Genomic DNA, 72,089 nt, shown 5'->3' with positions numbered 1-72,089 from the left:
GTGTTAACTGTATATGTTATTTGTAGATCAGTGCGATAGGTGTATTTGTATATTGCAGTGTCGTGTTTGTGATGAATGATGATGAGAAAAGACACATGCTGCAACCTGGCGCCGGCACGTAGTCTACTTATGTCGAATAGCTCCAATGGGTGATGTCGAGCTTAACTCATTATCCGACGGATCGATCACCGTTAGCAGTATCCATGTCCTCACTTCATGAGATACTGCAGAGAAATTTTTATTTTAATCCTGGGTATTGGCAAAACATATGGTGATCAGTAACTCTACGACGCCATTTCTCTTCTTTCTTTCTTTTGCTACTGCCTTTATCCCGCATCGTACGCAGGGTCCGCAAGGTTAAGTACGGAATTGGCATGGTTAATTCTGAGGGGTGGCCGGATGCCCTTCCTGGTGCCACCCCATACCCCCTAGGACGGAATTTAGTGTACCCCAGCTGTGTGTGTCTAGAGTAAATCGTGTTGGAGTGTAGTGTAATGGTGTTGCAGATGTCTGCGAGTCGTGTAACTGAAGCGGGACGCTGGGACCAGCCCGGTATTCACCTAGTAGGATGTGGAAAACCGCTTGAAAACCACATCCAGGCTGGCCGGCACACCGGCCGTCGTCGTTAATCCGCCTACCAAAGTCCAGGGAGCAGCGCGTTAGCGCACTCGGCTATCCTGGCGGGCCGCCGCCATATCTCTTCTCCCTTGCCGTAAATGTAGAGGATAAGTTGCCAACAGCACATGGCCTACCCAAGGGGTATCTTCCCGTCTCGTGGACGCGCTCGGTGATGGTTAACTTCGTTGATGTTGCAAGAACCCGTGAATCCAGAGGCGCAAGAACTTTGTCTAAGGTTAATGGTAAACAAACACTACGAAAGCCGTGGATCTGCAGCGCTGGATGAAATAACAATAACGTAAGTATATCCACAATGGCTCGATTTCATGGCAGAAAAACATAGGAGTATCTCATAAAGATCACCGTGACTAGGTAAATAACTTTATATTCAAACTATCAGTTCGTTGACAATACAGTACTGCAACCGCTAAACACCACATCTGAACCCTGATTTATTAAGCTGATATTTTTGTGTAATAAACAGTGGTTTGGACTACAATTACCACTGGTAATTTGTTACAAATAACAAAGGATATCATACTGTCTATTAAATGGCAATGAACAATACTGCTAAATAGGGGCATGGGATTGGAACCAGGCACACGGACACTGCCTCTAATCTGACCGCGCGATGTATTGAACGGATGGTCACAGCGAACCACAAGATTCAAAGAATGGCCATTTCATCAAAATTGTTGTAGCGTTTTGAGACTGACGGAGAGGCCTTTTTGTCACGGATCGTGTCAGGCATGGAGCGAAAATATGGCTAGGTCTACAGGACTAGAACTTTTACAAGCAAGGAGTACATGATCTTCCACAACGTTGTCATTCGGCCATAGAACGTGATGGAGACTACGTAGAAAAACAGAACATGGACAAGAAATGTTGATGTATATTGTCATCAAATTATGCCTCTTAAAAATTCATGTGTTCTGAGGAAAAAAATGTGGGGCATTACTTATGGAACTCTCATTATTACTTTTGTCATGTAAATACTGATTTATGATAATGTCAAAAGTTAAATCTCATACCGACAGAGTATTCCGGAGCCTTAGTCTTTTATATCTAAATCAGAATCATAACCGATACGTTCTTTGCAAAGTGAAAATTAATGTTCGTCTCATATTAACCTACGCCAGTCTTGCCCGTAGTTTTTGTTTTCTGGTCCTTTTTCTGGGGACAAAACTCACGTATCCCAGAATCTCAATCTAGCTTGGCTCTTTCACTGCAGTGATTGACATTACACCTCCTTTGATAAGTGAGGGCGAGTGTTTCTTGGTGGTGCGGATTTTTTCCTCAGTGTCATCCTTTCCTTTATAGCTGGCTTGAGATATTTCAGCCATATTCTCTGATTCGTCACCATCCAACATTTTAGTTTACCTAGACCACACTGGAAAAAGACCAGAATTTTTGGGTCACACAAAATGTACTTAACAGTAAACACTACTAACAATAACCGCCGAGCAAAAGAAACAAGAAAAAAAGACGAGGTGGGCAAATGAGATAATAGAACCATAGCTTCAGACTGGACGTATTCGAAAGGTCATTGGACGACACTGTTACCCCCTTTGGGCCACAAGAGGTCTGCGAATCGCGGGTTCGACATCTCTGATCTAGCTCTTGCTCAGTTTTTGTACCACGATCACTCTCCAAACAATGTTATTTTCGCTCGCAGGCTCGTTATTTATCTCATATTCGTTTCCACATTATTCTACAAAGAAGATGCCAAGTCTATATCTTGTTCGAATTTGCCATCTACTTCCAAAGTTCAGTGGCTAAATTACCAAACGCGCGGAGTACTTTTTACACAGTGGGAGCCACAGCAGCACTCAAAGAAACAATGCGTGAAACTGGGGAATTTACAAACTGTTTCAAGGAGAGGCACATGGTTGTGAAGTCTGTAGAAGGTCACAGTCGTAAAAGTTATCTAATGATGCAACCAACGAATCAAAGATACAGAAGGATATATTTTGCCCCACGGGTTGTAAGGTGCCTCTCACGTGAGGAAGACATTTTTACCAGTTTTAATAAGTTATTGTCTCTTATTGATGAATTCACGTTAGTTAGGAAGTGCTGTAGTCCGTAGCCTGCCATGAGTCGGAGAGCATTTCCCACGCTGGCTGGCTAGGTGACGAAGCGACCAATGTCGTGCGTAGTGGGGTGGGGCTCGGCGCTGGACCGTAGCAACATGCGTCAGCCTGGGAAATATACATGACGGGAAGTACCGCCATCTTGGCGCCAAAGTCACCGATTTTGTTTATTTAGATTTAATAATTAAAGTCATTTATGACAACATAAGTACTAGGAGGAGCCTCTGGATGTTTAAAACTATTTATCATATTTTTGCCTCGTTAAAATTCACACCCTTTCATTAACAAATGCATGTCTTAGTAAGTACAAACCTGGTAGGAAATCCACGAACTGTGACGAAACTAGTAAGAGATACGGACTGCGCGCCAAAGTCGCGAGTCGGCATTAAGAACTCTTTGTCTTGTTTGATGATAGCCATGCTCTCGGTCACTAGTAGTTTGCGACATGAGTGCTTCATTATTGATCTAATAGAAATAAAAGTGATATTACGGCATTCTGAATGTTAATACCGAGTAAATAGATACTCCAGAGTTGATCGACAGCAATTTCAGATAGTTAGCTTCCATGGACAGAGACATCCAATGCGCCAATGAAGAATCTGCACGGGACGACATTTACGAGAGCTGCACCACGCACAGGTAGGAGGAAACCCGACGACAAGACCCACCAAGGAGCATCAAGGAAGGTGTGGTAATGCTGACCAGTTATACTGTACGTCACATATACTACCCTCTACGGACTCGCTGCTAAGCTGAGTAATAACTGTATCAGTTTAGAAACTAGGGGATCTTTCAGGGTGAGCTTGATGGTTTATTTTCTAAATACAGCGAGAGGGAGAGAGGCCTTGATAAAAAAGAAAAACAGGTTTATAACGTCGGATAGTTGTTTATAGTCGCATGCTTAAATTAAAGTCTACCAGAAGGCTTTAGCATCGTTCATGTGGATAATATTCGTCTTTGCAAAAACGGATGAATCATTTTGAGACACACTGTAGGTCAAAACAGAAATGGTTGAAATCGCTCTGAGCACTATGGGACTTAATAACAGAGGTCATGAGTCTCCTAGAACTTAGAACTACTGAAACCTAACTAATCTAAGGACATTCGTAGCGCCGGCCGCGGTGCCCGAGCGGTTCTAGGCGCTCAGTCCGGAACCGCGCGACTGCTACGGTTGCAGGTTCGCATCCTGCCTCGGGCATGGATGTGTGTGATGTCCGTAGGTTAGTGAGGTTTAAGTAGTTCTAAATTCTAGGGGACTGATGATCATAGAAATTAAGTCCCATAGTGCTCAGAGACATTTGAACCATTTGACATCCGTAGCGGTCGCGCGGTTCCAGACTGAAGCGCCTAGAACCGTTCGGCCACACCGGCCGGCGACACTGTAGTTCCGACGATAAATTAGTATACGGTCGGCCTGCACAGTGCGCCGAGGCGGTCCCTGGCGGCGGGGCCGCTAAGCGGCCCACAGTGCCGGCTGTTTTCCTTTTGTGGCTGCGGTGAGTCGGCGCGCGGCTGCGCCCTTTGACAGAACCGGCGGCAGACCACGGTCCTCCGCTGCCGCTGCCGCTGCCGCTGCCGCTGCCTCTGCCGCATCCGCGCTGCCAGTGCGCGCCCGAGCGGTAGGCGCGGCGGTACCGCAAGCGCCACGTCGCCCGGTGTGCGGGTGTGCTCTGTGGTGTACCGTGCGGCCACACGCGAGGCGTGTATGTACGGAGGGTTGCAGGCAGCAGGCGCCGCTGTGGGCCGCGCAGCAAACGGCCGCTTTGCCGTTTGTCGTCCCGCAGGAGCTGTGATCATTACGAAACGGACTTTCTGCTCCAGTGTACCACAGTTCTCGGAAAATCAACTAAGAGATTCCTGAAACACGGCCGCTCTCAATGTTGTCCGGGTTCCTCATGTTAATTGCAGCGTACGACTGTGCAAGGAGCGAACATTACACGCACGGTGTGCTTTACGTTAGGCCGTAACTGTAGTGGAATGCTAGGACCGAGCTACATAGCCAAATTATACAACGAAGCGACCTACTACCGACGTGGAAAGTTAACGGTACAGTAGTATCCCCTCCTCTACTCTCTCTCCTTCTGTTTGTCTCCACGGAGTTGGCCTACGATAATATGTTATCAGCCCATGTAAGAAACACATCAATTTAATGACAGCGAAATTAAAGCGAGGCAACGATTATTCGAAGCAAATAAGCCCAGTAAACATATGCCCAAAAATGTCTATTTTAAAAACTTTGAGCAATTGCTCATCTTCACTGCTGGAGAAGATATGTCTCCTACTGAACAACTCCTCCTCGCTCTTACAATATTTACACTACTGGCCAATAAAACCGCTACACCACGACGATGACGTGCTACAGACGCGAAATTTAACCTACAGGAAAAAGAGGCTGTGATATGCAAATGATCAACTTTTCAGAGCATTCACACAAGGTGGGCGCCGGTGGCGACACCTACAACGTGCTGACATGAGGAAAGTTTCCAACCGATTTCTGATACAAAAACGGCAGTTGACCGGCGTTGCCTGGTGAAACGTTGTTGTAATGTCTTGTGTAAGGAGGCGAAATGCGTACCATCACGTTTCCGACTTTGATAAAGGTCGAATTGTAGCCTATCGCGATTGCGGTTTATCGTATCGCGACATTGGTGCTCGCGTTGGTCGAGATCCAATGACTGTTAGCAGAATAAGGAATAGGTGGGTTCAGGAGGGTTATACGGAACGCTGTGCTCGATCCCAACGGCCTCGTATCACTAGCAGTCGAGATGACAGGCATCTTATCCGCATGGCAGTAACGGATCGTGCAGCCATGTCTCGATCCCTGACTCAACAGATGGGGACGTTTGCAAGACAACAACCATCTGCACGAACAGTTCGACGACGTTTGCAGCAGTATGGGCTATCAGCTCGGAGACCATGGCTGCGGTTACCCTTGACGCAGCATCAGAGACAGGAGCCCCTGCGATGGTGCACTCAACGACGAACCTGGGTGCACGAATGACAAAACGGCAATTTTTTTGATGAATCCAGGTTCAGTTTACAGCATCATGATGGTCGCATCCGTGTTTGGCGACACTGCCGTGAACGCCCATTGGAAGCGTGTATTCATCATCACCCTACTGGCATATCACCCCGCGTTATTGTATGGGGTGCCATTGGTTACACGTCTCGGTCACCTCTTGTTCGCATTGACGGCACTTTGAACAGTGGACACTACGTTTCAGATGTGTTACGACCCGTGGCTCTACCGTTCATTCTATCCCTGCGAAACCCTACATTTCAGCAATATAATGCACGATCGCATGTTGCAGATCCTGTACGGGCCTTTCTGGATGTACAAAATGTTCGACTGCTGCCCTGGCCAGCATATTCTCCAGATCTATCACCAATTGAAAACGTGTGGTCAATGGTGGCCGAGCAACTGGCTCGTCACATTACGCCAGTCACTACTCTTGATGAACTGTGGTATCGTGTTGAAACTGCATGGGCAGCTGTACCTGTACACGCCATCCAAACTCTGTTTGACTCAATGCCCAGGCGTATCAAGTCCGTTCTTACGGCCAGAGGTGATTGTTCTGGGTACTGATTTCTAGGGATATATGCATCCAAATTGAGTGAAAATGTAATCACATACCAGTTCTTGTATAATATATCTGTCCAATGAATACCCGTTTATCATCTGCATTTCTTCTTGGCGTAGAAATTTTAATGGCCAGTAGGGTATTTTAGAGCCCGTATTTACTAGACATTTACTTCTGCCTTTGGTCATTATTAGCTCCTAAAAAAATGAGGAAAGCCAAGAGCTTGCTGCAGTAGACACTTGGTTGACATTGTCCATAGTATACTGAAAAAAATACAATTGAGCATTTTATATGAGTTACACGGTCATTTTAGGACTGAGATATACCGTACATTCGCCTTGTTTATCAAAGTGACTCCAATCTTTCCGTGTGTAGCTGATTAAAAGTGTAATCATACAGGTTTTGGATGTCTCCCTGATTTTTTCTTTTTCCATCTTTCGTAAACGGCTCAGAACCGTCGTCTTATAAAATATGTTTCACCATCGGAAGCAACGAAATTAACATGAGATATGAAAAGGGGAAGCTTGGAAGTAACTACTTTCCAGTATATAAACAGTCAAAAGATAAATATATCACTCACCATGTTAATGTGCTGAAGTGGCATCACAAGTAAAATTTGTGAATATGTCTAAGATGTCTTCATATACATTACCAATTATTCTGCGACATTTTGCCAATGTGCTTCATATCTGCAGAACGAACAATCCAACACTATTGTTCTGGTTGCATAAAACGACAACGATAGCTGAATCACTCAGTATGGTCTTGGAATCAGTCTTCCCTCAGATTTGTTTGCCATACACAAGAAACGTAGATTCTTAGGAATAACCAGTAACCGCAGAACGATGATATATATATGAAACTACATAATCCATTAGCCAACCATCTCACGGAAGTTGAGGCCGGCCGGAGTGGCTGAGCGGTTCTAGGCGCTACAGTCTGGAACCGCGCTACCAATACGGTCGCAGGTTCGAATCCTGCCTCGGGCATGGATGTGTGTGATGTCCTTAGGTTAGTTAGGTTTAAGTAGCTCTTAGTTCTAGGGGACTGATCACCACAGCACTTAAGTCCCATAGTGCTCAGAGCCATTTGAACCATTTCACGGAAGTTGAACGACTGTAGACTAATTGTTTATAAGAGGAAGCCTCAAGCTAGAGCTCTGGACGTAATGGCGAAGCAGAAGGCTATGTTGATAGAAGCACAGCCACTTAGAAGATAAACTTAGCAGGACAGACTTAACAAAGGAATCATACGTTGTGTCAAGATAGTACTGAAGGGTTTCAAGTAAAGCCAGAAGTGCACTGGCGCTAACTTAAACACTGATAGACTAACGAAGCACACTGTTAATCGAGAAGGACTCTGAGGACGTAATGGTTTCAGTATTCTCTGGCATGAAATGAATCAGGGAAGGTAACAACCAATAACAATTAGAGCGCAGATAAGAGTTTGCAGTCTCGTCGACGATGAGGTTAATATAGGCTGAGAACAAGTTTAGACAGGGGAAGAACAAGGAAGGAAATCACTCTCGTTCTTTTCGAAGGAACAGTTCTGAAATTTGATTTTAACAGTGTAGGATTGCTACCAAAAACTACACCTCTGCGCCTTAGAAACGGTCTGAACCGCCTGTACGTGTGTCCCGGGTCTCAATCTGCACCACTTCGCTTTGTTGTAGTTGCTGTTTTTATTGTTGTGGTCTTCAGTCCAGAGACTGGTTTGATGCAGCTCTACATACTACTCAATCCTGTGCAAGCTTCTTCATCTCCTAGTACCTACTGCAACCTACATTCTTCTGAATCTGCTCAGGGGCTGATTTCTGTACAAATTGTAAATAGCCTCTACGAGTTTTCCCCACCACGCTGCCCTCCAATACTAAATTGGTGATTCCTTCATGCCTCAGAACATATCCTACCAAACTATCCCTTCTTGTAATCAAGTTGTGCTATAAAATATCTGTTCTTCCCAATTCTATTCACTCATTAGGTATGTGGTCTACCCATCTAATGTTCACCATTCTTCTGCAGCATCACATTTCAATAGCTTCTATTCTCTTCTTGCCTAAACTATTTATCGTCCGTTTTTAACTTCAGTACATGGCTACACCCCAAACAAATACTTTCAGAAACTATTTCCTGACATTTAAATCTATACTCGATGTTAACAAATTTATCTACTTCAGAAATACTTTCCTTGCCATTGACAGTCTACATTTTATATCTTCTCTACTTCTACTTCGACCATAATCAGTTATTTTGCTCCCGAAATAGCAAAATTAATTTACTACTTTGAGTGCCTCATTTCCTAATCTAATTCCCTCTGAATCACCCGATTTAATTCGACTACATTCCATTATCTTCGTTTTGCTTTTGCTGATGTTCAAATTATATCCTCCGGTCAAGACACCGCCTATTCCGTTCAACAGCTGTTCCAGGTCCTTTGCTGTATCTGACAGAATTACAGTGTCTTCTCCATGGATTTTAATTCGTTCTCCGAATTTTTCCTTTGTTTCCTTTACTGTTTGCTCAATATACAGATTGAATAACATCGGGGATAGACTACAACCCTGTCTCACTCCCTTCCCAACCGCTACTTCCCTTTCATGCCCCTCGACTCTTGTAACTGCAATCTGATTTCTGTACAAATTGTAAATAGCCTATCGCTCCCTGTATTTGACCCCCGCTACCTTCAGAATATGAAAGAGAGTATTCCATTCAACGTTGTCAAAAGCTTTCTCTAAGTCTACAAATGCTAGAAACGTAGGTTTGCCGTTCCTTAATCTACTTTCTAGGATAAGTCCTAGGGTCAACATTGCCTCGCGTGTTACAACATTCCTATGGAATCCAAACTGATCTTCACCAAGTTCGGCTTCTACCAGTTTTTCGATACGTCTCTAAAGAATTCGCGTTCGTATTTTGCAGCCGTGACTTATTAAACTGCCGGCCGGTATGGCTGAGCGGTTCTAGGCGCTATAGTCTGAAACCGAACGACCGCTATTGTCGCAGATTCGAATCCGGCCTCGGGCATGGATTGTGTGATGTCCTTAGGTTAGTTAGGTTTAAGTAGTTCTACGTTCTAGGTGACTCATGACCTCAGAAGTTAAGTCCCATAGTGCCCAAAGACATTTGAAACATTTGAACTTATTAAACTGATAGTTCGGTAATCTTCACATCTGTTAACACCTGCTTTCTTTGGGATAGGGATTATTATATTCATTTTGAAGTCTGAGGGTATTTTACCTGTCTTATTTATCTTCAGACCAGATGGTAGAGTTTTGTCAGGGCTGGCTCTCCCAAGGCTATCAGTAGTTCTAATGGATTGTTGTCTACTCCCGCTGCCTTGTTTCGACTTCGATCTTTCAGTGCTCTGTGAAAGTCTTCAGGCAGTATCTTATCCCTCATTTCATCTTCATCTACATCCTCTTCCGTTTCCATAATATTGTCCTCAAGTACATCGCCCTTGTATAGATCGTCTATATACTCCTTCCACCTTTCTGCTTTCCCTTCTTTGCTTGGAAATGGGTATACATCTGAGCTCTTAATATTCATACAATTGGTTCTCTGTTCTCCAAAGGCCTCTTTAACTTTTCTGTAGACAGTACTTATCTCACCCCGTATGATATATGCCTCTACATCCTTACATTTGTCCTCTAGTCATCCCTGCTTAGCCATTTTGCACTTCCTGTCGATCTCGTTTTTGAGACGTTTGTATTACTTTTTGCCTGTTTCATTTACTGCATTTTTATATTTTCTCATTTCATCAATTAAATTCAATATTTCTTCAGCTACCCAAGGATTTCTACTGGCCCTTGTCGTTTTAGCAACGTGATCCTCTGCTGCCTTCACTGTTCCATTTCCCAAAGCTACCCATTCTCCATCTACTGAATTCCTTTCGCCCATGCCTGTCAATCGTTCCTAATGCTCTCCATGAAACTCTCTACAACGTCTGGTTCTGTCAGTTTATCCAGGTCCCATCTCCTTAAATTCCCACATTTTTTGCAGTTTCTTCAGTCTTAAAGTACAGTTCATAACCAATAGATTGTGGTCAGAATCCACATCTGTCCCTGAAAATGTCTTACAATTTAAAACCTGGTCCATAAATCTCTGTGTTACCATTAAATAATCTGAAAACTAACAGTATCACCAGGCCTCTTCCATATATACAACCTTCTTTCATGATTCTCGAACCAAGTGTTAGCTATGCGCAAAATTCTACCAGGCGGCTTCCTCCATCATTTCATACTCCCATTCCATTTTCCCTTACTACGTTTCCTTCTCTTCCTTTCCCTACTATCGAATTTTTTTTTATCTCATCATACATTCATTATTCTCTGCGTCATCTGAGGAAGTAGTTGGTATATAAACTTATACTACTGAGGTAGGCGTGGGCCTCGAGTCTATCTTGGCTGCCATAATGCGTTCACCATGCTGTTTGTAGTAGCTTACCCGCGCTCCTATTGATTGTTAAACATACTCCTGCATTACCCCTATTTGATTTTGTATTTATAACCCTGTCGTCACCTGACCGGGACTCCTGTTCCTCCTGCCACCGAACTTCACTAATTCCCACTATATTTAACTTTAACCTGTCCATTTCCCTTTTTAAATTTTCTAACCCACCTGCCCGATAGAGGGATCTGACACTCCACGATCTGATCCGTAGAACACCAGTTTTCTTTCTCCTGATAACGACGTCCTCCTGAGTAGTTCCCGCCCGGAGATCCGAACTGAAGACTATTTTACCTCCGGATTATCTTACCCAAGAGGACGCCATCATCATGTAACCATACAGTAGTGCTGTATGCCCTCGGTAGTTTCCCCTTGCTTTCAGCCGTTCGCGGTACCAGCACAGCAAGGCCGTTTTGCTGAGTCTTACAAGGCCATATCAGTTGCCTCTGCAACTACTGAAAAGGCTGCTGCCGCTCTTCAGGAACCACACGTTTGTCCGACCTCTGCAACAGATACCCCTCCATTGTGGTTGCACCTACGGTACGGCTATTTATATCGGTGAGGCACGCTAGCCTCCCCACCAACGTCAAGGTCGATGGTTCTTGGGGGGTGGGGCTCCACCTCACTTGGCGGCAGTAACTGTAGTGAGAGCCAGCGGTATTGGAGCGACCAATGGAAATCGGATCCTCGAGATTGGGAGTTGGCGATGTTATATAGTACTACACAGGGTGTAACATGTACGTGCAGATATTTTGGTTGGTGACTGAAGTCGGTATACTGAACAGCACAAAATCAGTATTTACGTCATTCGCTGACTAATAACGCTAGTCAATGTGATACATCAACTAGTAAGTATTTTGGTGTGTAGAATCCGAATATACCTTTAAAAATGTTCTAGCACGTACCATTTGTGTTTTTAAAAGTTTTTTTTTATTTTTCGTATTCGGTATTTCGCTTTTTTTATGTCCTTCTGTTCTGATATTTAATTGTTTGTTTGTGATTTGTAGAGGAGAGCTAGATGTAGTAATGGTCAGTAAATGGCAGGTGTGGTATCCAGTGGTGTGAAAGAGATCCTCAGTGGGTGTTTCCTGTGAAAGATCGGGCAAACGTTTTGTGTTTAAAACTTACACTAAGAAAAATTGGAACCAGTAAAGCTCATTGCTGTCTAAACCTCCCTAACAATTATTGTTATGCGTGTGGGAAATTCACTCCAAAAGCCCAAACAAAGCCAATCACTGATTTAGTTATATAGGCATATAAATTGTCTTTTGATTGTGTTGTTGGTGATCAAGGTGCCTGCATAACCTGTACTACAACCTTAACCGAGTGGTTGGAAGGCAGACGCCGAGCCATGCCATTCGCTGTTCCGATGGTGTGGTGTGAGCCTAAAGACTATTATTCAGGCTGTTACTTCTGTCTGACAAATATTTCGGTCCATTCAAGCAAAATTAGACATACAATAAGGTATCAAAGCGTATCCTCAGTGCATTTGCGTGTGCTCCATGATGAAGGATTGCCTGTTCCGGTCTGTAACGTGAAAGCCACGAAACCAGACACCATGTCAAGTGAATCACGAAGTATTGAACATATAGAAGAGTACTTCCCTCAATATCATGACACTTCGCCTCGGCTCTTTAATCAAAAGGAATTGAACGATTTGGCTCGCGATCTAAAATTTTCGAAACTAGCAAGCTGTACTCTTTCGATCGAGACTGCAACAACGAAACCTTCTAGCTCCAGGGACAAAAACTTCCTGTTTCAGATCAAGAGGTGCTTCCTTCTCTCAATATTTCGATATCAAGAAATCAATGTGTATATGTAGAGATGTCAATGGTCTGATAAGGCAGCTAAGTGTACAACATAATCCATAGGAGTGGCGACTATTTATTGTCTCCAGTAAAACCAGCTTAAAAGCAGTACTTCTGCATAATGGAAATGCATTTCCATCGGTACATTTGGCTTACGCAGTACACATGAAAGAAACTTATGACACCATGGCGTTGCTGCTAGAGGCAATGAAATATAAGGATCATGAATGGCAGCTTTGCTGTTGTCTAATAGTTGTTGCACTGCTTAATGGTTTACAGGCTTGATTCAGGAGATACTGCTGCTTTTTGCCCCTTTGGGACAGCCGTGACACCAAGAACCACTATACAGTCAAGGAATGGCCTATGAGGAAGTCATATGTTCCTGGAAAGGTAAATGGGAACAATTCCCAATTGGTTGATCCAGATAAAATCGTTTTGCCTCGCCTTCATATCAAGTCGGACCTTTTTTAGAAATTTGTGAAAGCTCTGGCTAAGGAAGGTAAGGCCTTCAACCACATAAAGGAACAGTTTCCCAAATTAATTAAGGGAATGCTGAAACAGGGTATCTTTGTTGGACCACAAATAAGAAAAGTGCTGAAAGATCCAACCTTTGATACGAAACTCAGAGATATTCACTTACCTGTTTCGTCTTCTTTTAAAGTAATAGTGAAGGGCTTTTTGGGTAACAGAAAAGCTAAATCTGTGTTACCATTGTGAATGATCTGTAGGACAATTACAATAACATGGGGTGTAGAATGTCGTTTAAAATTCACTTTTTCCATTCTCACCTTTTTTTCTTCCCGGCAAACTTGGGACTCAAATGCGATGACCATGGTAAACGTTTTCACCAAGACATTCTTACCATGGGACAGCGTTACCAAGGCCATTGAAACCCTTTGATGGTGGGTGACTACAGCTGAGGTCTTGTTAGGGAGAGTGATGAAACTTCAAAGAAAAAGAAGAGCTCTGTCGTCGCATTTTTCAAAAACTAAAGACGATTAAAGGTGAAAATATCTTCTGACCTGATTGGACCTTTTATTTGCATCATACCCATATATACATCAGAGTAGTATTGATTTCAAACTTTCTGAATGTGTATTTTTGTTTGACTTAATTTTGTCAATTTTCGCTGTTAGCATTTTTTATTCTGCTGTGTATCTAGGAAATGTGTCGTCACAGAGAAAACTGATTTTACCAATGTATTCAGCACCCCAGAATTACGTAAATCCACCCGTTTACAAACGAGGTGGAGAAAAAAAGTTTAAATTTGTTAACTAGTATAGTGATAATTATTACAAGTTGTATGTTTTACTTTGTTTAGCATCTCTAAGTACATAAGGCAAGAGCAGTCCACTAACGTTTATTTTCCCCTGGTCAGCATGTCAGATGTTGAGGTGTGGATGCAAAACGGTTAGTCAATACTGACAGGCATAGTCAACTCAGTAGTGCACTACGATCACAAAGAAACATCAAGTTGTAAAGTTTGTAATTTGTTTGTGGGAAGACTATTGCAGAGGAGAAAACAACCAACACACTAATGTGTACACATGTTAAGGTACTGTATATACAAGTATCTGCTCTTATACCCGCTACATCTTGTACATGGTTATTCTAAATGATAGAACAATTTTCAAAACTTCATATTTATTCAATTACAAATCCAAAATTAACAAGCTTTATACCAATGAAAAGAGGAAGTTTCATAGATTCTTTTTCATAATGTTTTATATGAATTTAATAAATTTAATAGTTTCTAATAATTTGTAAATAATTAGTTTTTAATAATTATCTAATAATTACAAATGTGATAAATGTTCAATCTGACCACCATTGGCTGCACTGCAAATATCGACACGGTAGCAAAACTCGTCCCTCACACGCAAAACCGTATCTGCTGTTACTGAAACCACGCCAGCAGTGATCCGGTTGCGCAGATCGGTCAGAGCGGTTGGTGGAGTCGGAACGTAAACATCTACCTTCACATAACCCCATAAGAACCCCAAAGTAACAGGGAGCGAGATCAGGAGATCTCTGTGGCCAGAATGCAGAGCCAGGTCCTCAAGTCCTCTGCGTCTGATCCAGCGGTGAGGAGGGAAGTCATTCAAGAAGCCTCATACATCACGTTGCCAATGGGGCGAAGCGTAATTCTGTGGGAAAATGAAGTCCTCGGACTCTTCCATAACTTGACGGAACAGCCATTGGTCGAACATGTTCTGCTGCATGATTCCCGTAACAGTTCATTCCGCAAAGAAAAATGGTCCATAAACCCTTGTACAGAATACGGCACAGAACACGTTGGTCTTCGGTGAGTGTCTTCCTTGCTGCAACGGTAAATATGGATTTTCCAAACTCCGTATGCGAACATTGCGTCTGTTAACTTTACCACTAAGGTGGAACGTCGCTTCATCGATAAAAATTACTCACTGTACAAATGCGTCATTCTCTATCTTTGCTAGCACATAACCTCAAAATGCCAGACCCTTCTGTTTGCCACTGAGGTTGAGAGCCTGAACAAGTTGTGATTGGTAGGGCTTGTACGGCAAACGCCGTCTCAGAACTTTCCATACAGTTGGCTGGGGTATTCCAAGTTCTCAACTCGCGGTATTGGTAGACTTACTGGGAATGCGCACAAAACTTTCTTGAATCTGACGGATATCAACCTCTGACACGAGGTCGAACTGTGCTTTTTCCTTTGCTCACACTCCCTGTCTGCTTATACTGCTTAAACCAAAGGCTAATGCTTTTGCGAGTTGTTGGTTGACTACCCAGTTTCGTACGAAGTGCCCACTGGACTGCAATTTGCGACTCACTTTTCGCAAACTGAAGAACACAGAAAACCTTGTGCTCCGCAGTTGCTATCTCACACACAAGTGACAATGAAACAGAATGACGGCACTATTCAGGGGCGAACTCCACCGACCGCTTCTGAAACCGTCACCACCTCCCCGCCAAAAACTTTGAAACTTCCTATTTTCATTGTTATAAAGCTTATTAATTTTGGATTTGTAATTTAATACATACCATTTTTTTAAATGGATCCGTCATTTACAATCATCCTGAATTTTCAGGGAGAAATCAATATACGATATTGTAGTGCCCGTGTTGTTGACAATAACGATGTAATGTTCCTTCGGACAAGCAAGCACGTCTAAAGAAACAGACACTACGGCGACTACAGCCACTGTGAAACAAACGAAAAATATTTGCAGTATGGAGTACAAACAACCATCAGCTGTAAATGGGAATGTGCCGGACAGCGACTCGAATCGGGAACTCGTGCTTTACGTGAGCGGTTGCCCTAACCGCTTTGCTTATGACTCACTGCCAGACACATATATCCTTATGTTGTCGTACCTGCTTCAAAGCAGGTACTCTGTACAAACAGCGTGTAAGTCCCATACACGGGAGGCCATTTCAATTGAAGGCAGGATGGCTCAATGGCAAGCAGGAAAACAAAAGTGTTTCAAGAAAATAACTAAAGGATTCCCATAAGACCTCAGTATGCGATCCAGTTTTCTATGTTACTGCCACAGAGCCATTCCTAAAAAATATGGTCAAAGATGAGAGGGTTATTGGTATAGCAGCCTACTATGATGACTTGCTAGTAGCAAAAATTCCAAAGTCGAAAGCGCAACTTGAATGCAAGTCTACACAACCCCTATCAAATGGTTCAAATGGCTCTGAGCACTATGGGACTTAAATTCTGAGGTCATCAGTCCCCTAGAACATAGAACTACCTAAAACCTAAGGACATCACACATATATATGCCCGAGGCACGATTCGAACCTACGACCGTAGCAGTCGCGGGGTTCCAGACTGTAGCGCCTAAAACTGCTCGGCCACTTCGACCGTCCCCTAGCAAAAAATAACTGTTCCAGTCATAACATGCTCGCTATTGTGGCAAACAACACAGTCTGTTTACTGGTCAAAGAGGCAGTGCATAGAAGCCCCGCCATTAGATTGCGCAACATTTGCATATAGAGAAATGCAAACAACAAGATACACAGTGATACACTTCGAAGACAAAATCATTCAACAAGCAAATAACACTGACAATTGAGAGAGCGACAGGATTAATGGACAAACTTGCCACGCTAAACTCAACTAACTACAGGTGCTACGAAGGTATCGTACAACTTTCTTTGTGTCTGTTATGTGCTTCGCAGCTGTTACCTGGGCACATCGATTGTCCCTCAGGATCCACAAAAGTGCTGTGAGGACAGGACAAAGGGATGTATTGTCCAAAATGTCAAAGGCATTTGGCACAATGTCCGTGGAAGCCCTATCCTTTGCACTTGTAAAATACCTCATTGATAAAACCATTAGGCACAAAGCAGAAGCACACTGACTCATACAGGAAAGATTGAACAAGGTACACGAGATCACAGAGGAACATATTGCAGAAAAATGCCAACGAAATCTTTGGAAGGCTCTTCCCGAAGATTTGGGAACCTCTGTGGCTTGGAGATGTCAAATGGTTCAAATGGCTCTGAGCACTATGGGACTTAACATGTGAGGTCATCAGTGCCCTAGAACTTAGAACTACTTAAACCTAACTAACCTAAGGACATCACACACATCCATGCCCGAGGCAGGATTCGAACCTGCGACCGTAGTTGGAGATGTCAAGTTGCGATATGGCATACTTCCTGATGGGACATGGCCCTTACCCTACACATCTGAACCACTTTGGCTTTAGCCAAAGTAATACACGTGAAAGTGGGGAACATGGATCTCGGAAGCATAGCAGTAAAATGTAGCACTCTCACACATGTAAGGCCGACGACAGAAATCGAAGACACAGGGCAAGCTTTAAGAGACCCAGATAAGTGGAGCGTGCTTAACCAGATCACTGATGAGATGTCAAGTGCACTGCACAAGACTTATAAGTAGCAATGACCACACGCAAGATCACGACCAGACGCAAATTTTACACAACATGATAAATGGGACAACAGAGATTCGGACACTCATATGTTAATAGATGATGATCACACTGGTATCACCATATACAGATACAGTAGCAGATCACATGATTGAAATCAATACTACAAGAAATATACACACGGAATTGGGAGACAAGTTAGAAATAAAAAATAAAATAAATAACTGACCTGTCTGTACAAAGTAAAAAAGGTAATTCTTTAGCTTTTTGTCATAATGTGGTTGTGTAATATGTAAACCGAATGAGATGCAAACTGTAAAACATATGAATGTTATAATATTGTACATAACTGTACACATGTAGTCTCATAAGACTTAGCTACACCAACATGAACGCACAACTTAGATAAGAAGAGCGTTTCGGGGAGGTCACTCTTCCGAGGCTGCTCTTCCGCTTATGGCGTGGGCAAATGGAGGCAGTAAATGTAGTAACAAATATTAGTGCTACAACTCATACATGAACCATGTAGAGTTAATGTGATGAAATCGTATAGTAGTAACCACAGCAGAATAGAATATGTTAATTCACGTGAGACAGTCTCTAAGTTCTTACCGAAGTCCTCCCACATGAAGTAGCTAGGGGCCTCATTTATTATCGAAACCTCCCATCTCATCTGTTATTTCTTCTTAAGAATAAAGTAAAAATTTTTCCCGTCTGAAAATGTACTTTATGTGTCATATGTTTCTATTAATTGACAATGTACTTAAGTAAAAGGTAAGAAAAATAACAACACTGAGAGAAGCTATTGAAAAAGACGAAGATTCTGTTTATGCTGCTTGCTACTAGTTTTTAGTAGCAAATGATCCGCCCATAGTTACAAAGGTGGTGCATCACTCTGTAAGTTAATAAGTAAATAGCTAAATAAATAAATTTTTATTGGAAATAGATATCTCGTTTTAGCGAATAAACACAACACTGAAGGGTCTGTGTTGTTAAGAGTTTATATATATGTCCGAAGGAACATGGCATTGTTTTCCTTAATAACACAAGCATTGCAATATCGTATTTATCCGTCGATAAATGTCAGTATTTTCTATTAAAATGTCCTCTCTCCTATACTGTAATTACATTATGTGTGTACAAGTACAGGTGGTGACTCAGGAAATTTCAATCACGTCGCGAGTCGCGCATGGATAGCCAAAGTGCTTAAGGTGACCATTCGTGTAAAGCAGAAAATCCTTATTCCAGTCCTGACCCTGTACAAATTTTCCTTGTCATCATTCCCATAATGCCATTGCGGCATAAACTGTATAGGCTGCACAGCCAGATGTGTCGAATATATCTGGGTTGCACCTTATTACTTCATGGGATCACAGCCCTCTACCGAGTATATGAACCTGTCAGCATCCATAAAAAGTAACTTACGATCTGCCAAAGAAGTTTTCACTAAACTTTAATCGATTTGTTACATTTGCAGCTGGGATAGGTAAAATATGTACATACCGACAAAATAGAATTCGTGAGCTCTACCGAAGCCTTACACAGCTCCAGAACAACAAAATCATTGTTGTAGACCGTGACCCATTTAAAATTTGCCCTGGCGAATAATTTTTTGCGTCTAAAGCCCCGATCAACAGGCAACTAAGTGAATTTTGCGATATTCTCTCATATTTGGTACAGCTTTACAGATAACTGCATTGTGCATAAATCTGTAAAAGTCTTTCTCAAACGTACATTCACGAGGGCCCTCTTTTCAATGTATTCATTCATCCAGGGACTCAGGTTGAAGGGAATTGCTAGAAGGAATGGGCGGATTACCCTATCCAGTTACACGCCCAAGCTGAGACACTGCTGGAGTATACGATGCTGTAATATGTATCTTGCTTTCGCCTCCAACTTTGTCATTAGCTTTGGGATGGAAACCGTTTTCCGGAACTCGATGTTCTGGACAGAGTGGTGTAGCGCTCTGGACGTTGTGCAAACTTATCATAATATGTTATACCTACCTTGAGAACGTACCTTGTTTCAAATGCTGCCCACACATGCTTGAATTTTTTACACACTCATCAGACAGCAACTGAAATCGCTTAACAGGTAGAGGATGTCGCAAGGCTTGGCTGCATAAGTTGTTTACATCCAAATGCATGATATAGTTTAAATCACCGGATGCAATGAACACGTTCACACACCCACACGTTATTTGTATGAGACGATTCCGTTTAGTGGAAGATTTTGGTCGTTCTTTGTCTTCAATATTAGTGCCACCCGCACTAATATTGTGATCACATAGTATCATTGTGGATGTTGTCTCAGTATTTCAGGTAAAGATGCTTGAAATGGGTGTTGAGTTATAACACAACCAGTAGCTCTCTGTAGGGTGTAGTATTACTGTTGTACCGCAGTAACGAAGATTTTCAAAAATCAGTGCTGGGTTGAATTCAAGATCAGAAAGCATTCCAACACTAATACGTTTACATCCACTTGGTTTTAGGGTGAAAGCCTCTTTGAAAATGGATATGTACTCTTGCTGACACGTTTTGTTAGAAGTTACGCCGTGGCATCATCTGGAAATGGAAGAATAAAATGAGTTAAACCACAAACTTATACTACACGGCACCTGTACACATGCGCTAAACACTGATGTTGCTTATGATATTGACTGTTTAGGTGGAACCTGATGTTTCATGATAGTGAAGTTACCTCACCCACTGCAACTGTCGACTGAAATCATTACTTATCGGCGGCACATAGATTAATTTTACAATGCAGTGTTGGTAACTTCATGAAATACAAGTGTGTGGCCGATGTATTGCGGCTGTATGTGATGTTCAGAAACCTAATGTTAGAATCTTTGCTAGGGTAGAAGGTTATGTGCATGTGTTGAATAGTAAGGTTACCATAACTTCGTGTAGAAAACACCGACTAAACCTGTTGCGCAATTCGAATCACATGACTGAAAGTACTTTTTAGGTGGATGATGGTCTAACATAAGTGCTGTCAATGTACTGTTATCATCCTGAAGCTTCTTTATCTGATGACTGAGTTCTACCAACTTCCCAGCTTTCAATCAATGTATCCTTTGATTAGCACACCTGAGTGTTCAGGACGAATTATATTTCTTTGATGTTGCTACAATTTCTCCATCATTTGGTGTATGTGATCGGATCACTGTTAACTGAGGTTTTCATGTTTGTCTGATACAAATGGCACTGAAATTCCAGCTGAATAGAGATGCGAAAAACATATCGACTATACTTGCTTTACTGTTTGTAAATGTCGAAAAATCAGATGCAATGGTCTGCGACATGTGTAGAAAAGTGGAATCATAATAAGTGATTTAAATGGCAGAGAGGTGGCATGCATGTAGGCCCAACATCACCCTCTTTTGTACAACTGGACAGGCAGTGTTACACGATGCTCAGCCAGTGCGGAAGCATTATATGATGTGAATACAAGTATCCAAGTGCCACTATGTCTCGCCGACATCACAGGCTCGCATATCAATACATGAGTGCATCTGAGCGGCGTAGAATTGCTGATCTCCAGGGGATGGTTCTCTTATTCTTTGACATTACAGGTTATAAAAGCAAGATGCTTCAGCAGTGAGGTGAACATTGACCAGCCACAACATTATGACCACCGATCTACTATAACCCCATAGAAGTGACAGCAGCGTCACCTGTCGAGGAATGACTGCTAGTCAGACACACAAATGGTGCATGTAGTATCACTCAGAGTACTGTCTGTGTGTACAGTGGGGAAGGCACACATTCTGAATTTGACCGAGGCAGATTGTAATGGCCTGGAGGCTTGGAATGAGCATTTCGGAAACTTTTTGCGTGTTCGATGAGTACTACGATGAGTGTCTTGAACAAGTTGCGAAACAAAGGTGGAACCACGTCCAGATGTCTTGGGGTTGAACAGCTATCCCTCATTACAGATGTTGATCATCGTAGATTGATCTATGGCAGATTTAAATGCTGGACCGATTACAAGTGTGTCTGAACATACATTGCAACACACAGATAGGTCTCCATAGCTAACGACCAATGCATGTGCTAAGGTTAACGTCGCAACATAGGCAACAGTTATTGGAATGCGGACGTAACTATGGCACTTTACTTCACCATTGTGTCACAGCATTGTATCGTCTGACAAATCCTGGTACCGTCTTCATTATGGTAACTGGAAGGTGCAAAGCCATCGTTTTCTAGGGGTACAGCTCCTTGGCACCTGTACTCTGGGATGCAGACAAGCTGATGGCGGCTCCATTATACTCTACGGAACATTCACGTTGGAATTCATGCGTACTGTGGAGATCATGCAGGGCACCATGATGGTTGGTCGCTTGGTTCAGTGGAGGGGACCAAACAGCATGGTCATCCGTCCCATAGGTTTAGGGAAGGAAGTCGCCCATGCCCTTTCAGAGAATGATCTCAGCATTTGCCTGCAGTGATTTAGGAAAATCACAGAAAATCTAGATCAGGATGATCAAATGCGAGTCCAGTGTGATAACCACTACGGGACCTCGCTCAAGGCACCATGATAACCAAGGAGTATCGTACACTGGTTGCAAACTATGTACTCCACTTCATGATGATCATGTTTCCCAATGGCAGAAACATTACTTATCAAGATAATGCGGAATTTCACAAGGCCAAGGTAGAAGTGCAGTGGTTAAAAGAACACGGTGGCGAGATCTAATTGATGTGCTCGCACCCAGATCGCGAGATCTGAACCTAGTCGAGCACATCTGGGATGTGATCGAGTATGGTATCAGAGCTCATCGCCTCCTCCCAGGAATTTATGTGAAGTAGATGACTTGTGTGTGTAAATGGGGTGTCACCCCTTCCAGCGACTTATTAATAAGACCTCACTGCCTCCATGCCACAATGCGCCACCACTGTTAGCTGTGCCAAAACTGTACATTACAGCTGGAACGCATGTGGTCAGAACGTTCTGGCTGATCCGTGTATGCATAACCTGTGGAGAGAAGATGGCAGTACGCAGTGCTGAGAGCGTCCTGAATTACACAGTTTGATCACAGCATGAGATGATCCCCATCTTGTCTGTTTGCCTATAGTGGACAGAGCATTTTCCCCACAATAAAGGAGCAACACCGGAGCACTGCAGCCAGTGTGGACATGTCTGCATCAAGTCTGAAGCCTTTTTCTATGGGATGGACTGCTGACTTGCATGCAGTTTCATTCCCTTCCCCTGATCAAATCCACTAGTGCCTCAGACTTCAAGAGTCACATGGATGGCGACAATGGTATGATGATTGGCAGACAGTACTGTCTTTAGACAAGCCCTGTTTCAACTTGTTCTACAGGTATGGCCACTTACACGTTTGATAGTGTCATGGTGAATGCAGTTGGGCAGACTGTATTGCTGAGCAGCATAGCAGACAAACACGAAGTGAGGTAGATTGGGCTACAATTCTCTATATCACATGACCTCATCTCACACTTTTTGAGGGCAATCTCAGCAGCTACCACTACATAAGTGAAGATTTTACAGCCTGAGGCACTGTCCTTCCTCCAAGCCTTTCCACATGCCATATTTCAGGAGGACACTGCCCAGCCACATGCCTTCAGAGAACGGCAGGTACCACTGCTTCCCTGGCCTGCCCATTTTCCTGACATATAGCCTATCAAAAACGTCTGGGAAATGGTAGGTACGCAAACTTGTCCGTTCTGGTCCTCTGGCACCAGTATTTGATATTTGTAGGCACACCTACGACTGTGTGACAGAGTATTCCTCAGCAGATTTTTCCTGAATTGATAATTTTGACTTTGAAAAATAGCCCTGACAAATGTCTATGTTTATACATGTTTAGGCGCTACAGTCTGGAACCGCGTGACCGCTACGGTCGCAGGTTCAAATCCTGCCTTGGGCATGGATGTGTGTGTTGTCCTTAGGGGACATGTTCTAGGGGACATATGACCTCAGCAGTTGAGTCCCATAGTGCTCAGAGCCATATACATGTTTACTCTAGTATTACCGCTACTACTTTACCAATAAGATTTGAAAGTGCTTTTCTAAATGATTCACACTTATTATACGTCATTATTAGGGAACCTCATATCTTAGCAGTGGGTGGGTTCAGTTAGCTGTATTTTATAAATTAATGCTTTATGCCTGCTAAAAAACATTTAAATGACTGTTGTACAACTTTAAAAGTTAGGCTTTGACCTGTAGGAAGCTTATTTTAATTGATATTTATTGCCCCAAATAGCAACTTTACGTAACGGAAATCATTAGCATCCCATCTTACCTTACCCATTAAGTCACTAGCAAAACTTCATTGCTATGAAATTATCTCCATGATGTCATAAATCACACGTCCACTACAGTGACGTCATGGTAGCGTAATATCCTACATAACAACTTATCACCGCCTTGAATTTCACTAGCCAGGCTTCAGGATGAAACTGGCCAATCGGTATGTAACCGCCATTTTTATGTAGTTATAATGTATCTGAGAGAGCGAAATATGGCTCCACATTCTAAAGAAGAAGGTTATTCACAAAAAACGTACGGATGTTGACGGTACTGATGTAACATAGCACCAGTGATCAGATTTATAGGCTAAACTGCACTTATCAGAGCTAATTATTTCCACAACTAAAATATCTATAAAAAATACGTAAGCGCACACACACACAAACACACACACACACACACATTTGTTATGTTAAGCATGAAATTGTTAAGTCCACATTTACTATGTAAAACGTGTAACCGGCAGTTTTTCCATGTCTAAAATGCATGTCAAGAATCATAGGTAACACAATGCTGTTTACAAGTTGTAACGCCGGAAATGCATATCCTCCTATTTCCATCTATTGTACTATAAATTTGTTTCCCTTATTTTTGTTACCTGAATATATGACATTTCTGTGTCTTTACATATTGTAATTGTTTTACTATTTGTATATATATGTTTATCCATTTATGTCAATGTATAATGGATTTGTTTCGTAAATATTATTTGTATTTTTACGATGGGTCTTGCCTAGGGAAAACTGCTATCGAACGATTACATCGATAGGTCGTGTGAAGAATCAAAGTGTGTAGGATCTTTGGTAGTGTTAACTCTGTCGCGTGGAGCGCGGGCTGAGAGAGAGGGAGAGTCTGGCTGGGGTAGTGCAGTGGAGCAGGTGTGTTGTGTGACGCTCCCGCGAGTTGCCGCGCTTTTGGGGTTTGGCAGCATGTAATTGCGCTCGACTCGCGATGATAGTTTTTGACATGGTGTCGCGGACGGGAAGCATTAGCTGGCGCACATCAAGAGCCCGTTTCGCCTGGTGACCGTGTCGAGAAGAAGGCGCGCCAACATCCATCTTCTGCAACAGCGACGGCCGACAATGAGTGACTGTCGCCACCTCCTCGATAGACGGCTTCAAACCTTCAATCAACCAACAAGGAAGACTGGAAGCACGCAAAGTTTTAGAACTGTATGGCAGACCTCAGCTTTTCAAATTGTACCATTTCGTAACTATAATTACAGCAACTTAGCGTGAACATTTGTTGCTCATTGTCCCAATTGCATTACCAAGCAAGGTCCCTTCCTTTTCCGGAATGAACCCGAGTGTCGTTGAAATTCAAACGCCAGCATTAAAGTACTATAATTCGATTTCAACGCTTTAATTTCAAAGTTCAGTTAAAGTATTCATAGCTGGCCACAATATTTAGATTACACAAGCACAAATTAAGAGTGCGAGTTTTGTTACTGTAATTTAGCTTACCTGTGACTGCAGCTCACCTTGGTACGTACTAAATTTTACTATTGTTCAGAATCATTTAATTCAAGTTCAAAGTTAAATCTCTTATTTCTAAATTGCATAGATTCAAGTAGCTTTTGAAATGATTGTTGAGGTAGTCCAAGACTAACCGTGTTATACTGAATTTCGATGTGCTTCAGAAAGAAAGCTCACTATTAACTTCAGTCACTAGATTAACTTTCGATTTTCCTGTTTTATTAATTCTTTTGCTAAATTAAGTCAGAGTGTAGCGAAATTTATTACTTCTGACAAACTTTCAGTTTTCACACTACACGTGTCAACCTTCAGTTGCCACACTTCTAGTGCTAATTGTATGTGTAATAATCTTTCTTTTTCAGTTACTATAGTAATTGTCCTTACACGTGGCGACCGTAATTTCCCCCAAATCTCAAATATCTAATTGATGCTAGTTAATTGTTAACGTAGCGGCCGCACATTTACTTTCTTTATTAACTTTACCCCTTTTCAAAATTAATTTCCACCTGTTTCATTAGCATTTTTCCTTTCATTTAGATGTAACCCTTTCCTCCCTCTTTACTGACAGATTAACTTCGGTGACGATTGCTTTTCCCAAATTTCCATTAGGTACATGCGGTTTTATTTTTCACTGTCATTAAGGTCGATAAGTGAGGGGGAGGTTACAAAGTGTCAGTAAGTTGTCTTTTTACATAAACTGTCCGTCATAATACATGAAGTGTGCAGCTTACACAACTTCCACTTCTGAAATGTATGTCAAAAATAAGACAGCAACACACAAAAATGTAAATTTAAGTGAAGTTTCACACTGCTGCTACGTCTAAAATTTGCCAAGATATTGGTAACACTGCTGTTATGTACAGTATTTTTACATCTTATACATATGTATAGCTTCCTCTGAACACATGAAACGTCCCCTTTGAATAATTTATACATGACTGTGCTTAAACTGACACACAATATTTTTAGTGCAACGCAATCTGACTTTCAAAAATCCCTACAAAAGAATGGCCCTGACTAACATTAACCTGTATTTGCTTATACAACTTTACACATCGGTACCATATTTCTCCAACACAGAATTACACAGCTACCTGATTACTTAACAGAGAAACAAACATTTTTTTTTACTACATCAGTGGCACATGTTTACGCAATTACACAGTTGGGTAACTTCACACTTACGAAATTGTATTTTGTCTGTACTTTGTGAACTCTTCATATTTTTTTGGATCCATTGTGATATTATGAGAGCTTTGAATGATAAATTTGGTATGGGATCACGATTTTTAAAGTATGTTTGAGGCAGATGACACTTTTGACATGAGCAGAGAATTTTTTTAGGTTTTGAAACTATTGGAGAAAGCTACGACGATTTTGAGATTTGACTGAGGTGTTATGATATTATTACGACGACGATGTGTATTATGCTGCTGAGGTATGTTTATGATTAATAGGCTGATGCTATATGAGTTATTTGATTATGCTACGTATCTCTTATGATGAAATATTGAAGAAGTGGCGATGAATATGTATATGTGTAATAAGGTAAGGAATAATGAGTAGTGGTTAGGGACTCTGGTTTGTGAAGATGGTTGTTGGAAACCAAGAATCGTACTTTAAGAGTTATGAAATGTATGTAAATGCGTGAATGTATCACAATGCCAACGAAAACGTTTTGAACACTGTTATATTCATTGGATTTTGTTTCTACACATTTGCAACGTAAATTCTCGACCTGTGAAATTTTTATATGAGACTGCCCTTGCTGTCGTAAATATTTCAGTAAGAAAGGTTAAGTGACCTTTACGTAATGCGTTTTTGGCGCCCAGCTGAGAGGTAGTCGTCTGACAAAAGAAAGCCATTAGGTGGAGAAAAAAAGAGGCCATTATCCTCGCCATTGACATTTCTTTGTAGAAAGCATCGCAAATACGACACACTCCAACTTGAAAACATATGATTACACTGTCGAGCTCTTAATTTATGATATTTACTGAAATGCCTAATGAAATGATGAGAAACATTTTACATCTATTGTCTTTGTAGTTGAGTGATTGCTCATTTTGTTCAATATCTGGTTTCCAGCTGTCTTGCAGCATTGGTTTTATAAAATAAAATTAAATGCATTTGCTAATGTGAACACTTTCTGTCAACAGATCTATTAAATAATTATTTTGTGATCCACATTCTTCGAAACAGGAGCTCTTGGAATGGAAAGAACAATAAGAAGGGACTAATGTAACTGCATACATAATTTTCTTTTCAAGTACTTGGTAATTTTTTGTAGAATTAGTTTTTGTGGTGCACCACTTTAATTACATAGACATTAAGATGTGAATATTCATTTCCATTGTCTGCACTGTTATCTTTAGTGTAATATTTTTTTCTGCTTGAGCTTTGTCATGCTTAGGTATAAGTTATAGCATTTACTGCTGCTGTTTACCAGGCATAGTGCTACTAAATTTCACTTTGTATTACTCTGTTAACCCAGTTTCACTACAGATTTATTTTTCTTGTTTGCTGCGCATTGCCTTATATTAGTTGTAATATTGCAATTGCTTTGCCTACTTAAATTTTTTGTCATTGATGTTTGTGTTAATTGTTTTGTGCTGCTGCATTGCCTCGTCCCTTATTTTATGCATCTGAGCTCAGTAGATTTAAGTTAGCTTAAGAGGGGGTAGCATATAAGAGAATGAGTTGTGATGAATTTGAAGAAATGCACTGAGAGGTTATACGAGAAAAGTACAGAAGGCAGGTATAGATAGGACTGTTTGGGAATAATGATGAATGAAGGGAGATCTCCAAGAAAAAAAAAGTTTTGTTCGCAAAATACTGCAGTACCAAATGTTTCACTGGAAACAAACCCTGTCCTTTCCTTTTGTGTTATCCCACTATGTGTTTGTGTACCCTTGTGTATTTGTTTTCTTCCTGTCTCTGTGTAGTTTCATAGAATTTCTTTTTTTTCTTCTAATACTAAGCTACATTCACTATGATGAGGAATACTGTTATCCTCAAATATAATTGGCATTAATAATATGTTATTTACCTTGTAAATATGCTTCGACATTATTTATTCTATTTTTTTTTAATGCTAATGTGTGAAGTGGATGTTTCAATCATTATTACAATCTTTTATGTATTTACTTATGTCATAATTCCTGTAACACTCATGTATATGTTTATTTCTATTCTGTTGTACAGCCTGTACTACAAATGTTATCTGTATTGTTATGTTCTTTAATGACGTATTTTATACCTTTGTTATTGTATTCTCATGTTATAATATTGTAATTGACACCAGTTTATCACATTAAGTAACTTGTAAGCATTCATTTCACTGCACACATTTCTGTTGGTCATAGTATATGGACAATATGTGAGAAGTAGGGACTGATAGTGTTTGCAGATGTGTTGATAATTCAGCAAGGGACTGGATAACAGCACTGCTGGTTCTAAGGACAATTCCAAAAACTTTGTGAGTGCACAGGTGGTGGTTTATGGACTTGCCATATTGTCCGCAAGACTCTTCGATGGTGATTGTGCACCTGCACAGTCGCAGCAGATGGCTGCTGGCCATCTCTACAAGGACTACAGTGGGTCCGCATCTTTGATGACCCACCAATACCATTATTTCTATAAGGACTGCAGTAGGTCTGCACCTCTGGTGGCCCACCAATACCACAATCTCTACCAGGACTACAGTGGGTCTACTCTGTGATGACCTACCTACCAATATTCTTCAAAACGTCGAATTACTCTGCTGTGGGTTTGCTCTGTTGTGACCCATTACCTGTCTGCATGTCAAGAGTCAGCACTGTCTTTCTGTTGGAAGGGCAACACTACTTCTTCAAGACTGCATGGAAATCCACTACTTCCGTGTGCATATTTTTTACTCCTCAGACTTTGAGAAAAACACTGCAATTTTACTGTTATGAACAATCTGGACTGTCTTTATGGACTGTGAGAAAATTTTAGCTTTTGACCAAAATTTTATCAATAAGTGTGTGCATTTGATATCTTTGTTATTGTAATTATGAAAAATTTTATCAATTTATTATTGGCCACTGCCCAAAACAATTTGTAAAAGTTTTTTTGGGGAGCATGGGGGCTATGTAAGTAGGCTGTTTATGTTTTCTTATTGGCAACGTTACGTAGCGCTCTGTATGAAAATCACTGGCTGTGCTGTGTGCAGTCTGTGGCTAGTTTTCGTTGTTGGGCAGCTGGATGTTCACAGCGCATAGCGTTGCGCAGTTGGAGGTGAGCTGCCAGCAGTGGTGGATGTGGGGAGAGAGATGGCGGAGTTTTAAAATTTGTTATACTTGATACTATGAACTGCTATATATATTATGACTATTAAGGTAAATACATTGTTTGTTCTCTATTAATATCTTTCATTTGCTAACTATGCCTATCAGTAGTTAGTGCCTTCAGTAGTTTGAATCTTTTATTTAGCTGGCAGTAGTGGCGCTCGCCGTATTGCAGTAGTTCGAGTAACGAAGATTTTTGTGAGGTAAGTCATTTGTGAAAGGTATAGGTTAATGTTAGTCAGGGCCATTCTTTTGTTGGGATTTTTGAAAGTCAGATTGCGTTGCGCTAAAAATATTGTGTGTCAGTTTAAGCACAGTCTTGTATAAATTATTCAAAGGGGACGTTTCACACATGTTAGCTGAAATTACTGTCAGGTACCAGATGAGTGCAGTTATTGGGTAAGTTTCACATAGTGCCTTTATACATGACTCTGGACTCTCAAATTAAGGGCCAGAAAGACATTCAAACTTCTAGACTGTTCGTAACTGTACCAAACACATTTTATCTAAAATACCAAGCCACATTAATACGCTCGTAAGGACAGAAGTAATTTTGCTACGATGTACCACTATCAAGTTACATTGATCGATTAATCTTTGACCATGCGCACAAAGAACTGCTACAGTAAAGCACATCACAGCATAGAAGATGACAGAAAGAGATATGAAAATTACGAACAGAAATCACATCATTATTCAAAGAGAATAATTTTAATAAAGTCGCTGCGATATCATTCCCTGACCCGCACTGATGAAAACTGCTGAATGGCCGTTGGTGTATGTGGACACACCGCAACACGTCTCCCAAACGCATCCAAACGTGTTTTATAGGATTGAAGTGCGACTATCCTCCCGTCTTAAGAGCGCTTTCACCAGCGCTATTCGATGGGTTCACTCACTGTCGTCCATAAAAATGAAGCGAGGTTCGAACGTACTCCTGGCAAGATGCGTAGACAGAAGGACCACTTGCCCGTGAGTGTTCCGTTTTGAAAGATTTGGAAGTCAGTACGCTCACGTAACATCAGTTCTCCCCACGCCAGTACGTCTGGACCGCCAAAGTGGCCAGGTTCGACTATGTTCCTGAGTTCCTTAGTTTTTCCCACTTATCACCGCAGGAGGGTGCATATTAATAAAAGTGTCATTTATGTTCAGTTAACTACGTATGTCTTTCAGTTACCTTCCATATTGTGCTATAGAAATTTTTTCTATGTATGATTCAAGTTTCATCGATCCACTCAACTTGACGACGACACATCATGCGAAAGATAGTTTCGTCCTTAACTTTTTCACACCAGTGTTTTTGAAATTTCATATGAGGCCTAAACGAAGCATTTTTACAGAAATGAAGTGACCAAGCACCCTATTAAGGACAAATAAAGTAGTCGATTTAATATTCACCCATATATTTTATTCAGAATCATATTCGCGACAACGCTGTGTGTGGAATGCGATTGACCATTCTGATAATATTAATAAAAAGGACTTCACCATTACTAAAATAATAAATAATTGTTGTCAATGACATAATTTATTATTCTGTAAGAAATTATATTTCAGACAATACCCATCGAAAGAGATAATGAAAATCTCCATTTTTTTAGCTTATGATTCTTCTAGAATAATCCTTCTGTTCGAACTGTTGTACTGATCAGATGTGATTGATGTCTTGTAACACAGAGGTCTGTAAAATATTAATTATGTTGTTAGTTAGTATTTGAAAAACAGAGTTTCTGTGTCACTGAAATGAATCTTCTTTATTTCACTATGATTCTCGTCCTGTATAAGTGTTAAAATTTCCTAATCAGCCACAAATGAGCGCAGCCATTAACGCCATTGATCTACAGCCCAGTTTATGGGTAAATAAGCGATTGATAATGGTAAATATTAACAAATGTTAATGCAAATAGTAAACGTATACAAAATATTGAATATATATTATTTGTTAGTAGTAAAACAGTGCCTGATGGAGATTCGAGAAGTGATTGTCTTATGTTCGCTGCCATGTTAGTGAAATATTGCAGCGGCAGTTTAAAACTGAATTTTTATACTGACACGAATGTTGTTGGTCAAAATTGCGATAATGATTGTGTATTGGTGACCCAGAACCCATTCAGAGGTAATAAATTCCAGTTGGGCTATGCACAATATTTAAATATAGTGAACTTTAAGAATGTAAACAGCATTTTACGAGATATTCATTATTATATGCTTACAAATGAACGTCTGTATTTTGTAACGACTCTTATGAAGTATTTTGACAGGTTAAAATACGGTAGTGTTGTGTGCGTGTGGTACTGTGTGACAAAACAGTTCATTTTGGTTGAATAAAAGTGTTGTCACCTCAAGTAACAGTAGCGTTAGGATCGATAGATGATCTGCAAATAGTAATACACTATTATTCAACAGCATTCAAAATTACTAAAATTCATTATTCGTGAATAGTTTACATTAGGTCAGATTACTTATCACAAGTTTAGCTTCTTTGTTAGTTATATATGATTACTTTTTGCATTAACTTAGTGCCATTTACACTGCTTGAGAGACAACATTGCTACATGATCATTAGCTGGGTAAAGCAATTATTAAATAAAACTTCATGTAACATTAACAATAAGTAACTGGTTTGTTGCAGTCCTGCTGAAGTTGTACAACGCAAATACTTGACATGCTGCAGATAATAAAAATAACGTTACTGATTGGCTAATACAGCTTTATTTTACTACTTTTGATCATGGACGTAGCAGTAGTAGAATGTCATTCCAGTGACGTTAAATTTTTGGACATTTTCGTACAGCAAAATGTGATAACAATGGTTTGTATTAATGAGATTTTCATAGGTTGTGTCACATTATTTACATATCTTTATAGAAGTATAATTTCGTAATGCGAACACAGTACGGACAAAGAAAATCAAAGAACGAGGTTCCACACAGAGAAGAAAGACAGAGAAGAAAGTTGTCTCTTGAGAATACAATGTTTACACGAAACTATAATTTTTGCGTCATTTATATAAATAATAGTGCCTAAAAATTTCAGACCAAAACACGTGTGGAACTATCGTCGTAACGTAATTGTTTTACAAATTCAAAAACCTACACATGGCTCACATATTAACATTACTAACATAACATGTAGCTTAAGGTGCACATGTCGACGAGCATAATTCAAACTTCATACCACGTTTCCAAGAGACTGATAATTGTCTTATTGCTTATCAAAATACGTAAATAATTATTCTGTAAGGTCAAGAAAGACACATGTCCCAACTGTTGATCTGACTTACTGCTTTAAGTACTCTTGTCGGCGAAAATATTTCGTTCTTCCTACCACACTTTAAAGAAACTTAAAATTGTCGGTATTACTTATTAAAACACGGAATCACGTAACTGATCTAATTAAAAGGGCAAGGTGCAAAAGTCAGCGATGGGCGTTTTCCATCTCACTGTGGAGACTACATTTGAATTCGATGACTTAACATAGTGGGCAGCGTTATACACATACATACAGATGAGGGATGACAGTTGCTGTGATTTCAACTACCCACTTTTTACTACATTTCAAAGTCACAGAAGCATTGCAGGAATTCCATGCTAGCGCATTAATTTTATCTTGCAGTACAAAACATTTGCCATAGTACCATCTTAGTTTGCTGCACAGTGAAGGCAACATAACATTCTATCCCATCCATCCCCTCTTATTGTGAAACTTCCACGAACTGCATCATACATCGTTATGTTGTGGCAGTGCTACTTGGTCACGTGGGATGGTGATTGCCATTACCTCATTATGGTGACTAAAATTATCCTCAACACATGGTGACGACAATTTGGGGTAATGACTAACAGTTCAAACTGCGACTGCCATTAACCCCTTCTCATGGTGACTGCCATTTGCGGTATCGGCCATCATGGTATCGGAAACTGAATTGAAAACACAAGATATATAGGTAGGTTAGGAGGGAACGTGAGTCGATCAGGAAGCATGATGAGATAGTACGGACGTCTGCGACAAATGCTACAATTGGTGGCACATTGGTTAACACAATTGCCTAGTTAGCAGGAAATCCTGGTTCAAGTAATGGTTCAATACACATTTTAACAGATTGTCTCTGATTCCACATAATGTCACAATTCAGCTGATATCATTAGTTCCTTTCCTCTCCTCCTCCCCCCCCCCCCCCAACCTTCAGTTTTCATTAACTTAATTGATTTCTATATTTGGTCTCATACAAAACTCCAGTTTTCAGCCAAATACTTATCTGATTTGGGCTATTAGTTTAAAATAAATAAGAAAATAATTTCGCGGATTGTGTTTCTATGCAGCTTTCCTGATCTCGGATTTTTATGTTTCAAGAATTAAATAATGAACTTAAAAGTAAATTAATCGTGATTTTAATATGATCTTGTGGTGTGAGGATTGTGAGAAATGTGTCCCTATGTATTTTTGCTTTTGGCTTGGACTGTATTTTTCAGTTTGGTCTTATAGTGCTAAGAATTTTAAGGGATGCATTTCCAGGTATTTTTCTTGCAGCATGGACGGAAATATTTAATGAATTTAGAAATTAATTAAAACGGAAACTAATATTAACGTTCAGTGTGAACTTTTTCTGCGTGAATAATTCTATCCATTATGAAAATGAGTATATCTCTGTAAATGTCCAAGGATGCAATATGTGTGAAGTATAAATTTAGAAGAGAGGAGATAGAACGTGTTTACTTAACACCTGCTTTGTTTAACCTTTAAATATAAAGGGAGTGGAAGGGCTGACCCAATAAAGTGAACATTTCAACTCTGATGTGTTTATTGACTACCAAAAACAATCTCAAATAAAAACTGACACACGCCAATCTGGCAATATTATGTATGAAACACTCATCACATAAAGTCATAAGCAAGTTAATAAATCTTTAGTCAACGATCTCCCATAAACATTGAGAAACAACAATCAGGCAAAATATTTAAGAAACTCTCTCACTGCATAAATCATTAATAAACAAATAAAAAATTGGCAACCATCTCATATAAAAATTTATAAAAGTCACTAAGGCTGAATCTAACCATAACCTTAACAACTCAATTTATGACACGTTATTTAAGACGCTTTCGATTCCAATACTTCAACATTACATGTAAAATAACAGTGGACACACTGCCTCAATTTTAACACGAATACTTAGAACATATTTATTAAAACGTAACTTGGGTAATCTTGCAAATTACTAGACTAGAGAACCTTGCAGAGAGAACCACGAAATTATTCAAATGCCCATTGGCTTGTAAGATGGGCTTTTAAGGCACAGAAAGTTACAATTTTGTTCTGTCATAAATGTGTAACAACAGAAGTAAGGCCCAAGCTTGTACGGACGAAGTTTAGCCATTAACGGTGGAACCGACTGAGGAAAGTAATACTCAACTTCGAACCAAGACCTGGATCCGTTTGCAACCTCACATCGAATAGGCCACCGAAATGTGAACCCAGCAAACGCTATTGAAGAGAAATAGACGAGCTCAGGCGAAATCCACCGCATGTATGCCAAACTTGTAATCTAAAGGGAATCTCTGCGCTTCGGTGGCCCGCTGCCTTAGCTCACATTGACCAGTACATTAACACCATATATATATATATATATATATATATATATATATATAATATTATAATCAAGGTTAAACAACAACTAACTTCACTCGCAAGTCATTTCTTTAATTGAAACAGCACCTGATAAACAAACGGTAAGTGGGAAATGAACTGGCTCGCGAGAATTGACACTCCCTAGAACTTAATGACACACATATTGGCGACCTTAAGTGGGCCTGCAAAGCTCAACATGGCGACATTTAGAAATAAAAACTCAGATTGCCCACAGACGACTTATTGACATGGATTAACCGATATCGTAAGCAAATTAAACACTTGCTAATAATAGCTAATCAACTGACATTCTCCAAATGCATCAATATTATGCGGAAGCAGAGCACACGCTTAGTAAGAGGCATCACATGAAATGGAACACATATAACATCACGCGTCCGGCAACGCCTTACTATACCAAGAGCGATCACAATGACAGTTAACTAAGCTCTCTTAGTAATTAGAGTACTTAACTGGGTGTTTTGACGGTGAGGCGATTTTGCGAAGATGTCAGACCATTACTTCGCAAGACCTTAACAACGTGTCCCTCGAAGGAAGCTGGCACATCCACAGCTCCCGAGTTTGTCGCAGAATGCACAGCGCCGTCCAACTCCCGCCGCCTGCAGTATAACAATGTGATAACCACTGCCCGGTCTCAGGCACGCCGTCTTCGCTTCTGCCCGCCATCCAATCGCCGACTCGGGCACCGCCGCCTTCCGTTCTCAGTGTTGTTCCCCTTTACTCGCGGTCGGTACTCGCTTATATGCCTAGCCAGCCCAAGCCCCAAGAGAAACCTCTGTACTAAGAAATCAATCGTACTCATGTCAGAGATACTACCGGCTCAGGTAATTTTACCAGGCTATGAGGGTGTCATTAGAATTTTCAATCATTTTCAGATAGTGGAAACTTCTTTTTTCCAGTGATATAAGGGATTCTCTTTTCAAAAGTCCTTGATTAACGTGGCTTTTGAAAGCAATTAGTTTTTATGTGAAGCTACAGATATCGATTCAGTGATTGAGGATCGATTTCATCGTTACACTTGTTTACTACAGTGTAGCAGCATCATTGATGGGGATGGCTCACAGTTTTAGAAGGAATGGACATAATTTTGAGTAAAGGAGTGAGTCAGCTGTGCTGGAGTATGCCTGCAGAACAGTTCCTGATTAGACGCACTTCCATGATGCATTTGTTAATGCATTTCGGGGAAAGATTGTACAGAGTCACATCAGAGCCTTGATGTGAGTAGGACACATGTGGTAGGCGAAGTGAGAATTTAGAATTTGTCGGTTAATATCGTAGTGGGGTGTAATACAATTAATTGACCTTCATAAAGTAAAGAATTGGCAATGGGAAACTCATACTACAAGTTCATGTTAGATGAGTGACTACATTGGTGATGCGAATGCCATCAAAGTCGGGATGTGTTACTTCAATTAAAAGCGGAGTAAATTACTTATGTCACACAAAAGTATTCACATATTACTACCTCTTCATAACTGATAGAATATTTTGGAAGGGATTAAATCATGGATCAGTGGGGAGAGTAGATAGGGCATAAGGTGTAGATTGACTGTCAGTCCATTGGCTATTGATGTCTGTACCTTTGATCATTTAATATTTCGTGGTACAAAGACAATAACTTGGGACTAGTAATATACACTAGAGAAACAAGTAGACCAAAACAGAGAAAAAAGATAAGTACTAATTTAGAAATATAGAGTTAACGTGGGACTCAATGCATACTGACCACAAAGTAACGGTCAACGACCCCTTTGAAGATACTTCATGGAACAGTCAGTATTAAAGAATACACTTGCAGCAAGGAGGAAGGTGGAGGGGCAAAAGTGGGTCACACATGTATAACAAACAGGGGCTGTGGTGAGATGAATGTGTGTAGTGTAAGTTGGAACTACTGAAAAAGCGTTTTTCTTTTCTAAAACAAGTCTTGACTTTCTGCATTGACAAGTCTCAGCTTCCTGAGTTATAACTTTTTCCTGATGGAACACGATGCTACTTGTCAGTACAAGTCTCACCCTACGTAGTAAATGTAGTATACGGCCATTTGGTACTATTTCCCGCGACAGTGATGATGTACACGGCAATTTGTCTCTATTTTCTGCGATGAGTGGTACAGTACTTGTCATCCTGTAACTGACACCCACTGTCAGGTTAGGGTACATACACAGCCAGCTTCTGGTGTTACAATGGTATTTGAGATACAGTAGCTCATACATTGTCAGCAGTTCAATTTTTCATTTGTTAAGTAAATCTACGTACCTGTGGTAGTGGTAGTCACCACGATCATGGGGATAACGGCAGTTACGTTGTAAACTGACCATCAGTTACCCCAGTCGTATCCACCATATCTCCAGGCTGAAGGTAGCGACCATGACTGAACTACAGGCAATCACCATATCAACAGAACATTATTACCCGAGTTGTTTTCGTAGTAATAGGAGTGACCATGTGTCTGATAATGACAACCAGTGCTTGTCTTTAACATGGTGATATATGGGGCAATTTGTTACAGTTTTATGAAGTAGTGGTTATGTATATGGATTAACATATGGCACGATTTGTTATAATTTCGAAGGAACGTGGTGATTTATAGGGCAGTTTTCTCGAATTTTTTAATTTAAGTATCGTTCGTAGCATCTTCTGTACAATGAACCACCGGATGTGCAGCTGTCATGACACAGCACATGCACTCCTGACTATTGGGAATTGCAGGCAGAATTGTCTGCCATAGCAACAGCGATTTCATCAACCACCTGTGGTGCGAACTGACGTTGGCCACTTCCTGGAGCGATGATTCGAACTTATTCATCATGCTCCGCAGAGCAGGTGTAGAAAGAGGATCCTTTCCGTGTCCTTTCATCTGGCGACATCCTCGAAGTGCAACTGCAGCGGTACTGTTCTTTTGATAATAGACTTTCTCCAATAATGCCCTGCTCCTTTTGCCCAGGCTAATGTTCATTCATCAATAAATGCACTCCGACTGGACAAGTGTGTGTGACTATGAATCATGATGACTGATCACAATACATGGTGACCATAGTTAGAACTGGATGGTGGCGCTGTAGTGTATGGAAATCATGCACCTCATATTCTGGACATTAATGCTACCAAGTTTGGTACATTTAAGGTAATTAGTTATCATGTTATAACTATTTAAATAGGGCAAGCTGAATTGTAACGACCCAGTTACAATGATGCTGAGTCAGCTGGATTTTGTAACATAGATTCATCTGGGCTTAAGATGAGATGGAACATTTTGGTCTGACTACCTTTTTAATATATCGTCATATGACAACAATACAAGTAATTTTCACGTAGTAATAGCGTTGTGACACGAAATTTGGGAGACCGCACTCATGTTTGAGGTGTCAGTGGTATCTGGCCTTTTAGTTACACAATAACTCACTCATTCCATAACTGACGCGGTATTTTAGCTATCAAGAGGTTTATAAAACAATGTGGCAGACGACTCCATGGGGTAACAGAGGCTGGAATACATCCAACATATAATTGAGGACTTGCAGTGCAAGTGGTATTCTGCAGTAAAGAGATTGGGGCGAGAGAGAAGTTAGTGGCTGGCTACATCAAATCAGTCAGAAGACTGGCGACTAAAAAATGCCTGTATGTTGTCACTGGAAGTGGAGCTACACTGATAGATAAAGGATGGAACAAGAGTGAACAGTAACAGCTAGGAACCTTCTGCATGCTCACTCATGGTCTATAAAGCCCTTGTGTCTCCCTGAGAGTCTATGTCCATCCCAAAATGTTAATCACACAGAACTATTTACTAATGGTGGAACAGGCTGAAACTTTTTCACATCATGCAGACCATTATACAAACATTTGCAAAAGTTAAAACCAACTCAACAAACATACAAGAGCAGAACCGTAATAAAATCCAGATGTAACAATCTCTCAACTTCTCATATAGCGTTTAGAATGTTTACATAATCAAAGGAGAACACCATTGTACTAAAATATAAAAAGAAACGTAGGTACGTAAATTCCTAATTAAACATAAATACACAAGGTCACCGAACACTTCTTCATCGACCATGTGCAGAAACACCAATCATTTCTCACATGACACATACCGTTGATATAAAGAAAATTATCTAAAAACATGTATAAGCGTGACAACAGCAGATAGAAGAAATCTAACATATGAAAAATTGTATCAAACTGAAACACAAAGAAGCTTAGAAATACAATGTAATACATGGGCAGAAACACCGAATTTTCTTATACTGGACACAGTAATATTAGAAGATATGGCGCTCCCACAGTGTCCCACAGATATGTCTGCTCCTGACACAGTGAACAATGATATTTATCCCACTTTCGTCTAATAACATTTCATATTTCTTACCTGTGGTGCCACGAGAACATGGTTATTAAAGGGGTTATTAAAAAAATTACACAGTAACTGATGCAATTTTTTTTAGAAAATTCTTCCTCAAATTGAGGTACCATTTAATCCAGTGTTATACATTTGAATTGAGGTCAAATTTTTACCAGACGTGCATGACATGATGGCTAAGGTACTATACCTATTTAATTCCACCTATTATGTGTATTACAAGAACAAAGAAATATCACATCTTATATTTTAATTTTTATAATTTTTTCGTAATGATGATGTCACTTTTCTGTAATTTAGTTGATTCTGCAATAATGATTAGGTCTAATGCACTAGTATGAACTATTTCAAGATACAGAAAAAAATTAGACCAATGCCTTATAAACCTTAGGAAATATTTGTACCAGAATTCTGAAAAATACTACTTGCAGGAAATTGCGAATGAAGCTATGAGTGCCTCAGGACATTCCTGACATCCTGCAGCATTCCTTCATCTTCAGCCTTCCTTTTGGCATTCCTTTTAGCACTTCTTACTTCTTTGGTAACTAGAAGAGTGAATATTTCAGCTTCATGCACCTGTTATCTGTCACATGCAAGCTATTGATCTTCCATGTTAGAGTCACATTTTATGCCTAAATTTCTTGAGACTTCCAACCTTCCTACCACTCCATCACTGAAACATATCACTGAATCTAGTACTCCAATCTTTACTTAGTCCTACAAAAACATTCCCATGTGCAATTGTTGAAACTTTCATTTGTATTGTGAGTGCCTCCATGAAGACATTTAGTAAGCAAAACAGGGGCACTCAGGTCTCTAAAAATAGGTTTTATTTCGTTCATAACAGGCTCAGGAAGAGGACGCTTATGAAGGCGTATTTGACTATTTTCTGTATGTAACCACACCAGGAATCTGCTCCTTTAGGTCAAAGTCCGTTATGAGGGTAGTCATTTGTGGACAACTGATGAAAGTAGGTGCCCCATACAGATCTCATTGCTGTGCATTATTCAGAGGAGCAGTTCGTCTAATGGCCAATCCGATATAACTCTGAAGAAGGTCTATATCAGTTTCATCAGTCTGCCTTGGATAGACAGAGACTTTCCTTTCATATCTCTTCGTGATTTCCTCAATCTAGCCCTCATCCTCTTTTGCACGTGTCCACAACACTCCAGTTTTGTTACCTAGGTATCACCATAAACATTGAACTCACTAATTTTATTGAAAGATTTAGAATCCCCATCACCTAGGTACTTCGTATATCTAACGGTATAAGCGAGCACAGACCTCAGAAATATTTTTAGAGCTCCATGACACTTCATACCTCCACTGTAACCATCATAATTCTTAGAACACTGATGTAGCAGTATTTAGATAAGCACTTAACATCAACAACTTTTCCATTCTCCAGAGAAGTAGCACTACAACACCATTCAAGGAACGATGTCCCTGACTTTGCTGTGTCCCATCAAGTGCAACAGCAATGTCCCTGGTTCCACTAATATTTACAGTTTCTTCTACTGCATGTTTCATAGATGCTGCAGACACAACCGTCAAGGCACCTAAAAGTATTTTTGTATAGTTGCTGAACCTACTGGGAGGTTGAGGAAGGTCCATCAAACCACCAAACGTCTAAGCAGCCATATCTCCTATTCCTATTGCACGCATTGCATACACTAACTTCAAATTCACATCATATGAATAACGCACAACGTCTGAAGTCATTTTCGGGGTAGATTTATTGCAGAATGTATACAGAGCAACTAATTCTGACGCTAATCCCTTCTTGTAACTTTGTTGTTCAGTTATTTCCAGACAGCCTACACAATCATATTGTTTACGTTTCGCCACTTCCCTTATCAAAGAAGATAAGATGCCCACATCATCAACAACAATTCAACTACAAAAATAGTCATCATACTTCTATCACAAGGAGGCGTGCCATGTGGGAGTTTCTTCCCTGAAGAACTGATACATAGGTTACTTTCAACTGTGGGGCTTGCTTTGTTTGTGAACTGGTTACCACGGATTTTTTATTGAATTTCTTGATGCGTGGCATAGTTTGTATTTATTACTCACTAAAAACTAAAGGATATGTCCTTCCACAAATATATGTAGCACTAGGAAAACAAACATTCAGTAACAAGTGAAGAAACTGCTTCAGTGAAACAAAAGTAATTACTAGGAAAGATAATCATTTACAGACACTAGAAACCTAAACTGCTACCAACATATACAATGTACCATACGGCTGGAAACAAAGTTCGCGGTTCTTTTCGAAATATTACTGGTTTCTGCAACATAAATAAAGGGGGAATGGCGGCATACATGATCGTAACATTACAATTGTGATGATACATGTCAATTTTCATTTGAAACCATATCATGTATGTATCAATGTAACCAGGAAAGACTATAGAATTTAATAAAGTCATTAAAATTTCGATTTCCCACTATTTATAACTACACTGTATCCTTAAACGTTAGAAGCGACATTACCTTCTCTGAATGAGCAACACTAACTGCTACTGTCGTATCTCAGCTTTGCTCAGAATCAGCAGTCATCTGTGCTAGTGCCCAGCAACCGTTGTAACAGCCTTTTGAGCCTTCTCCTTATCGGTAACTTTTTTCTTTGTATTTACATATAATGCTTCCACTCCCTTCTTAAGGGGGTTGACTAGTACTTGTTGTTCAAACTTTCTGACTTGGAACAGTATACAACCTAGTAGTATTTTCTGTCATATCTTTCTCATGTTCCTCTTGTAAGACATGTACATCCTCTTACAAGGATTTATTCTGATGTTACACATCTTCCCTTAATTTAATATGACTTTATTGTATCACAACAGTAAATATTCTTCCATCATTTTCTAAATTCTGAGTACTGTAGCGCAGGATTAGGGTGTAGTGAGAATTAGACAGATGTAACATTCAATCTAACAATTAATTTGCCAAACGTAACAGACAAAATAACTATACAGTAACATTAAAACAGAATATAATTCTCTATGATCGCATTTACTTGAGCAGTTCTCAAACAATAAAATACTACATAGCACTTTCAACACAATAAACAGAATGAAAATCAGATCTTTGCTTCAGAAACATAACCAGTAAGAATGGGAGCAATTGTAATACATAGATCTTAGCCATCGACTGGAATTATAAGAAATATAACTTTACTTCTGTAATGAAGAGTGAGAGACCAAACCAATTCTCAGACCTAATTAAGATCATCTAGATAACACGTAGCTGCCGATTAGACCATTGCCATCGCCAAGTAGCTACTACAGCTAGAGTACAATCAGTGCGCTACCAGACTACCTATGAATTTATCTCCATCAACTCCTATACAATTACACAAACTGGTGACACACACTGAACAAATAACAAGATGAATTGTTGTACAAAATGGGTCAAAAATCAGTGGTGCTAACAGCATTGTCCAAAGACTATCAGTTTCTTCATAATACCAGAGGTGAAAATATGGCTACAGTTGTAAGTTTCTTTTTAATTAGGGCACGTCTGTTTAAATCTCCTATACGCCCACCTTCAGATGTCGTACTGAAAATAGCAAAAGACCGGAGATGAAAAACAAGAAAAAAAATTACATAAAAAATGTAAAACACCACTTGTAGGGCTAGGCACTGTAAGAAAAAAGTCAATGCCAAAATAACACCAGACAGTACTACAGACAACTACCTAAGTAAAGGTATATGCCACGAATACCAGGACACACTTGGTGCTGTGTCTTCGAGTGCCACGGTAAACAAGTGCAACACGCGGTGAGCTACCGGCGAGCGCAGAGTATGGAGTCTTCGTAATAAAATTAATCACTTGGACTTTCGCATTGATTCATTATCGTCGAATTGAGATCTGATACTCTGCCCGTGGTCCCCGTCTTTCCAAGACGTTATTGCGACGCCATAACTGGACGTCTTCATCAGGTGTTTCCTATCTCAGGGAACACACCTTTACTTCTAAGGATCACGAGTTAAGGCGTCGAAATATTGTGTTGGAAAGACGCTGATCACCGTCAGAACACCTGGCCCCAGTTAAAAGGCAATTAATCATCCTCAATTAATACCATCAATCAACAACCAAAACTTGTCAAATGATATCTATGGGCTTCTGTGTGTAATGCTGTTTACTAGCCAGTCCAACACACACACCACTCAAGCAGGACGCGGTACATTACCAAGCATTCGACCACCAGGGTGCCACCATCAGCTGCTAAAGTGCTGAAGCAGGGCTCCGCTTCACATGCAGAAACCAGTTTTTGCCATCACTGAAGTGGCTGTCCTTTACGCCAGAAAAAGACACCAATCACTCCATCAGATTTTTGTGTCACGCAGAGTGTTTGTGACGACTGGTCGACCGCACAGCAGTACATCAGCTTGTCGAGACTCTCTCCCTTTACTTTCTCAAAATAATGGAGACAACAAAGCAATTAATAAACGTCCTCACGATCGGCTTACTGGGCCACACACAAAAGCGATAATTTTGAATCAATCAACTTACGATAAGGAAATAATGCTCCACTGTGTTACCACAATCTCTGTATAGCAAAAGAAAACCAACAGGAAGCTTAAGAATGAAGAGCGCACTGTACCAAGTCTCCAAAATAAAAGTTTATCATCGTTACAAAAATATAAGGATAATTAATCACCAAACCACTTCTGTTAACCACAAGCTACAAAATTGTCAATATTACCAGGAGAAGACAGCCAGAGACTCAATAGTCCAGACTCATAAGTATCCCATACTTCATCAGGCCACAGAAGTTTTCAAAGTTAGGCATACTCTTCCAGTAACATACCACTAAAAAGAGCCTCAGTCAAACTCAAGAAGGAAAGACTGCTGATAAACTGTGTACACTGCGAAAACCGTCAGTTTCTCCCCACTGCTAATCATAACTACGGAACTGGCAATCCAAACTTTCTCTATCTTTACACCATTACAGTACAATTGTCGTTACAGCTTACAAGGACCTCATAATTGAAATTCACTCTAAAGGTTGAGAGGTTGAGGGTAACAGTTTGTAAAATGCGCATGACATGGCCACTAGAGTAACCAATAGCGCAGAAACTGTTCCAGTTAACTAACAATGAAATTCTTAAACATGTATCCAAGATAAGAACATGCATTAAATTCACAACAACATAGTCTAGAATGAAGAAGGAGCAAGCTACAGACAGACCTTAATATGTGGATTGCTACACAACAGCAGGCCAGGGTGGTCGAGTGGTTCTAGGCGCTACAGTCTGGAACCGCACGATCCGCTATGGTCGCAGGTTGGAATCCTGCATCAGGCATGGATGTGTGTGATGTCCGTAGGTTACTTAGGTTTAAGTAGTTCTAAGTTCTAGGAGACTGATGACCTCAGACGTTATGTCCGATAGTGCTCAGAGCCATTTGAACCATTTTTTGCTACACAACAGTCTCACCAAAAAATTCAGTTGTGCGAAAGTAAATTGGTATTCTCTCCACTATGATATAAAATATTATACAACATCAGTAGAACATTTCAAAAGAGTAATCAGGATCTCTCTCTCTCTCATATATATATATATATATATATATATATATATATATATATATATATATGTGTGTGTGTGTGTGTGTGTGTGTGTGTGTGTGTGTGTGTGTGTGTGTGTGTGTGTTTGTGGAAGCTTATGATCGGAAAGAGTCAGGTAATAGAGCTAGACACAGACCAATGCCGAACTACAAATAAGAAAAATACTCGAATATACTGAGAGATTTTATACAAATCTTACTAGAGACAAGGTGAGAAACGGATCCACTCAAGACAGTGCTGACCTCTCAGTTGATATTTTAAGGCTGATGGAGGACCAGTCTTATACAGCATATAGCTAAAATATTTTCAAGTTATATGCAGGGTGGAAAGTTATCACGAAACTGGAATAAAACCAAAATAAACATAACACATAAGAAAGGTAGAACTAAGGATATGAAGAACTTTCACCCCATCAGACTCCTGTCCATACCGTACACATTTTTTCTACAATTTTGATTGTCAGATCGAGAACTAAACTTCATCAGGCCCAACACATTGCACAAGCTGGGTTCCGTGCACGGTTTAGTGTAATTGATCGTATACGCACTCTACCATACGTGAAACAGTCAGTAGAATTAAATACCACCTTCCTCTTTACCTTGCCTTCATAGGTATTGAGAAAGCACTCGATTCAATAAGTCGCCCAGCTGTGTTTGTAGCTATAACGGAGCAAATAGTAGAACAAGCCTGTATTAAAGACTTACGAGATGTAAACAAAACCTCAACAGCGTTTGTGAATGTAGTTGAAGAAACCAATGAATTGCGAAACACGAAGTGATTCCTTACCTCCAAAACTATTTTCAGCTGTCCTCGAAAAAGCCATGTCTAAACTAGATTGGATAACAAAGAGAACCCAAATTTTGGGAAAGAGGTTAAATAACCTGATGTTCGCTGATGATGTTGTGCTATTTGCAAACATTATAGAAAAACTCCAAATGTTGGTTAGTGAACTTGCATCAGTGTTATCTAAAGTAGCTCTAAGAGTGAACTGAGATAAAACCAAAAACACGATGAATGAATGGACACCCGACGGAAGTACACCATTTGATCAAAAGTAACCCCCTCCCCCCCCCCCCCCCCCGCCTTAAACATAAGCTTTTCATATTAGGTTCATTGTGCTGTCATCTACTGCCAGGTACTCCATATCAGCGACCTCAGCAGTCATTAGACATCGTGAGAAAACATAATGGGGCGCTCCGCGGAACTCACGCTCTTCGAACGTGGTCCGGTGATTGGGTGCCACTTGTGTCATACATCTGTCCGCGAAATTTCCACACTCCTAAACATCCCTAGGTCCACTGCTTCCAATGTGATACTGAAGTGGAAACTTGAAGGGACACGCACAGCACAAAAGCGTACATGCTAACCTCGTCTGTTGACTGACAGATATCGCTGACTGCTGAAGAGGGTCGTAATGTGTAATAGGCAGACATCTATCCAGACCGTCACACAGGAATTCCACACTGCTTCAGGATCCACTGCAAGTACTATGAGAATTATGCGGGAAGTGAGAAAACTTGAATTTCATGGCCAAACGGCTGTTCATAAACCACACTTGTCGCCGGTAAATACCAAACGACGCCTCGCTTGGTGTAAGGAGCGTAAACATTGGATGATCGAACTACGGAAAAACATTGTGTGGAGTGACGAATCACAGTAGACAATGTGGCGATCCAATGGCAGGGTGTGGGTATGGCGAATGCCCTGTGAATGTTACCTGCCAGCGTGTGTAGTGCCAATAGTAAAATTCGGAGGCGGTGGTGTAATGGTATGGTCGTGATTTCATGGAGGGGTCTTGCACCCCTTGTTGTTTTGGGTGTCATATCACAGCACAGGCCGGTATTGATGTTTTAAGCACCTTCTTGCTTCGCACTGTTGAAGAGCTATTCGGGAATGGTGATTGCATCTTTCAACACAATGGAGCACCTTTTCATATTGCACTTCCTGTGGCGGAGTGGTTACACGACAATAACATCCCTGTAATGGACTTTCCTGCACAGAGTCCTGACCTGAATCCTATAGAACAAGTTCGGGATGTTTTGGAACGCCGACTTCGTGCCAGGCCTCACCGACCTACATCGATACCTCATTTCAGCACTCCGTGATGAATGGGCTGCCATTTCCCAAGAAACCTTTCAGCACTTGATAGAACGTATGATTGCAAGAGTAGAAGCTGTCATCAAGGGTAAGCATAGGTCAACATCATATTGAATTCCAGCATTACCGATGGAGGCCGCCACGTACTTGCAAGTCATTTTGAGCCAGGTCTCTGGGTACTTTCGATCACGTAGTTTATATAAGTAGGAAGCATGTAACTACAAAGGGTCACAGAATATGCCTATAAGGAAGAAGTACTAAATGTGAAAGGAGAGTAAAACTTGTAATATTTCGACATGTTAAACTAGGCTGGCAAGCTTGTGGAAGATACTCTTGAAAACTGAAGTCCAAGGTGTCGACTCAGGTGAAGAAAGTTTCTGATCACGGCCTACCGCCAGTAATAATGTATCGTTCTGAGACATGCATAGTAAGTAAGACCATTGTTAGAAAACTAACTGTAGCCCAAAGAAGAATGGAAAGATCGATGTTGCGCTCCACAACGAAATACAAAGAGAGAGCAATTGATAACAGACAGACAACAAACGTCAGTGACATAAGGGAAAGTGTGAATATCTTCGTATGGTAGGGCTGGTCATATCTCTCGAAGAAAAGATGGCAAGTGGTCTTAACAAGTACTAGATTGGAACCCAAGTTAAGAAAAAATACTAAGGGAAAGACCACCGCAGAGATGGGACAGTGTCTTAAGAAAGACAGCTCGAATGTATTGGCAACAGGAAGTTGAAGATCGGCAGAAACTGTAGAACCACCAGGGGTCCTACGTTGCACGCCGCGTCGTAAAGGTCACATCACTAAGTGATCGAAATGGTTGATGATTTAAGTTTCAAAACGTTTGGTGCCTCTTACGCAGATTATTTGCTTATTTTGATGTATGCTGATTTTCGTTGATTCTTGTAGAGAACTGAGTGCTGAGGTGAGAATTTGGAGCCCACAGCAATGTGACTAAAATCCACGACAAGAGTGACTATATGATAGGGCCAGATTGCTGCGATTACAAATGTATTGCATACTGAGCTCACAAGTCACACAGGGCATAAACAGCGAATACGATTTAACGCAAATGTCTTTTGATTTACACTGCCTCCAATAAGAGTAGCACTTTGTACCGTGGCCGCTAAAAGCAAATGTTCTACTCAGAGATTATAGCACCACGGTCCACCAGTTTTCAGAACGTGAAAATGTAAACAGTAAAGCAGGCTGCGCCACGAGTAGCAGTAAAGCAGGCGTTGGGGCGTAACGCCGCATTGTAGACCGTATCTCGTTAAATATCAATACCACCGCATTTCGCCATTTACCTCTAATGTAGCGTTCCGATTTACAGCTGCGAAATGCCCCAGTGACAGCTATCGCAGCATTTTGTAGCTACGCTGTTACTGGACCTGCCAAACAGCATTTCATAAGCATGGTATGTAAATTCGCAGCATCAGTATTATACGGGCATAGTTCTGTTTTCCTTAATTCTTTCAGTTCATTTGCCAATTAGACGGGTAATAGAAATTTTTTTGAGTGTGTGACTCTCACGCTACGAAAACGAACGCAGTTAAAAAAATTATAAAAGACAGAAGAGTTGCAGCATCGAGCATCTTACTACTTACCGCACTGTTCACTGTGATTTGCTCTGCAAATGGGCTTCTGAAAGTCTGAAGATGAAATGAGACGTACAAGCTTGAATTAGATATTTTCAGAAACGTTCGGCGTGAATTTTCGGAAAGGACTGAAAAAAAAGTCACGACTTGTGTTAAACTGTAATTCATTTAAGAGAAATTTTTATTCTGCAGTATCATCTTCTGGCACACTTGGATTCTCGTTAGTCCGTCCTGACAACTAAAACCACACTGCTTTCTCCAATGCCTAAACAATAGTATGTATTTACTGGCAGTATTGGTAGGTAAACAGGTAGCAAATTTCGTTTTTACTGCACGCAGTAACCTGCCGTTCTAAATGTCGGGCTCAAAGCACACCTAAGCACACCTAACGTCTGACATTATACTGAGTGCACTATCCGAAAATTACCTCGAGCAATTAAACAGAGAACCGACTCGTGGAGATAACATCTTGGACCTACTGATAACAAACAGACACAAACTTTTCGACTCTGTAAGAACAGAACAGGGAATCAGTGACCATAAGGCCGTTGCAGCATCCCTGAATATGGAAGTAAATAGGAATATAAAAAAAGGGAGGAAGGAGTAATAGAAGGCAGATTTCAGACTACCTAACAGATCAAAACGAAAATTTCTGTTCCAACATTGACAATGTTGTGGGTTTATGGAAAAAGTTCAAGGCAATCGTTAAATGCGTTTTAAACAGGTACGTGCCGAGGAAAACTGTGAGGGACGGGAAAAACCCACCGTGGTTCAACAACAAAGTTAGGAAACTACTGCGAAAGGAAAGAGAGCTCCACTGCATGTTTAAACGCAGCCAAAACCTCTCAAACAAACAGAAGCTAAACGATGACAAAGTTAGCGAAAGGAGGGCTATGTGTGAAGCGTTCAGTGAATTCGAAAGTAAAATTGTAAGTACCGACTTGACAGAAAATCCTAGGAAGTTCTGATCGTACGTTAAATCAGTAAGTGGCTCGTAACAGCATATCCAGACACTCCGGGATGATGAAGGCATTGAAACAGAGGATGACACGCGTAAAGCTGAAATACTAAACACCTTTTTCCAAAGCTGTTTCGCAGAGGAAGACCGCACAGCAATGCCTTCTCTAAATCCTCGCACAAACGAAACAATGGCTGACATCGAAATAAGTATCCAAGGAATAGAAAAGCAACTGGAATCACTCAACAGAGGAAAGTCACTGGACCTGACGGCATACCAATTTGATTCTACACAGAGTACGCGAAAGAACTTCCCCCCCTTCTAACAGCCGTGTACCGCAAGTCTCTAGAGGAACTGAAGATTCCAAATGATTGGAAAAGAGCACAGGTAGTCCCAGTATTCAAGAAGGGTCGTCGAGCAGATGCGCAAAACAATAGACCTATATCTCTGACGTCGATCTGTTGTAGAACTTTAGAACATGTTTTTTGCTAACGTATCATGTCGTTTCTGGAAACCCAGAATCTAGTCTGTAGAAATCGACATGGATTCCGGAAACAGAGATTTGTGAGACCAAGCTCGCTTTATTTGTTCATGAGACACAGTAAATATTAGATATAGGCTCCCAGGTAGATGTTATTTTCCTTGACTTCCAAAAGGCGTTCGACACAGTTCCGAACTGTCGCCTGATAAACAAAGTAAGAGCCTACGGAATATCAGACCAACTGTGTGGCTGGATTGAATAGTTTTTAGCAAACAGAAAACAGCATGTTATTCTCATAGGAGAAACGTCTACAGACGTTAAAGTACGAGGGCAGTTCAATAAGTAATGCAACACATTTTTTTCTGAAACAGGGGTTGTTTTATTCAGCATTGAAATACACCAGGTTATTCCCCAATCTTTTAGCTACACAACACTATTTTTCAACGTAATCTCCATTCAATGCTACGGCCTTACGCCACCTTGAAATGAGGGCCCGTATGCCTGCACGGTACCATTCCACTAGTCGATGTCGGAGCCAACGTCGTACTGCATCAATAACTTCTTCATCATCCGCGTAGTGCCTCCCACGGATTGCGTCCTTCATTGGGCCAAACATATGGAAATCCGACGGTGTGAGATCGGGGCTGTAGGGTGCATGAGGAAGAACAGTCCACTGAAGTTTTGTGAGCTCCTCTCGGGTGCGAAGACTTGTGTGAGGTCTGGCGTTGTCATGAAGAAGGAGAAGTTCGTTCAGATTTTTGTGCCTACGAACACGCTGAAGTCGTTCCATCAATTTCTGAAGAGTAGCACAATACACTTCAGAGTTGATCGTTTGACCATGGGGAAGGACATCGAACAGAATAACCCCTTCAGCGTCCCAGAAGACTGTAACCATGACTTTACCGGCTGAGGGTATGGCTTTAAACTTTTTCTTGGTAGGGGGGTGGTTGTGGCGCCACTCCATTGATTGCCGTTTTGTTTCAGGTTCGAAGTGATGAACCCATGTTTCATCGCCTGTAACAATCTTTGACAAGAAATTGTCACCCTCAGCCACATGACGAGCAAGCAATTCCGCACAGATGGTTCTCCTTTGCTCTTTATGGTGTTCGGTTAGACAACGAGGGACCCAGCGGGAACCAACCTTTGAATATCCCAACTGGTGAACAATTGTGACAGCACTACCAACAGAGATGTCAAGTTGAGCACTGAGTTGTTTGATGGTGATCCGTCGATCATCTCGAACGAGTGTGTTCGCACGCTCCACCATTGCAGGAGTCACAGCTGTGCACGGCCGGCCCGCACGCAGGAGATCAGACAGTCTTGCTTGACCTTGCGGCGATGATGACACACCCTTTGCCCAACGACTCACCGTACTTTTGTCCACTGCCAGATCACCGTAGACATTCTGCAAGCGCCTATGAATATCTGAGATGCCCTGGTTTTCCGCCAAAAGAAAGTCGATCACTGCCCGTTGTTTGCAACGCACATCCGTTACAGACGCCATTTTAACAGCTCCGTACAGCGCTGCCACCTGTCGGAAGTCAATGAAACTATACGAGACGAAGCGGGAATGTTTGAAAATATTCCACAAGAAATTTCCGGTTTTTTCAACCGAAATTGGCCGAGAAAAAAAATGTGTTGCATTACTTATTGAACTGCCCTCGTAACTTCTGGCGTGCTACAGGGGAGTGTAATGGGACCATTGTATTTCACAATACATATAAATGACCTAGTAGATAGTGTCGGAAGTTCCATGCGGCTTTTCGCGGATGATGCTGTAGTATACCGAGAAGTTACAGCATTAGAAAATTGTAGCGAAACGCAGGAAGATCTGCAGCGGATAGGCACTTGGTGCAGGGAGTGGCAACTGACCCTTAACATAGACAAATGTAATGTGTTGCGAATATATAGAAAGAAGGATCCTTTATTGTATGTTTACATAATAGCGGAACAGACACTGGTAGCAGTTACTTCTGTAAAATATCTGCGAGTATGCGTGCGGAACGATTTGAAGTGGAATGGTCATATAAAATTAACTGTTGGTAAGGCGGGTACCAGGTTGAGATTCATTGGGAGAGTCCTTAAAAAATGTAGTCCATCAACAAAGGAGGTGGCTTACAAATCACTCGTTCGACCTATACTTGAGTATTGTTCATCAGTGTGGGATCCGTACCAGGTCGGGTTAATGGAGGAGATAGAGAAGATCCAAAGAAGAGCGGCGCGTTTCGTCACATGGTGATTTGGTAAGCGTGATAGCGTTACGGAGATGTTTGGCAAACTCAAACGGCAGACTTTGCAAGAGAGACGCTCTGCATCGCGGTGTTAACTTGCTGACCAGGTTTCGAGAAGGTGCGTTTCTGGATGAGGTATAGAGTATATTGCTTGCCCCTACTTATACCTCCCGAGGAGTCCACGAATGTAAAATTAGAGAGATTCGAGCGCGCACGGACGCTTTCCGGCAGTCGTTCTTCCCGCGAACCATACACGACTGGAACCGGAAAGAGAGGCAATGACAGTGGCTCTTAAAGTGCCCTCAGCCACATACCGTTGGGTGGCTTGCGGAGTATAAAAGTAGATGTAGATGTAACGTTGTGCAGACACATCTCAGTAGTTAATTTGCACTCTTCAACATTCCAGGAAACAAGGGTCCACTTCTATGGGTAGTAAAATGTTTTCAACGAAGTACTAGGAAAGGTCAGGTGCTAACGCTCTTCAAACGAACCTAGAAGAATTATATGTTTGTGCCATACGTACATCGGAAAGGAATATTCATGTTGTGGGGTTACATTGTACTTAAAACATGTTTCCTAACATCAAGTAGAAATAACTAGCTAAAGGTAACACGATCCGCCCTCACAAATTTACCTCCCAGTACAATCCTACTTTACAAACTCCACAGAACGTCTCCATCATAGATTGTGGGACTAGGACCCCTTGAGAAAGTGTACTAAGATAACATAGTGCAGGCACCGCCTGCGGAATTGCTTCCAGTATGAATTTTCAATCTGCAGACAAGTGTGCTCCGATTTTAAAGTTCCACGCGGATTAAAAGATGCTTGTGAGATCAATGTGAGAAGTGCTTGGATGCAGTTTACTCCGTCAGTCTGCCTTTGGTAAGGCAACAGAGGGGACACGCCAGTCTCTCCGGGTGCGGATCGCGAGCTCGCCTTCTTTACAGTCTGACGGCTGTTGCTTACGTGCCGACCTACCTTTTACGATACATGGCGAACCTTTACCGTAAATCTACACTCCAATTACTTTCTGCAACAATTATCCAAAACACTCGAGATGGAGCGGTTTATCGAGAGAAAGTGAAGATTCCAGTGGCCGACATTACCGGAACACGTCTGTCGATCGTGAGCAGCATGGTCTATATTTAAATCATTACGACGGGGAATGCGAACGTATCCTAATCGAGACCAAACAGGGGCTCCGCTTCTATATTGCTGACGGCAATGTCGATGCGATAAGCTTCGACCACGTGGGCTTAGGTGTGAGTACGAAACGCATTCCTGAACTGCCATTCGAAGTCGTTGCGGCACTCCGACCATACGACACAGCCCACGGCCATACTGCGGAAAAGTGGACACAGTTCCGGATATATCCTGTGTCAAACGGCGTCCGACAGGTCACTATTGATCTCCTACTTGCAGATCGGCGGATTCCGTTCGATAATTATTTATGATGGCCAACCTGGAATATGTTCCGGGTGCAGCAAAAACACCTAAGATCCGAATGCCTACAAGAGCGGACCACACGCGCCTCAACGTATGGTGGTACCGGTGACCTACGCGGCAGCTCTCGCTTCACCTACCGCCTCGCTACGGAGCCCGACCATACCCCAACGGAGAGCGCCTCGGATGCCCACCATCTGTCTTGTCAGAGCGACGCGACTCCCTCCCATCGTCGGACACGGAAGTTCGCGTAAGGAAACAACGCCGCACAAATTCCGGCCAAGAGGAGATGTTGCACGTCGAGGACGAGGCCGCCACCGGACCGAACGACGCACCCGAATTCGCCACTTTCGAAGAAGATGATGCGAATGCTGTGACATCCACCTGTGTGCCTGCGCCCGCTCCCCCCTCACTCCCCCCAACGAATCTAGAGGACAGTGAACTTTTAAAAAGACATAGCTCAGCAGAAACTCCACCATGAACCGACTAACCGCTATTCCCTCTTCTGAAGACCAAATGAACGACACCCCAGCGCCCGTTTCCACAGCATAGCACGACGAGGAGATTGAGAAGCAGGACCCATTATGGGACCCTGCGTCGTCGGTGCCGCTCCACTAACCATACTCTCCCCAGACCCCTTTGAGGGCGGGCGAGATGATGTTCAACCGCAACACCCACGCCGTTCCGCTGACACCAGGGTGGAAGTAGCCTCCAGCAGTCAATTACCAGTCCTACCGGATAGCAATCAACACCAATGACGTCCGATCCACCGAGAAAATCCGCCTTATGCAGATGTTCTGGGCTTCATACCGATTTCGGCCTTTCTGCAGGAGGTTCACCTGGCCAGTCTCCCGGGTATCAATGGCTAAACCGCCCACGCCTCCGTGCAGTGGCCATTTACGACCGCGAGGTGATTACTGTCACCGATGTCACATTCCTTCCATCAGTTCGGAGCATGGCAGTCACTGCCATGTGGACAGGCTTCATTAATGTCTACGCATCTTTAGGGTCCGTCCCACAACATGAAAGAGACCAATTTTGTTGTGAGGGCATCGCACATTGTTTTAGGGCGATACGAACACTGCTTGCTAGGAGGCGATTTTAACTCCATACCCAAAAGATGAGATTCTCCACTAAACTCCATGCCTGGAACAACATACAGTGGTGAAGGACATCCTGCTCCACATTACCAACTCGACGACTGTTCTGGCCAGGCGTTTCTTTCTGGCCATTGTTTTTTTGTTTTTTTTGTTTTGTGGTTTTAGGGCGCAAAACTTCTATGGTCATTAGCGCCCAGCCCGTGACTTAAGACAGTAAAAAACCGAAATTGAAAACCAGCAGCAATGGGAACAAAGTCATAAAATTGGAGAAACTAAAAGTAGAAGGAATGCTTAAAAATTCACTACAGAAAGGGGGTGGTTGTCCCCAAAAAAAGCTTCAAATGATTGACGTCATTTCACTGTCACTAATAAACTGGAGAACGCGGTCGGCTGAGCGCGTGTCATCTGCTAAAATCGACGATAGATCAGGCGATAGCTGTAGATGGGAGCGTAACGGATTAAAATAGGGTCATTCAATTAAAAGGTGTCTTACCGTCCACAGCTGAGAGCAGTGGGGACAGAGTGGGGGAGGATCACCGCTTAAAAGATGTCGATGGCTAAAAAGACAGTGCCCTATCCGGAGTCTAGTTAAAATTACCTCCTCCCGACGACGCGTTCGGGAGGAAGAGGTCCAAGCGCAAGGAAGGGCTTTCACTTCCCGCAATTTATTACGGGAAGTGTTGACCAATGCGCATGCCATAAATGAGCAACTTTGCGACATAAACCGCTCCGTAGATCGGTGAAGGGAAGCGACTGAATAGCTGGCCGAGGAAGAGAGACTGCAGCCTTGGCCGCTATATCGGCCGCCTCATTCCTACAGATACCAGCGTGTCCCGGGAGCCAGACGAACGCCACCGAGACGCCCCCCAGGTGGAGCAAGCGCAGACAGTCCTGAATCCGGTGGACCAGAGGGTGCACAGGGTAAAGAGCTTGGAGACTGAGGAGAGAGCTGAGAGAAGCTGAGCAGATAACGTACTGTATCCGCTGATGGCGGCGGATGTAGTGGACAGCCTGGAGAACAGCGTAAAGCTCCGCAGTATAAACCGAACACTGGTCGGGAAGCAGAAAGCGATTTGGGGTGTCGCCAACAATATAGGCACTCCCTACACCTAACGATGTTTTCGAGCCGTCGGTGTAAATAAATGTGGCGTCCGTCATTTCTGCACATAGAGCAGCAAATGCCCCGCGATAAACAAGTGTAGGGGTACCATCCTTGGGAAATTGACAAAGGTCACGGAGCAGGCAGATCCGGGGACGGAGCCAAGGCGGTGCTGTACCCCAAGTTGTCAAGAAGGTTTTAGGAAAGCGGCAGGAAAGAGAATGGAGCAGTTGACGGAAGCGGACTCCCGGGGGTAGTAGGGAGGAGGAGCGGCCTGCATTCCCTACATCAAAGGAGGCGTCGAAAAAAAGGTCATGAGCTGGATTAGCAGGCATGGAAGACAGATGGCTAGCATAACGACTCAGAAGGACTGCTCGCCGATTGGACAGCGGAGGTTCAGCAGTCTCAGCATAAAGGCTTTCCACAGGGCTAGTGTAAAATGCTCCAGACACTAAACGTAATCCACGGTGGTGGATAGAGTCGAGACGCCGAAGAATAGACGGCCGAGCAGAGGAGTAGACTATGCTTCCATAATCCAATTTCGAGCGCACTATAGCGCAATAGAGGCGGAGAAGGACCACTCGGTCCGCTCCCCAGGAGGTACCATTCAGGACACGGAGGGTGTTAAGCGATCGCAGACAGCGAGCCGAAAGATAGGAAACGTGGGAGGACCAGCACAGTTTTCTGTCAAACATAAGACCCAAGAATTTAGCGACGTCTGAAAACGGAAGGTTGACATGACCTAGATGTAAGGAGGGCGGAAGAAACTCCTTACGTCGCCAAAAATTGACACAAACGGTCTTACTGGGTGAGAAACGGAAGCCGGTTTCGATGCTCCACGAGTGGAGGCGATCGAGACATCCTTGAAGACGTCGTTCAAGAAGGCTGGTCCGTTGAGAGCTGTAGTAGATCGCAAATTCGTCCACAAAGAGGGAGCCCGAGACATCAGGAAGGAGACAATCCATAATTGGATTTATGGCGATGGCAAACAGTGCAACACTCAGCACGGATCCCTGGGGTACGCCGTTTTCTTGGGAGAAGGTACGGGAGAGAGTAGTGTTCACCCGCACCCTAAAAGTGCGCTCTGCCATAAATTCGCGAAGAAAAAGGGGCAGCCGGCCTCGAAAGCCCCAAGAGAACAGTGTGCGGAGGATGCCTGTCCTCCAACAGGTATCGTACGCTCTCTCCAGATCAAAAAACATAGCTACCGTTTGGCGTTTCCGGAGAAAATTGTTCATGATATAAGTGGAGAGAGCAACAAGATGGTCAACTGCAGAACGATGCTTCCGAAATCCGCATTGGGCTGGTGTTAAAAGACTGCAGGATTCCAGCCACCAAGCTAAACGGTAATTCACCATACGCTCCAAAACCTTACAGACACTACTCGTGAGAGAAATGGGGCGATAGCTAGAGGGGAGATGTTTGTCCTTTCCAGGTTTCGGAACGGGAACGACAATAGCTTCCCGCCACCGTCTGGGAAAGGTACTGTCGGTCCAAATTCGATTATAAAGGCGAAGGAGGTAACGCAGACTATGGGTTGATAAATGCAGCAACATTTGGACATGGATACCATCCGGTCCTGGGGCGGAGGAGCGAGAAGAAGAGAGGGCATGTTGGAGTTCCCGCATGGAGAAAACAGTATTGTAGCTTTCGTGATTTTGAGAGGAGACAGCAAGATGGCGCACTTCTGCTGCACGTTTCTTCGGGAGAAACGCTGGCGGGTAATTTGAAGAGCTCGAAATCTCAGCAGAGTGCTGACCCAACGAGTTAGAAATTGCGACGGGGTCCACTAAGGTATCATGCGCGACAGTGAGCCCAGAGACCGGGGAGAAACTAGGCGCGCCTGAGAACCGTCGAAGCCGGCTCCAAACTTCCGAGGAGGGAGTGAAGGTGTTAAATGAGCTAATAAAGAATTTCCAGCTTGCCTTCTTGCTATCGCGGATGACGCGACGGCATCGCGCACGGAGCTGCTTATAGCGGATACAGTTGGCCAAAGTAGGATGGTGACGGAAAATGCGAAGAGCACGTCGCCGCTCACGTATTGCGTCACGGCATGCCTCGTTCCACCAAGGAACTGGGGGGGCGCCGGGGCAATTCGGAGGTGCGTGGTATTGAACGTTCCGCAGCTGTAAGAATAACGTCGGTAATATGTGTGACCTCATCGTCGACGCTGGGAAAGCGACGGTCATCGAATGTCGCTAGAGACGAAAAAAGTGTCCAATCGGCTTGGGCAAATTTCCAGCGTCGCGATCGCTTATATGGCAGTGGAGGCTGCAGTCTAAGGACACATGGAAAGTGGTCACTCGAGTGTGTATCATCAAGGGCGAACCATTCGAAGCGCCGAGCTAGCGGAACAGTACCGACCGCAAGGTCCAAATGAGATAAATTTGTCGTGGAGGCAGACAAAAATGTGGGGACCCCAGTGTTGAGGCAAACTAGATCCGCTTGGTGGAAGACGTCTAGCAATAGAGAGGCACGTGGACAAGGATGTGGAGATCCCCAAAGCGGGTGGTGGGCACTGAAGTCCCCAACCAGCAAATAGGGGGGTGGAAGCTGACCAAGAAGATGAAGGAGATCAGCTCGTGCCATTGGTGTGGATGATGGAATGTATACAGTACAAAGAGAGAACGTGTATCCAGAAAGGGAAAGACGGACGGTGACAGCTTGGAAGGAACTGTTTAAGGTGATTGGGTGATAATGGAGAGTATCATGGAGAAGAATCATGAGTCCTCCATGGGCTGGAGTGCCTTCAACATAGGGGAGGTCATATCGGACGGACTGAAAATGAGGGAGAACAAAGCGGTCATGGGGACGCAGCTTTGTTTCCTGAAGACAGAAGATGACCGGCGAGTAGGATCGTAAGAGGACCGACAATTCATCCCGATTGGCTCGAATGCCGCGGATATTCCAGTGGATATGGACATAGGGTGAACAGAAAATGGAGGAATGTGACCAAGGGTGATGTCAACTCAACGACTGCTCAGAGCTTGCGACCGAAAGCATGGAATGGCATTCAGCCGAAGGCAGAAGATCCTGATCCATAGGTTGGTCAGGAGCAGCCCCTGCCACCAGTGATCGGCCGGTTGACCGGCCACCAGCAGTGCGCCTCGGCGACACAGAAGACGGCCGAGGGCGATTTCCGCCAGGTGGTGCTGCAGATGGGACACGCCTTGGCGGAGAAGGAGAGGAACTGGGTTTCTTTGTAGCCTTCTTGGAAGTATGATGTTTAGATGAAGGAGGAACCGATGGTTGTGAAGTTGCGGTACGTAAAATCTCTTCACGGGTATGCTCTTTTTTGGAAGGCTTGGTGTCTGACTTTTGGGCTCGAGATTTAGCAGAACCCGATGAAGGGTGAGCCATAGAGTAGGCAGGCGAAAGTGGTGAGGTTGAACGAGCGATCTTTGCGCTGGCCAATCTGACGACCGTGGCACTAAAGGTGAGGTCGCAAGTCTGCGTGGCAACCTCCTTTGTTGGCCGAGGAGAAGCAAGGACAGTGCTGTATTTTCCTGTCTGAGGCACGGTGGGCTTGCGACTGGCGAATAATTTTCGAGCAGCAAAGGTCGACACCTTTTCCTTCACTCTGATTTCCTGGATGAGCGTTTCGTCCTTAAAAACGGGGCAATCTCGAGAGGAAGCAGCGTGGTCACCCATACAGTTGATGTAGCGAGGGGATGGAGGTGGACAAGCACCCTCATGGGCATCCTTGCCACACGTAACACATTTGGCCGGATTGGAACAGGACTGGCTGGTGTGATTGAACCGCTGACACCGATAGCAACGCGTAGGGTTTGGGACATAGGGGCGAACGGAAATTATCTCATAGCCTGCTTTGATTTTCGATGGGAGTTGAACTTTGTCAAATGTCAAGAAGACAGTGTGGGTTGGAATGATGTTCGTGTCAACCCTTTTCATAACTCTATGAACAGCCGTTACGCCCTGGTCAGACAGGTAGTGCTGAATTTCTTCGTCAGACAAATCATCGAGGGAGCGTGTATAAACGACTCCACGCGAGGAATTTAAGGTACGGTGCGGTTCCACCCGGACAGGGAAGGTGTGGAGCAGAGAAGTTCGCAGCAATTTTTGTGCCTGGAGGGCACTGTGTGTTTCTAACAACAGGGAGCCATTCTGTAATCTGGAACAAGACTTTACAGGACCTGCAATTGCGTCGACACCGTTCTGAATAATGAAAGGGTTGACCGTGGAGAAGTCGTGACCTTCGTCAGACCGAGAAACAACAAGGAACTGTGGCAACGATGGAAGAATCGTCTGTGGCTGAGACTCAGTATACTTACGTTTGTGAGCAGACATAGTGGAAGGTGAGGAAACCATTGCGGAAGAATCCCCCATGATTAACAGCGTCTCCGATGGCGCGCTCCTCCCTTGTGGGGGCCCTCTCTGAGGGCACTCCCGCCTTAGGTGATTGTTCACACCTCAGGTCACACCTCCCGACAAACGGACGGAGGGACCAATCGGCACTTTCGGAAGGTATCAGCTCGGGTAATCACCCTTCCCTGGGCCTGGCCGTTACCAGGGGGTACATACGTGTCCTACCTGTCTACCCGGGGCGGGGAATTACGCGTTACCCCGTCACCGGCCACGCACAAAAGGCGTGGGTCGGCCTTCAGACACGCACAGGAAGGAAGAAAGAGAAAGGGAAAGGAAAGAAGAGAGGTCTCAAACGCCGCAGCGGAGAAAAGGGTAAAGAGAAGAGGTAAGGAAAAGAGAAGGACAAAGGAAGGAAGAAGACAAAAAAGCAAGGAAGGTGAAGAATGCAGTATATTTACGAGCGTCCATCTCCGGACTTAGGCACAAACCATACTCCCAGATGGGGAGAAATGGAAGGAAAGAGCCAGAGGTGAGGGGAGGAGGGGTGAAGAGAGGGATGGGGAAGGATGCGGAAAGGGAAGGTATGCAGCCCGGAAAGGAAGGAAGGCCACATTAGCTCGGGGTCCCGTGCTCGCTACGCACGTATCCACAAAAGAGTTGTGGACCCCCTGGGGGATTTTGGCCATTGTGCAAACTGTCCACAAAGGATATATGTCTCACGGATGAGTTATGGGAAGGACTTGGCCAAATGGCAATGCAACACCGTCAGCTTCTACTATGCGATTCACTGATATTTGAATGCTCAGCCGCCAACCCCAAATAACCAGTTGGAACAGCAAAGAACTAAGGCGAAGATAAGTGCGCTGGCACGCAGAAAATTGCAGGGAGTAATGATGCAGACGCGACGCCATGATGATGTGGGTTTAAATTCCGTCCATGCATCATACAGTGTCCGACGAATGACGGCACCGACCGCAGCTCATCGACACATGGTCCACAGGTGACCAATCAGAATGACATCGTTCAAGCATTCGTCGAACACTATCGTCGTATTTACTTGTAAATAATAGATTTCAGCTACCAGTCGTCCTTTTTAAATTTTATTGGCACATCTATATTTCAGCTAGAAACTAGCCATTCTCAATGCACTATCATTTTTGATCAAAGCATGTAATGCCTGTTGGTCGGGCTTCATCCACAGTTCATTGAGTAGTATTCTACTTTAGAGTTTGTTTTGCAGGAGACATAGCGAACTCACGACGTATGCAAAAACTTAAGCGACGACAAATGCGAGCATGAGATACTTAAAAGTAAATAAAATAGACCACCCCCCCCCTCGTTTAGGCAAGCCATTTAGGTTCCTTAATAAAGGAAAAACTTCATGTCAAAATTGAATATAAGTCTCATTTATTTCGGAATGTGAGGACGCAATTAAATACTTAAAGCAGTTATACGCAACTTCTCTCTCAACATTAAACTACGCAGAAGGACTGCTAAGTTTCACAGATCACATCAATACTCAACAGAAAATTGGAATATCCGCAGAATTATACCCTCATCAATATCGTTCTATGATTTAGGAGCACGTAAAGCTTTCAAATATTATAAGATACTCTAAACAAAATAGCTAACTGAAACCCATCACGTATGCTAAAAATGTGATTATTGTGAAAGATAACTGCCTCTCTATTCTCACAAAGTACGACAGGGATTAACAAATTGGTTCCCTAAGCCCAGGCATGCTTGTCTCCTTTCCGTTCAAGCGGCTTTTAATGAAACTGCATAGCTGTGGAAAATCGTCTCATTTACGCAGGCTGCAATCGTAAATTCTGTCAGATATTTCACAGTACGTCGTGTCTGATGAGAACTCATCTAACGAAGTGAAGTTGTATCTGGCGTTCTCTAATGTTGTTCTGATCTACGTACAAGATGTAGAAAACATTCTGAGCTACTCTTTTAGATTGCAGATGGAACTACCGTCTAGTGACTTCAACTGACGATAACGATTTATGATGCGTAAAGCAGCAATGAACCTATAAAAAAAAATAAGTGCGCAGTCCCCCTGTAGGCAAGCAGCATACTCACACCTTATAAAATTCACATCAGTCTTTCCATTGTGTGCCAGCCAGTCCGCTGTAACTAGCTCTGACGTCATAAATGTTGCGCAATACTTTAAAATGAAGTAAATAACCTGAAACGTTTCTAGCATGTCAGGAGTAATACAAAATCAATATGTCTTGGCTATCAGTTCAATAACTTAAACCATTTTCGAAATTTGGATGTTTCTCTGTAAAAATCATTGGCGCGACAGAAAGAGCTAGAAACTTAAAAATTTGTATTTAGATTCCTTTTGCATAATAATTTAGTAGAAACAGTATTCTGGATCCCACAAATTAAAATTTTAGTTGAAACTCATGATTTTTCTGGTTTTTGTCTTAGAAATTAAGGAAGCAAGATAGATTAAGTAGATGAATAAATAAAGCTAGGATGTTTAAATTTAAGTAGAAGGGAGATTAGTTATAATCATAAAAATGTGAGACGTTTCAACAGATTAACTATAAAACTATAGCTATAGCGTATCTCCAAAGAGCAAGTTCAGGGCTCTTCTACTGCGAGTAGTGTAATTAAATATATTCTCTCGCCCAAAATATTGACTTAGCCACGCCAGACTTTTATTATGATTACTTACTTGTGTGCTGATTTCACAATTAAATTGAAAGCTTCATCGGCCATCAGCAAAGGAAGCAATGATTTATTCGATAACTTAAAGTGGTGCATTACTAGCCCAGCGGCTAGTCGGGAGAGCAGATTTGATCAGGCGTTCCCTTAGCCGTCCGCACCGCGGCTTTATATGTAAGAACGCTGCGCGAAAAAAGGAAGGCCCCAGTTCTCTCCAGACGCTGATTAGCTCACCACCTGTGCCGGGAGTCGCGTCGCGTCGGTATCGTTGATATAAGCAGCCTCGGATGCAGTAGTAAGTTACTCGGGATACGCGTAACCATGAAATAGTTTTCAAGTGAAGTGTTAATTTTGGGATGACGTTAATGATCTATCTTTAGTTAGCGTGTGTCGTATTTTCACGTGCCGCCACAGGACAGACATTCTACCATTATTAGCGTGGCGTTTGATGAACATTATCATCAAATTATGGCGAGCATTCACTTAAACATTTAATTTGAACAGTTATAGTGGCATTAGACTCTTAGCTGCTCAGGTAGCTGGATTGTGTGGATCTTTTTTGGTCTGTGACTTTCAGATTACAGTGAACATTTTAGAGAGAATGGTTTTTGATTATGAATCCCAGACAATCTCCTAATTCCTCAGAGCTATAAGCTGTAGCTATAAATGTGTTTCTCAGATGAAGTGGGCACTAGGAATTCTAATTACAGGCTTCACGTTTTGCTAATCACTTTCTGGTTGCCAATATTGTAGTTAGAGAGCCAGTGTTGAGAACGGCAAACAGCATAAATACAAAACATTTATTCTATTATTTCACCCGCCGCCCCACACCCCTCATAAGTATTTCAAGAATTTTACTGAATTTGTTTTACATTTAGAATGGCACAAACTTAAAAGTCACTGATTCAACAAAATACTCCGAGATTACATTTAAGGGCATCTTTAACTGAAAGAATCTTACTGACAATATTCTGAGGAAAACGAAATTATGCTTCCTTTTATTGACAGAGTATTTCGTCCGTGCAACAAATCCACTAGCACACGTCGGTGAGTGTACTCTTACCTCCATTCTGAATTTCCCCTGATGTAACATTTAAAATGCAGAAATTAGCAGGGGGACAATAACACTTCTTAAATAATTATCTTCTGCTTCTGAAAGGACTTTGTCTACGATTTAGTTCTTGAGAGAGGAACTATAATGAAATTTAGATGTGGCGTAAAATTAATAATACATAAAAACAGAAATTTATTGGAATATTTCTGTATTTCATACTTGAATTTGATCTGTATAATTCTAAATGTTCCACTTAAGCGCATGCATTTCATTAAACATGAATTTATTAACACAAAAATTAGTAATCTTTGTCTAGACCGTAAGCAAACATATCATACAAGCTGTCTTACCATCATGACGCTGGATTGTCCAAGCAGAATTTATACGTGTAGTAGACATTTCGTGTAAACAAATCATCTTCTGAAAATTTATGCTTGCAAAAGTTGAATTGAAGATGGGTAACTCAATTTTTTGACTTCATAAAAAGAAAGTTCAAACGTAATATAGTTGACGTTTTGTTGTAGTTCTTTGGTTTTAAACGAAAGGTGGATAGAAACTGCAATGTGATGGTGGATGTTCAACTGCATAGAAAAGAGCGAAACCTGTTCAGTTACAGGTAAAAGGTAATGTCCTGTGCGGCTTTTGTTTCTCAGACAATTATCTTGGCTGAACTCACAACAGATTAAATATCGTAACGTAATTGTTATGTTGATAGCAGGTCTTAAGGCTGCAAGGAGTGAAAGTACTAAGTCCACAGACGATTTGAAACAACCAACTTTATGTACCAGGCATAGAATCAAGCAACACTGTTAGTAGCACAGAGACACAATGAAATTACCATCTACTAATTGTTCAGATAATAAATAAAGTCAAAACTTTAGGAAATTCTTTTGAAATAATAAGCGAAACGTTTAAGAATGTATAGATTATATCAACTGGCGGTGATTTCCTTTAAAAAAAAGGATTTTTTTTACTTGAAACTGAGCTTTAGCTTGTGACAAAACTTAGTTGCAAAATATAGTTTTTTTTTTTTTGGAAAAACAAGAACTTTTAACAGAAGACGTTACAGATATTTTTCTTATTCAATGCAAATATTTTCGACAAAATTAAGTGACAGAGCACTAACAAGCCTGGCGGCTCCGATAGGGCTTGAAGTTCTCTGAATAGTTCAAAACTTTCAGAAAACGATTTCCAAGCTACTGTTTTAAGTCTTTCTTACAGGTGGAAAACATGAATTAATTACTGCACTGCTCAAACCTCTCAAACTTAGCAGCCTTCCGCGATCGTAGTCCCACTTAGCTGTACTGATCGTGCAGCAACGCTTGAGGAGAAGCCCAGTCGTCTTAGTAAACAAGTTCCTTCTATAATAAACAAAAAAATATTACAACATGGCACTTTTTAGGCCAGTTGTCAACCCAGACAACATTTGACATGCAAGATGTAAAATGACGTATCAACGTACAGGCTTACAAACAGCCAATAGGACCGAAGTGGTGGTGGTTGTTGGGATGTTTAAGGGGGACTAAACAGCTAAAGTCATCAGTCCCCCAGGACCGAAGTTCTGAAAGGAAATTGCAAGACTTTTAAGCACGTAAGACATTTTCATTGCAATATTAATCACCAAATGATTAAAGTAAGAAGCTCATTGAAATGCTCTAGCAGTGCGCAAAGCAGTGAAATCCCAGTTCATTATAGAGCTAAGATGAAATTACACCTTTAGAATTACAACGAAAATGGCACTGAATGGTTCGAGCTGCTTACGCACACAGTTGAGCAGAGGTAACCATTGCAGCAAGAGCAATATTTACCAGTAATTTGGCAGACTCACAATGAAGACTACACACGCTGCTCTTCAGTAAAACATACTTCAAACAACAGACATAGCCTCAGTCGCTCTTATAGAACTTGCCAGGCATTGGACTTATATAAACAGACATTAATCTTGCAATATTTCCCTGACCCAAAATCTATATATTTTGAACAATTTGCACAGTTTTCGTACGTTAAACAAAGTAAATGGTTCAAATGGCTCTGAGCACTATGGGACTCAACTGCTATGGTCATAAGTCCCCTAGAACTTAGAACTACTTAAACCTAACTAACCTAAGGACAGCACACAACACCCAGCCATTACGAGGCAGAGAAAATCCCTGACCCCGCCGGGAATCGAACCTGGGAACCCGGGCGTGGGAAGCGAGAACGCTACCGCACGACCACGAGATGCGGGCTAATCAAAGTAAAATACGCAATAGACACAGGTAGTATTTGTAAGCATAACGGCACCTACAGGGCAAGGAGCCTCCACACACAAACCCGACAGCACATTTGAGATACCACAGCTCAACCCAGCAGTTAATCGTACAAGAACGATCGTTACCCACCAGAAGTAACTCAGCTGAAGGTTGTAGACGGTTCAATTCAGATCTCTGTACGCTACAGTATTCTCCAGACGTAGCAAGGATGCAGTTCCGCTATTTGCGTGAAGTCTCACTCCAAGTCTCCACTCAGGAGAGTTGCTTCCGTACTCGGCCAAAACAAACGACGGGCTCGCACGGCCCACCACCGACCACGGCTCGACCACTACTGCCACGACGACTGACAGGTTCACCGCCATCTCTCGGTAATAATCGTAACTTCACCGCGTCTCGCATCTGCGCCGACTCTTCCCTTTCGAATCTTTCCCCTCACGTAGGTGATCGCTGCCCATAGCACTGCGGCAAAGCGCGGGCACGAGAAAGAGCAGATATATTAATCTTTCCAGAGATAATTACGGCTCAGTAATGATAGTCATACTGTTTTAAGCATAGTTTAATATCCATAAGTTAAAAAATAAACGCCCATATAAGGTTTTTGCATCAGGCCTGACCCTACATTTGCCATTACGATATCACTACAATACAAACTGGCCGTAGAACTAATTACTCAAAATTACCCATCCCTTCCTCCTCCATCCATCCGATTTGTCACCATTTCACTTCATTTCCTCCCGCAGGGAATACATTGTCTTCAAATGAGGAGGTTATTTGTGTTGCAAGAAATATAGTGCACTACGGGAAAGAAATTTCGTTACAAGTGTCATAAACGATTAGGAATATTGCTAGACCATGCGCAGTTGAGGTTATGCAGAGCTACATTACGTACTGTGATTTTACCCGTGATGTACTCCAGTAACTGTGGAACTGTAGAGGTTGTTCATTGAATGAAGTATCTGCGAACATCACGAGTGTGCTAGTAGTTGATTCGAATAGTAGCCACGGGCCATAACTGGAAGATGCACCGTTTACTAGCAGGCGATAATTAAATGCTGAGAATGACATTAGCAAACAGCAAGCCACACTGCGTGAAACAACTGCTTAAATCCATGTGAAGTACAAAAATCCGCCAAAATTCCTTTCTGGTGATGACTGAATTCTTTTACACGTCATCTGGTTGTACAGCAGCAATTACTCAATCTGCTACATTGCTCAGTATGTTCACAGTAGGGAAATCCTGTACTCACCCAAAAAAAAAGATCTTTCATTATTCAACGACGAGTGTCCATTACATGATGCAAATGAATAGTTATAGTAGTTATAGAACCAACAGTCTCAGTCTGCTCCATAAAAGCACTTCCCTAGTCCCCAGAGAACAGCGTATGTAGACTGTCGCATAGATGTAAATTATGCATCGCCTCTTATGCATAACATGTAATGCCGAGATGAGCTAACTTGGCGCTACGGAAAGGGCACAGAGACTCAATTTCGTTCCGTAAAGCTTTTATAAAGTGATCAAACCCTAAGCAACGGCGGAAAAAGAGGAGCAAAAAAGTAATAACTACTGCACCCCAGTTTCAGCCGCCTGTACGTCAGTCGGTAATGCTAACCCATCCCGGTAGCGGGTCGCCACACCGTGCTGCAAGCCGCAAGAGACTGCCATTGCCATTCTGCGTTCCATCTGCGCAGAACTACACCGCAACCGGCGGCGCCGCCTGCACTCCGAGGCGGCTGGAACTGGCGCCAGGCACCGGCGAGGGCGCGGTTCCTTTGATGTCGCAGGGAAATAATGTCCGGAGGCACATATTAATTACGTAGTCATTTTCAGGCTGGACGGCAGGAGCATTGCCCGTGAACTACAATATAGTCTCTGCGTCCCTGTGACACTGCGTCCCGTGCACGCACTGTCTGCTAACTGCGAAGACAATACGGATGGCGAGATACTCATTTGACGCTTCTCCAACAGTAAGCGCCTCCATGATCTTAAACTTTATTGTAGCGCAATGGTTAGTAGAAATTCGTTACTACGATTTGATAATTATTAAGCTGTGGACTAACTACTGGGTGATTATAATTAAAATTAAACTTTCTTCACGCTGAAGATATAACACCACTTATCAGAATGACGTGCAATTGCAACGGAATATTATCAGAGAAGGCAGAAAACGTAAGGCAGAAGAAAAAACTGGTGTAAAAATTGATCAATAGATGGCGCTGTACGAATACGTAAATACAAAAGCCAGTCATGCACACGACCCACTGAAGTCGGTATAAACACGCCGGGTATACGGCTTTACCTCGTTTCACGTCTGCGAAGTTCGCCATAACTGTCTCAATGTAGGATCGCGCTCTGCTTGTATAGCTGTATTACAAGAATGATGACAGTGCACAGAAGTCCTGGACACTGAAGGGTTTGAAAGAAAAAGGGCGATGACTGCCGTGGGTCTGGAGGAAATGTTCGGAAATTCGAAAAGGCGGGTTCTTTTGGTGTGTAACCTGGTAGAGGGAGGAAACGAAATCATTCGACGTCAGTGAAAACAGTTGCCACAGCAGAGCAGGAGGAGACGAGTGGTGGTTTGCAAACGTGTAGTGCACGGAGAATTGCCCGAACTATGGACATACCCGTGAACACGCTGCGTAAAATCATATGAAACATCGTTCTTTGATATACGACAGTCACTCCAAAAGAAATGCACACTATGTTTCTAAAAATCCATCTTTTATTCCACATCTTTCAAAGTTTTACAGGGTGGGGATACATCCTTTAGGGACAACATTTTCATTCTCCACATAATTTCCATCCCTCTCAACTGCCTTACGTCATCTTGGAGCCAACGCCTGTATACCTGCACGGTAAAATTCTGGACCAACCTGTTGAAGCCACTGTTTGGCAGTGTGCACAAGGGAGCCATCATCTTCAAACCTTGTTCCACGAAGAGAGTCTTTCAGTTTCCCAAAGAGATGATAGTCACATGGAGCCAGGTCGGCACTGTATGACGGGTGTGAGTGTTGTCCATCCGAGTTTTGTGATCGCTTCCATGGTTTTTGACTGACATGTGGCCGTGCACTGTCATGCAACAGGAAAACATCCTGCTTTTGCCGATGTGGTCGAACACGACTCAGTCGAGCTTGAAGTTACTTCAACGTCGTCACATATGCATCAGAATTTATGGTGGTTCCACGTGGCATGATGTCCACAAGCAAGAGTCCTTCGGAATCTAAAAACACCGTAGCCATAACCTGTGTGTGGTTTTGAATTTTATTTTCTTGGGTGAATTTGTATGATGCCACTCCACTGATTGCCTCTTCATCTCTGGTGAAAATAATGGAGTCATGTTTCATCACCTATCACAATTCTTCCAAGAAATTTATCTCCACCATTCGCGTACTGTTCCAAAAGTTCGCTTCATACTGGCTATCTTGTTTCTTTGTGAGCCACCGTCAACATCCTGGGAACCCACATGGCTCAAACCGTTTTTAACGCCTCCACTTTCAGTATTCTGCAAACACTTCCTTCCCCTATCCCAACGTAGCGTGACAATTCGTCACTGTGATGCATCTGTCAGCAGTCACCAATTCGGTAACTCTCTGCACATTGTCATGAGTGTGTGCAGTACAAGGCCGGCCGCTGCAAGGACAATCCTCAATATTGCCGGGTCCGCTTTCATCAAGTAACCTACATGCCCACCGACTAACTGTACTGGGATCGACAGCAGCATCTTCATACACCTTTTTCTACCTCTTGTGGATGTTTCCCACTGTCTCCTTTTCATAGCACAGGAATTCTATGACAGCACGTTACTTCTGACGAACGTAAAGTGTAGCAGCCATCTTGAAGACATGCTTTGACGGCGCCACTCGCGGGAGCAGGTTGAACTAAGTTTGAAAACAAGCGGGAAAGATGTATCTACACACTGTAAAACAATCACACATGCAGAATGAAAACTGTAGTGTTACAAAAATAGTGTGCATCTCCTTTGGAGTGACCCTCGCACATTCAAAATTACTGATTTTCACGAGTTGCTTCATGTTGACCTGCCAGCAAGACAGAACATTGTTTTAGAATTTCTTCCTCGCATGGAAGTGGACAATGACTGACCGTGGAAGATTTTGTGGACAAACGAAGCCCACTTCCTTCTGACAGGATATGTCAGCACACAGAACTGTCGAATATGGTCAACGGAAAATCCACTCGCAAATCAGCCAGTACCACTTCATCCTGAAAAGGTCACTGTGCGATGGTGTTTTATGGTATCATTTATCATAGGGTCTATTTTTTCTAAGAGACAGGTGCTTCCGGCCCTGTTACTGTACCGTCACTGGTAAGCGCTATGAGTGTCGTTTGCGCATCCATGTCATTCCAGGTGTCCATCATCGTGTATGTGCGGATGGGATCATTTTTATGCAAGATGGTGCACCTCTGCATATTGAAAATCCAGTTAAGCAGCTGCTGAAACGCCGTTTCGGAAATTCTAGAATCATCAGCCGCAATTTCCGTACAGTCTGGCCGTCCCGATCCCCTGGTCTTAATCCTTGTGACTTCCGGCTGTGGGGCTATGTGAAACATGTTGTTTTCAGTGTTCCGATTGCAAACTTAGCTGCATTCAAGGCATCTATTGGGCAACACATTCTGAACGTGACCACGGAAACACTTTGAGCAATTGTGGAACATGCTGTTTCTCGATTTCAATTTGTTGCAGAAAGTAGTGGTAGCATACTGAGCATGTTCTGCGCTGGTCACACGAAAATTAATAATCCGATTTGATTTTTATTGATGCTTTCTATGCGGTTTTTGGCTTCGGAATGATTAAAAACCGTTGTGATTGATGCTTTTAATGCGGTTTTTGGCCTCAGGACAATTAAAACCCGTTTTTTCCCTTCCGATGTGATATGACTTGCCGTGGTGAACGGGCTTACGTAACTAACAGTATCACACCTGTACACCCATGCACACTGAGTAGTACTGTTTATTTAATTTCAAACGTACACCTTAGGCATTGTTGTATCATTTGTCACTTGTAGACGACAATTATTAAATTATGATGCTTACAGCGCTGTCTATTCCTACATTTATTTTTCTTCTGCCATACGTTTTCCCCTTCTCCGGTAATACAGGGCGTTTCAAAAAGAAAGAGCAGATTTCAAACATTTATTTCTCAAAAACTACAAATGATAGAAACACAATTCCAACGGTCCTTCACTCAATATGAGTACCAAATGTTACACAACAAATATCAAAACTGTACCTCAATATGAGCACCATTTGTTACACGACAAATATCAAACCGGTATCTCATTTCTTGCCACACACGACGCAACTGGTCTTTAGTTACCGAATTCACGGCCGCAACAATTCGATGTCGTACCTCTTGAAGAGTAGCGGGCATAGGTGGGACATAAACACAGTCCTTTATGTACCCCCACAAATAAAAATCGCAGGGAGTAAGGTCTGGTGACCTGGGAGGCCACAGACGATGACATTGATCTTGTGCTCCTGCTCTTCCAATCCACCGTCCTGGAATGGTGTTATTTAGGTACCGTCGTACAGGTTCAGAGAAGTGTGGTGGGGCGCCATCTTGCATGAAGATGAAGTGATTTGAATCTTCCTGAAGTTGAGGAAATAGCCAGTTTTCTAACATGTCCAGGTAAATGGTTCCTGTGATAGTTTTCTCCATGAAAAAGAAAGGTCCA

Source organism: Schistocerca cancellata, chromosome 7, assembly GCF_023864275.1.
Source record: "Schistocerca cancellata isolate TAMUIC-IGC-003103 chromosome 7, iqSchCanc2.1, whole genome shotgun sequence".
NCBI lineage: Eukaryota > Metazoa > Arthropoda > Insecta > Orthoptera > Acrididae > Schistocerca > Schistocerca cancellata.
The sequence above is the reverse complement of the archived record's forward strand: the minus strand, read 5'-3'. Positions refer to the sequence as shown.